The following is a 72,089-nucleotide window of genomic DNA, read 5'->3' on the forward strand; positions in this document are numbered from 1 at the left end:
CCAGGGAGGAGCGAGGAGAGGGGCGGAAGCTATACTGTTACACTGGCAATACTAAAGTGCCTGTAAGAACATCCAATAGTCAAAGGTTAATGAAATACAAATGGGATAGAGGGAAATAGTCCTATAATTCCAATAATAACTACAACCTAAAACTTCTTACCTGGGAATATTGAAGACTCATGTTAAAAGGAACCACCAGCTTTCATATGTTCTTTTGTTCCGAGCAAGGAACTTAAACATTAGCTTTCATGCATAGCACATATTGCACTTCTACTTTCTTTTCCAACACTTTGTTTTTGCATTATTTAAACCAAATTGAACATGTTTCATTATTTATTTTAGGATAAATTGAATTTATTGATGTATTATATTAAGATAAAAGATGTGTTCATTCAGTATTGTATTAATCGGTATCGGCTTTTTTGGTCCTCCAATAATAGGTATCGGTATCGGCGTTGAAAAATCATAATCGGTCGACCTCTAGTGTGTGTGTGTGTATAGGCTTATGTGACTGTGGGAAGGTGTGTGCGTGTGTGGCCCGCAGGCCCCCGTCAGCACTTCTGGTAATTGAATTGGTCTGTTGGTGTAATTGAATATTTCTCCCGGGATGGAGGCAGAGGAGGCTTTCATTACTGTATGAGTGATGTGCTCTACTTGGATTCCATAAGCAAATCAGCCCAAAGGAATACATGAATATAGATTAATGGACAACACAGACAAGGACAAGACAGGGTCAGCCTCCCTCAACAGTCTCTGTCACTCACCTACCTGCTGATACAGTGCATTCAGAAATTATTCAGACCCCTTGACTTTTTCCACCTTTTGTTACATTACAGCCGTATTCTAAGATGGACTAAATAATACACTTCCTCATCAATCTAAACACAATACCCCATAACGACAAAGAGAAAACGGGTTTTTAGAAATGTTTGCTAATATTCAGACCCTTTGCTATAAAACTCGAAATTGAGCTCAGATACATCCTGTTTCCATTGATCATCCTTGAGATGTTTCTACAACTTGGAGTCCACCTGTGGTAATTTCAATTGAATGGACATGATTTGGAAAGGCACACACCTGTCTGTATAAGGTCCCACAGTTGACAGTGTATGTCAGAGCAAAAAAAAACATTTCTGCAGTGTTAAAGGTCCCCAAGAACACAGTTGCCTCCATCATTCTTAAATGAAATAAGTTTGGCACCACCAATACTCTTCCTAGAGCTGGCAGCCTGGCCAAATGGAGCAATCAGGGGAGAAGGGCCTTGGTCAGTGAGGTGGCCAAGAACCCCATGGCCACTCTGATAGAGCTCCAGAGTACCTCTGTGAAGATGGGAGAACCTTCCAGAAGGACAACCATATCTGCAGCACTCCACCAATCAGGCCTTTATGGTAGAGTGGCCAGACAGAAGCCACACCTCTGTAAAAGGCACATGACAGCCTGTTTGGAGTTTGCCAAACGGCATCTAAAGTCTCTCAGATCATGAGAAACAAAATGATCTGGTCTGATGAAACCAAGATTGAACTTTAGGGCCTGAATGCAAGCGTCACAACTGGAGGAAACCTGGCATCATCCCTATGGTGAAGTATGGTGGTGGCAGCATCATGCTGTGGGGATGTTTTTCCGTGGCAGGAACTGGGAGACTAGTCAGGATCGAGGGAAAGATGAACAGCGCAAAGTACAGAGAGATCCTTGATGAAAATCTTCTCCATAGCGTTCAGGACCTTAGACTGGTGTGAAGGTTCACCTTCCAACAGGACAATAACCCCAAGCACACAGCCAAGACAACGCAGGAGTGGCTTCGGGACAAGTCTCTGAATGTCCTTGAGTGGCCCAGCCAGAGCTCGGACTTGAATCCGATCGAACATCTCTAGAGAGACCTGAAAATAGCTGTGCAGCGACACTCCCCATCCAACCTGACAGAACTTAACTTAGTGCGGAAATCCTGTTAGCGGGATCAAATTCAACAACATCCGGTGAAATCGGAGCGCCAAATTCAAAATACAAAATCGTAATATTAAACATTCATGAAAATACAAGTGTCCAACATCATTTAAAAGCTTAACTTCTTGTTATCCAGCCGCTTTGTCAGATTTCAAAAAGGCTTTACGGTAAAATCATACCATGCGATTATCTGAGGACAGCGCCCTACACACAAAAACATTTTCCAAACCAGCACAGGTGTCACAAAAATCAGAAATAGCAATAAAATAAATCACTTACCTTTGTAGATCTTCCTCTGTTTGCATTCCCAAGGGTCCCAGCTACACATCAAATGGTCGTTTTGTTCAATAAAGTCCTTCTTTATATCACTAAAAAGTCAGTTTAGTTGGCGCACTTGATTCAGTAATCCACCTGTTTCCCTCGTTCAAAATGCCAAACAAGTCAAACAACGTTTCTAATCACTCCTCAGGTACCCTAATATGTAAGTAAACTATAAAATTAAGACAGAGAATAGTAGTTCCTCATCCAAGCGCGCCACAATACTACAGTCAAAATGAGAGCCACCTCGAAAAACTACAAATTCTAGCTCATTTTTTTTTTAAAGCCTGAAACTCTTTCTAAAGACTGTTGACATCTAGTGGATGCCCTAGGAACTGCAACCGGGGAGGTATTCCTTTGATTTTCCGATAAACAAATATTTGGATGGGCAGACACCTAAAAAAAAGTTATGTTATACTCACAGATATTTTAACAGTTTTAGAAACTTCAGAGTGTTTTCTATCCAATACTACCAATTATATGCATATCCTATATCCAGGCTTCTGGGCCTGAGTAACAGGCAGTTTACTTTGGGAACGTCAGTCATCCGAAATACCGAATACTGCCACTGGCCCTCAAGAAGTTAAGAAGATCTGCAGAGAAGAATGAGGGAAACTCCCCAAATACAGGTGTGCCAGGCTTGCAGCGTCATACCCAAGAAGACTCAAGGCTGTAATCTCTGCCAAAGGTGCTTCAACAAAGTACTGAGTTCGGGATACGGTGCCATTTCAGATGCACACAGTGTTCAAGTGGTTTTGTTTCGGTGTTTGTCATCGGGTTTGGTTGTGTTCTGTTAGGCGTTATGTCACATCTGTCCCCATGGGAACACAGCACTGAGTGGAGTCAATCTGAATCTCTCATTCTCCTCCCACTACCATGTAGTAGTGTGTATGGTGTCTGTGTTTTCATTAAGGTGCGTGTGTGTGGGATGGTGTGTTCTTGTGTGTGAGTGTGGGAGAGATTGCATTCACTATAGCTTGTCTTGTTTTTCTACAGTAGCAAGTTGGACTCAAGCAATTATCAGTGTAGTTTAGCTGATGGGCATGTGAAAATCCTCAATGTGTGTATGTGTGAGAGCGTGAGTGAGTGAGGGAGAGAGAGATGGGGGGAAAAGCATGTGATGATATTAACACCATACAGTAAGCCAATATCATTTCATTCTTGCAGATACATACCTACAAGCCACTGTTACCTCTGTGCAACCTCATAGAAATGTTTTTGGAGGTTAGCATGTCCACTTCTACGAACCCAATTTAGCAGTTCAGTAACCACAGCCCTTACAGTGTGGTCAGAAGAGGGGGGAGCGAGCGAGAGAGGGAGAGAGAGAAAGAAGTGAAGAGATGGAGAAGAAGAAAAGATGACTCACTCCTCCACATCAAAAGAGAGGTCACTCCTCCAGAGGGAATGTGAGAGGAGAGGGAAGGCTTTTAGCGTTGCGACATGCCCCTCCCTCCATCCCTCCATCCCTCCCTCGCCTCGTTCTTCTCTCCTCCCATACTGAGCCGCAGGCAAGGAGAACCGGTACAGAACAGAAGTACAGCAATTAAAGACGGAGTGATCTAAGAAATGACCGACCCACTCTCTGACTGTGTCCCAGATGACACCTTATTCCCTACATACTGCACTACTTTTGACCAGAGCCCTATGGCATCATGAAGAACAAACATATTTATGCACACATTTGTGCTGCTCACGATTAACAAGAGAGAGTGTGTTTCTGTAGGATGAGAAACTTTTTTTATCACGCTATAACTCGGATCTTCCACATTTCAGATTTAATCGAGCCCTGAGTCAGTGTGTGTGTGTGTGTGTGTGTGTGTGTGTGTGTGTGTGTGTGTGTGTGTGTGTGTGTGTGTGTGTGTGTGTGTGTGTGTGTGTGTGTGTGTGTGTGTGTGTGTGTGTGTGTGTGTGTGTGTGTGTGTGTGTGTGTGTGTGTGTGTGTGTCAAGCCCTCTCTAAAAGACAGGTTTTATTGTGTCAGTGACCGGATGATCAAGTGGATAGCCTCAAGTCTGATATGGTGTTAATTAACTCTTATTGACCCACCAATAGCAGTGATGTGACCTTCCAATTCAGACAACATGCTCTGCAACACAGGTACACACACAGCTATACATGCACAGGCACATGCACCTAGAAACTTACATACAGCTATGCACATACGCATGATGCACGCACACAGAGGCAAAAACAGACACTCACTCATAGACACAGGCACACACACAAATACACTGGATGTTTTCCCTTCGTGAGGGTATGTAAACACTTTAACACAAACACGTGGTTGAAAACACACCTTTGCACACATTCACACTATGGGATGAAATGACAAAGTTTTGTCTTTTTGGTATTGTACAAACTAAGAGAGAGAGGGCATCTTAATGAGTCTGAGCGCTGATTTCCCCTGGCAGTGAGTGCCCTGCAAACCACTTGCGTTTTGTGTGTGTGTGTGTGTGTGTGTGTGTGTGTGTGTGTGTGTGTGTGTGTGTGTGTGTGTGTGTGTGTGTGTGTGTGTGTGTGTGTGTGTGTGTGTGTGTGTGTGTGTGTGTGTGTGTGTGTGTGTGTGTGTGTGTGTGTGTGTGTGTGTGTGTGTGTGTGTGTGTGTGTGTGTGTGTGTGTGTGTGTGTGTGTGTGTGTGTGTGTGTGTGTGTGTGTGTGTGTGTGTGTGTGGTAGTGCACTATAAAGGGAATAGTGTGCCATTTGGGAAGCAAGGCACACGACCCTTTGGCCTCTGATCTTGTCAGGGATTAATCGGCAGGACTCACCGGCCAGTTTTAGGCACCAGATTAGGCTTCACGCTAACGCCATGGCACCGCCGCACTCTGGCTGTCATGGGAACTATGGAGGTGACATTACATCATCATCACTAATCTAATCTGATTGGTCCGAAGATGTTTTTTTGGGAGAGAATAATATTTCCATTGATCCTTTTGTACATGCTTGGATTGAATACACACACGTAACATGTTTACACACACACACACACACACACACACACACAGGCCAGGATTCAATCCCAGGTTATAGGAGTTTTAGCTTTTGAAGGCAATGTTCTTGCTTTTGCGGAGATCATAATCACAGTAAATATTGCATATGTCGGCTCAATTGGAAATTGCCTTTAAAAGCCGCAATTTCTATAACCCGAGATCAGATTGAATCACAGTCACACACACAAAAATGGACAAAATATTTCAACCGCAAATGTTGCTGTCACTGCTGTGTCTCTGTATTCACACACACACACACACACACACACACACACACACACACACACACACACACACACACACACACACACACACACACACACACACACACACACACACACACACACACACACACACACACACACACACACACACACACACACACACACACACACACACACACACACACACACACAAACAATCAGGGTAAAGCCACAGAGCTTAATGGAGAGTTGGTTAAACTGGGAGCTGGTAACTGCCCACTGGACACACACTGTCCACACGTCAATTGGAAATTGCCATTAAAAGCCGCAATTCCTATAACTCGAGATCAGATTGAATCACAGCCACACACACAAAAATGGACAAAATATTTCAATCGCAAATGTTGCTGTGTCTCTGTATTCACGCACACACACGCACACACACACACAAACAATCAAGGGTCAAGCCACAGAGCATAATGGAGAGGTGGTTAAACTGGCAGCTCGTAACTGTCCACTGGACACACACTGAAATTACGTTGAACCAACGTGGAATAGATGTTGAATTGACGTCTAAGTGGGTACTGGTTGCTAAGTAATTGTCAGCGTCCCAAATGGCACCGTCCCAAATGGCACCCTATTCCCAATATTGTGCATCCCTTTTGACCAGGGCCCACAAGGCTCTGGTCAAATGTATGCACTATGTAGGGAGTAGAGTTCCATTTGGGATGCGACTGCTGTGTTATTTTGTTGTTGGCCCAGCTGTGCTGCCCTCCCCCCCATATTTTCAGTGATCAATACATAACCATGGTACATAGCTATTTGAAAGATAAGAAATGTTACATTTTTTGGATATATACAGTACTGTTCAAAAGTTTGGGGTCACTTAGAAATGTCCTTGTTTTTGAAAAGCAGACGCCTCACAAGTCCTCAACTGGCAGATTCATTATATAGTACCCGCAAAACACCAGCCTCAACGTCAACAGTGAAGTGGCGACTCCGGGATGCTGGCCTTCTAGGCAGAGTTCTTATATCCAGTGTCTGTGTTCTTTTGCCCATCTTAATATTTTATTTATATTGGCCAGTCTGAGATATGGCTTTTTCTTTACAACTCTGCCGAGAAGGCCAGCATCCTGGAGTCGCCTCTTCACTGTTGACGTTGAGACTGGTGTTTTGCAGGTACTATTTAATGAAGCTGCCAGTTGAGGACTTGTGAGGCGTCTGTTTCTCAAACTAGACACTCTAATGTACTCTTGCTCAGTTGTGCACCGGGGCCTCCCACTCCTTTTTCTATTCTGGTTAGAGCCAGTTTGCACTGTTCTGTTAAGGGAGTAGTACACAGTGTTGTACGAGATCTTCAGTTTCTTGGCAATTTCGCGCGTGGAATAGCCTTCATTTCTCAGAACAAGAATAGACTGATGAGTTTCAGAAGAAAATACTTTGTTTCTGGCCATTTTGAGCCTAATTCAAGTTTATCATTTTGAACCCACAAATGCTGATGCTCCAGATACTCAACGAGTCTAAAGAAGGACAGTTGTATTGCTTCTTTAATCAGGACAACAGTTTTCAGCTGTTCTAACATAATAGCAAAAGGGTTTTCTAATGATCAATTAGCCTTTTAAAATGATCAACTTGAATTAGCTAAGACAACGTGCCATTGGAACACAGATTGTTGCTGATAATGGGCTTATGTATGCCTATGTAGATATTCCATAAAGAATCTGTCGTTTACAGCTACGATAGTCATTTACAACATTAACCGTGTCTACACTGTATTCCTGATGAATTTTATGTTATTTTAATAGACAAAAAACATTATTTTCTTTTAAAAAACAAGGACATTTCTAGGTGACCCAAACTCTTGAAGTTCTTGTAGTATACATACAACATAATATGTTCCACACACACACACTATTTATCCCAGAGCAGATGACACTTTCCATGTATTTGCCAAAGTTGACCCAAAGTTGATTTGTCCTGTACCTTAAAAGGACTGACACATCAATCTAGACTGTAACTCTGGATCCTCTCCACATGCAAGTGTGTGTTGTGTGTGTGTAGGGGTCTCTGACACCGTACCACAAATTGCCAATCATAAATCCCACCGGTCTCTCTTTCTTTTCTCTCTCCTTCTCCCTTTTCTATTCTCAATGTCTCACTCCTTTTCTCTTCTCTTCCCTCTTTTCTCTTCTGTCCTCTTAACTCCCACACTTATTTCTCTTCAGTCACATCACACATCATTGTGTCATTGAGAAAATAGACATTTAAAACGTAGTTAAGTCTTGTAATCAGATTTTTAAAAATGATTTATTAACGTTTTCATCATTCATGTTCATTGAAATAAACAAAAAGCTAGGGGAAAGATGTATCAAGAACAACCCAGTCAGTGTAAGTCAGCATCTCGGGTTTCGTTCAGTCATTGGAAGACCTCCGATTGTGGTCAAAGTTCAACCGGTTCGTCGAGTCAGTTACAGTATCCCTTCTCCTTTCTTAAGTCAGAGGCTTAGCAAGCAGCTCGGACGTCTCTTATATCTCCACAACTCTCCGGTTGGTATCATCTGGTAGCTTATGTTATTGGTATTTTACATCTAGATCTAGAGATGATATATCAGTAGTTATGACGTGCTAAAATCTCAGAGCTTGATTTGAATGCAGTTTCAGTTTGTATCCCCCCCAATTCCCTCTCCTCATCCCCAGGTTTGCAGTTTTAGTTTGTGCTCAAGTATCAAGCTAACCCAACCACTTTCCTCATCCTCCAAGCATATTTGTTATGCTGGTGAATGAGGACCCAAAAGCGACTTAACGAAAACAGAGTCTTTATTCCAGTATATGACAAAAGTAATAATCCTGGAAAAATCAAGAAGAAAACAAAACAGGAAAAAACTTAAATCCACTCGTAGTAACGAGGACTGACTGGAGACTCGACCATTGACTGCAGGTTGCTTCGGGAAGGCACCGACCGTAGCAGACTAAGACACCTGCTCACACGCAGCATCTGAAGAAGACAAAACACGACAGGGCGAGACAAGGACACAGAACAGCGAACATCATACAAGGATCCGACAAGGACAGAAGCGGAAAACAAGGGGAGAAATAGGGGCTCTAATCAGAGGGCAAAATAGGGGACAGGTGTGAAAAGAGTAAATGAGTGAGTTAGGAGAATGAGGAACAGCTGGGAGCAGGAACGGAACGATAGAGAGAAGAGAGAGAGGGAGGGGGAGAGAGAGGGATAGAAAAAGGGAACGAACCTAATAAGACCAGCAGGGGGAAACGAACAGAAGGGAAAGCACAAGGACAAGACAATATATGACAAAACATGACAGTACCCCCCCACTCACCGAGCGCCTCCTGGCGCACTCGAGGAGGAATCCTGGCGGCAACGGAGGAAATCATCAATCAGCGAACGGTCCAGCACGTCCCGAGATGGAACCCAACAACTCTCCTCAGGACCGTAACCCTCCAAATCCACTAAGTACTGGTGACCACGTCCACGAGAACGCATGTCCATGATCCTACGTACCTTGTAAATAGGTGCGCCCTCGACAAGGACGGAGGGGGGAGGGAAGACGAACGGGGGCGCGAAGAAAGGGCTTGACACAGGAGACATGGAAGACAGGGTGGACGCGACGAAGATGTCGTGGAAGAAGCAGTCACACAGCGACAGGATTGACAACCTGGGAGACACGGAACGGACCAATGAACCGCGGAGTCAACTTACGAGAAGCTGTCGTAAGGGGAAGGTTACGAGTGGAAAGCCACACTCTCTGGCCGCGACAATACCTAGGACTCTTAATCCTACGTTTATTGGCGGCTCTCACAGTCTGCGCCCTGTAACGGCAAAGTGCAGACCTCACCCTCCTCCAGGTGCGCTCACAACGTTGGACAAACGCCTGAGCGGAGGGAACGCTGGACTCGGCGAGCTGGGACGAGAACAGAGGAGGCTGGTACCCCAGACTACTCTGAAACGGAGATAGCCCGGTAGCAGACGAAGGAAGCGAGTTGTGAGCGTATTCTGCCCAGGGGAGCTGTTCTGCCCAAGACGCAGGGTTTCTAAAAGAAAGGCTGCGTAATATGCGACCAATCGTCTGATTGGCCCTTTCTGCTTGACCGTTAGACTGGGGATGAAAACCGGAAGAGAGACTGACGGAAGCACCAATCAAACGACAGAACTCCCTCCAAAACTGTGACGTGAATTGCGGACCTCTGTCTGAAACGGCGTCTAACGGGAGGCCATGAATTCTGAACACATTCTCAATGATGATTTGTGCCGTCTCCTTAGCGGAAGGAAGCTTAGCGAGGGGAATGAAATGTGCCGCCTTAGAGAACCTATCGACAACCGTAAGAATCACAGTCTTCCCCGCAGACGAAGGCAGACCGGTAATGAAGTCTAAGGTGATGTGAGACCATGGTCGAGAAGGAATGGGAAGCGGTCTGAGACGACCGGCAGGAGGAGAGTTACCTGACTTAGTCTGCGCGCAGTCCGAACAAGCAGCCACGAAACGGCGCGTGTCACGCTCCTGAGTAGGCCACCAAAACCGCTGGCGAATAGAAGCAAGTGTACCTCGAGCGCCGGGATGGCCAGCTAACTTGGCAGAGTGAGCCCACTGAAGAACAGCCAGACGAGTAGAAACAGGAACAAAAAGAAGGTTACTAGGACAAGCGCGCGGCGACGCAGTGTGAGTGAGTGCTTGCTTAACCTGTCTCTCAATTCCCCAGACAGTCAACCCGACAACACGCCCATAAGGAAGAATCCCCTCGGGATCGGTAGAAGCCACAGAAGAACTAAAGAGACGGGATAAGGCATCAGGCTTGGTGTTCTTATTACCCGGGCGATAAGAAATCACAAACTCGAAACGAGCGAAAAACAACGCCCAATGAGCTTGACGTGCATTAAGTCGTTTGGCAGAACGGATGTACTCAAGGTTCTTATGGTCAGTCCAAACGACAGAAGGAACGGTCGCCCCCTCCAACCACTGTCGCCATTCGCCTAGGGCTAAGCGGATGGTGAGCAGTTCGCAGTTACCCACATCATAGTTGCGTTCCGATGGCGACAGGCGATGAGAAAAATAAGCGCAAGGATGGACCTTATCGTCAGACTGGAAGCGCTGGGATAGAATGGCTCCCACGCCCACCTCTGAAGCGTCAACCTCGACAATGAATTGTTTAGTGACGTCAGGAGTAACAAGGATAGGAGCGGACGTAAAACGCTTCTTGAGGAGATCAAAAGCTCCCTGGGCGGAACCGGACCACTTAAAGCACGTCTTGACAGAAGTAAGAGCTGTGAGAGGGGCAGCAACTTGACCGAAATTACAAATGAAACGCCGATAGAAATTAGCGAAACCTAGAAAGCGCTGCAACTCGACACGTGACCTTGGAACGGGCCAATCACTGACAGCCTGGACCTTAGCGGGATCCATCTGAATGCCTTCAGCGGAAATAACAGAACCGAGAAATGTGACAGAGGAGACATGAAAGGCGCACTTCTCAGCCTTCACGTAGAGACAATTCTCTAAAAGGCGTTGGAGTACACGTCGAACGTGCTGAACATGAATCTCGAGTGACGGTGAAAAAATCAGGATATCGTCAAGGTAGACAAAAACACAGATGTTCAGCATGTCTCTCAGTACATCATTAACTAATGCCTGAAAAACAGCTGGAGCATTAGCGAGACCAAACGGCAGAACCCGGTACTCAAAATGCCCTAACGGAGTGTTAAACGCCGTTTTCCACTCGTCCCCCTTTCTGATGCGCACGAGATGGTAAGCATTACGAAGGTCCAACTTAGTAAAGAACCTGGCTCCCTGCAGAATCTCGAAGGCTGACGACATAAGGGGAAGCGGATAACGATTCTTAACCGTTATGTCATTCAGCCCTCGATAATCCACGCAGGGGCGCAGAGTACCGTCCTTCTTCTTAACAAAAAAAAACCCCGCTCCGGCGGGAGAGGAAGAAGGCACTACGGTGCCGGCGTCGAGAGAAACAGACAAATAATCCTTGAGAGCCTTACGTTCGGGAGCCGACAGAGAGTATAGTCTACCCCGAGGGGGAGTGGTCCCCGGAAGGAGATCAATACTACAATCATACGAGGAGAGGAGGAAGGGAGTTGGCTCTGGACCGACTGAAGACCGTGCGCAGATCATGATATTCCTCCGGCACTCCTGTCAAATCACCAGGTTCCTCCTGAGAAGAGGGGACAGAAGAAACAGGAGGGATAGCAGACATTAAACACTTCACATGACAAGAAACGTTCCAGGATAGGATCGAATTACTAGACCAATTAATAGAAGGATTATGACATACTAGCCAGGGATGACCCAAAACAACAGGTGTAAAAGGTGAACGAAAAATCAAAAAGGCAATGGTCTCACTGTGGTTACCAGATACTGTGAGGGTTAAAGGAAGTGTCTCATATCTGATACTGGGGAGAAGAGTACCATCTAAGGCGAACATGGGTGTGGGCTTCCCTAACTGTCTGAGAGGAATGTCATGTTTCCGAGCCCATGCTTCGTCCATAAAACAACCCTCAGCCCCAGAGTCTATCAAGGCACTGCATGAAGCAGCCGAACCGGTCCAGCGTAGATGGACCGACATGGTAGTACAGGATCTTGATGGAGAGACCTGAGTAGTAGCGCTCACCAGTAGCCCTCCGCTTACTGATGAGCTCTGGCTTTTACTGGACATGAATTGACAAAATGTCCAGCAGAACCGCAATAGAGGCAAAGGCGGTTGGTGATCCTCCGTTCCCTCTCCTTAGTCGAGATGCGAATACCTCCCAGCTGCATGGGCTCAGTCTCTGAGCCGGAGGAAGGAGATGGTTGCGATGCGGAGAGGGGGAACACCGTTAACGCGAGCTCTCTTCCACGAGCTCGGTGATGAAGATCTACCCGTCGTTCTATGCGGATGGCGAGTGCAATCAAAGAGTCCACACTGGAAGGAACCTCCCGGGAGAGAATCTCATCCTTAACCTCAGCGTGGAGTCCCTCCAGAAAACAAGCGAGCAACGGCGGCTCGTTCCAGTCACTAGAGGCAGCAAGAGTGCGAAACTCTATAGAGTAATCCGTTATGGATCGATCACCTTGACATAGGGAAGCCAGGGCCCTAGAAGCCTCCCTACCAAAAACTGAACGATCAAAAACCCGTATCATCTCCTCTCTAAAGCTCAGATAATTGTTAGAACACTCAGCCCTTGCCTCCCAGATAGCTGTGCCCCACTCTCGAGCCCGACCAGTAAGGAGTGAAATGACGTAAGCAATCCGAGCTCTCTCTCTTGAGTATGTGTTGGGTTGGAGAGAGAACACAATATCACACTGGGTGAGAAAGGAGCGGCACTCAGTGGGCTGCCCCGAGTAACATGGTGGGTTATTAACCCTAGGTTCCGGAGACTCGGAAGACCAGGAAGTAGCTGGTGGCACGAGACGAAGACTCTCAAACTGTCCTGAGAGGTCGGAAACCTGAGCGGCCAGGGTCTCAACGGCATGACGAGCAGCAGACAATTCCTGCTCGTGTCTGCCGAGCATAGCTCCCTGGATCTCGACGGCAGTGTTACGAGAATCCGTAGTCGCTGGGTCCATTCTAGGTCGGATCCTTCTGTTATGCTGGTGAATGAGGACCAAAAGCGACTTAACGAAAACAGAGTCTTTATTCCAGTATATGACAAAAGTAATAATCCTGGATAAATCAAGAAGAAAACAAAACAGGAAAAAACTTAAATCCACTCGTAGTAACGAGGACTGACTGGAGACTCGACCATTGACTGCAGGTTGCTTCGGGAAGGCACCGACCGTAGCAGACTAAGACACCTGCTCACACGCAGCATCTGAAGAAGACAAAACACGACAGGGCGAGACAAGGACACAGAACAGCGAACATCATACAAGGATCCGACAAGGACAGAAGCGGAAAACAAGGGGAGAAATAGGGGCTCTAATCAGAGGGCAAAATAGGGGACAGGTGTGAAAAGAGTAAATGAGTGAGTTAGGAGAATGAGGAACAGCTGGGAGCAGGAACGGAACGATAGAGAGAAGAGAGAGAGGGAGGGGGAGAGAGAGGGATAGAAAAAGGGAACGAACCTAATAAGACCAGCAGGGGGAAACGAACAGAAGGGAAAGCACAAGGACAAGACAATATATGACAAAACATGACAATATTCAGAGATATTAAAGAAAGAAAAAACAGCTCAGCAAGATTGATATAAAAATAGAGTAGTGTTGTGAAAATTGTGAGCAAGTAAGTTTCCACTGCACATAAACAGACTGTCCTACCTACGGACCCATATGGGAGCATTTCTAAGAGTCATGGACAACTAAGTCTAAGTCCCAAATGGCACCCTATTCCTTACATAGTGAAATACTTTTGTCTAGGGCATAGGTAGTGCACTATATAAGGAATTGGGTATTAAAAGTGTTAATTAGTCTCATTAAATATCAATGGTCATCCACTACCCCATGATGCCGGAGATAAAGCAGATGTTGATGATGGTTTTGCATCTCTATGATCGCCCGTTGCCATCATTATTACAGAGATGACACCTTGTACAGTAGTAGCAGCAAGTAAATGTTTTTGTCCCAAAAGGCACGTTTCCCTTCAAAGTGCACTACTTTTGACCAGGATCCAAAGTTGTGCACGGACAATTTTTCTCGCCATGTATTTCATTAACCTTCCTAGAAGACGAAGCAATATGATGCTGTAGAATTTACCAGCCAGGTCACCTGTGACACAAGTTAATATTTGACATCCAACATCTGGTGGAAACTGGCCACTAAGGGGCCACAGAAACGTTGTTACTCTAGTGGCTTTTGCTTTTGCTTAGGCATTGTAGACAGTGATGGTGGGTAGGCATAGGCGTCTGCTTCTGGTGTCAAAGGTTGTTTTTGATATTTTTGTTTTAAGCCTATCCTAAACCTTAACCCTTACCATAACCATTCGGACTTAATGCCTAACCTTAAGATTTCGGAGTTAATGCCTAAACTTAACCCCAACCTTAAAAATGTGGAGTTATGTTATGTGGAGTTATGCCTAAGTACCTTAAACACTGGGTACAACATTTTACGTTTGGAAGAACTTAGAAATTTGACGTTTGAGCATCAAATGGATGAATGTCTAATTCTGACGTGAGACTGTGAGAGCTAGTTTAGAATTACAATGTATAGATATTGTTCTCTCCATTCCACGTGAATTATTGTGAACAAAGCACAATTGAACAGATCAGATAGTGTGTGAATTATACAAAGTGCTGAAACAAAACAAAAGAATCGACAATTACTTGAATATTTCATCAAACCACTACTCCTCCAAGTTCATTAGCCATCTGACTGGCATCCATCCAACATTGCTTTTCAAAAGTTGATGGCCATTCTATACAATACATCTATGTCCCTCATGCCGACTCTATGAAAGATTGTCACCAAAACTATTATAGGTCATATAGGGCTATATAGTGAGTTACTTTGTGTAGTAGGAGGGACAAGGAATTCTGGTACTCTACAAAAATATACTAGAAAACCGTAACCCGTTTGACCTGTCTGTGGATCCACCATACAGCAGTGTCCTGGGAATCTGTTGGGTTTGTAGGGAGGACTGAGGGTGCGTCCTTAATGGTGCCTTATTCCCTATGTACTGTAGTGCTCTATTTTAATTGACTCTAGCAGAGCTCGAGCACTATAGTGCACTATTTAAGGAATAGAGTGCCATTTCGGAATAGGGTGCCATTTCGGATATCGCAACCTGACACATACAGTACAGTACATGGATGAGTATTGCTCAATCTCATGCACTAAAACCAGAGTCATCTGGCTCTGACTGCACAGTCCAGTACACAACTTTGGTTTAGGTTTAATTTGGGAAGAAGAGTCCCGACGGGTAGTTAGGGCTTAAAGCCAAAGTTTTGTGTTGCTTGAAAGTGTTGAAAGAAAAGAAGCATCAGGAGGTCTATTTTGGGCCTGTCTTCTGTCTATAGCCAATCAGGGTCTGAATAACAAGAGTCAGTTGATTGGATTGGATACAACATGAGAGGTTCTGATACACACCCTCAAAAGCCAACAGCAAGCTCCACCTTGAGAATAATGCTTATATGAATGGACCTTGATAGACGTGGCTAATTCTGGATAGCAGGACTATACAATACAGTTTTAAATGAACATAAACCACTGTAGTATAGTCCCTACCACCATACACTTCTTGATTCCCGTTCAAAACCGGAGTGGCATAAATCGGTGTAAGTAAAACAGTAGTAACACAACCTAACCTAAGAGAGGGTCTGATCTACTACCGTATTACTGATATATGTCCAATTCTGTCTGGTGTACACTTACTGTTGTGTTGAACCTAACTGAATGACCCATGTCGTGACTATGGTATTGGTTTCTTGTGATTATTAGTTTTCATTCGTCTTTTCTTAAAACTGTATCTAACGTGCATAGTTCAAATATGAAAAGCAGAAAGAACAAGGGTTGCGTCACAAATGGCATCCTATTCCCTACACATCTATAGGGCCCTGGTCAAAAGTAGTGCACTATGTAGGGAATAAGTACAATGGGTCCTGGTCAAAAGTAGTGCACTATGTAGGGAATAAGTACAATGGGTCCTGGTCAAAAGTAGTGCACTATGTAGGGCAGGGCTGGCAAACCCTCTTCCTGGAGATCTACTGTCCTGTAGGTGTTCAGTCCAACCCTAATTTAGCAGTTCTGATTCAGCTAGTTAAGGTCCTGTTGAGCAGCTAATTAGTAGAATCAGGTGTGTTAAATTAGGGTTGGACTGAAAACCCACAGGATGGTAGATCACCAGGAAGAGGGTTGGGCAGCCCTGATGTAGGGAATAGGTACCATTTGGGACGTAACCATGATCCATCCACTCTATTTCCCACCCAGAGTTTTTCTACTTTGTGGTGACAAGTTTTGCAGTCAGTAATCTATTTCTACAACACATTTCATTCATTTAAATGATGTTACATAATCCCCTCCGTACTGTAATTAGACATTTCTCCAAATGCTGTCTGTCTGCAAAGAGCCCTTGTGGGAGAACAGGTCACTAAATGTAATCTTCCTTTGCTTCTCTCCATTATTCTATTTCTCACAATTTCCTCCTCTGGGTCTGTTTATGGATGTCCAATGGTATCTCTTCTTTAAGCAAACTCATGGCCGTGTTCATTAGGGCACTCAAAGTTTCAAAACATATGCAATGGTAAACGAACATTTGCGGTTCCTGTTTGTCTGTTTTTATTCTCTTTTGGTGCCTAATTAACATGGTCCATGTCTTGATTGATGTCTCCTCAGCCAATGTGATGACTGGAAGGAGTCTTGACTGCGCAAATTATATACCCATTTTTAGTACTGTACCGTATTTTATCTACATGATGATTGATTTACTTTACCGGCCAACTTTAATCTCTTCTCTTCTTTTTTTCCTTCCTCTTTTCTTCCCACTTTTCACTTATTTCCAATGGTTGAAGGTTTTTGGTAAGATTGTCATTCAGTGGGTCAATACTACAGTTCTATATTATCCTGTCTTTAACCTCAGTCATCCAGCCAACTCACATTGTAGTATTATCAGCTGAAATGTAGACTAATATTCAGCTTAGGCTACTGCTCTTTTGTTAGCCAATCTTTAGCTTTTGGGTAGTGGCTAATGGGTTAATTTGTTTGACTTTGAAGTGTAGCTGAGTGTAGCCCCTTAATGCACTGCTTTGTTCTATTTGTGCTAGATTTTGGTGCGAGCTATCATGTAACTGTCAATGTCTCTTAGAAATATCCTTGTTTTTGAAAGAAAAGCTATTTTTTTGTCCATTAAAATAACATCAAATTGATCTGAAATACAGTGTAGACATTGTTAATGTTGTAAATGACTATTGTAGCTGGAAATGGCTGATTTTCTATGGAATATCTACACAGGCATACAGAGGCCCATTATCAGCAACCATCACTCATGTGTTCCAATGGCACGTTGTGTTAGCTAATCCAAGTTTATGATTTGTTGATGATCTGTTTCTCAAACTAGACACTCTAATGTACTTGTCCTCTTGCTCAGTTGTGCACCGGGGCCTCCCACTCCTTTTTCTATTCTGGTTAGAGCCAGTTTGCACTGTTCTGTGAAGAGAGTAGTACACAGCGTTCTACGAAATCTTCAGTTTCTTGGCAATTTCTTGCATGGAATAACCTTCATTTCTCAGAACAAGAATAGACTTTGTTTCTGGCCATTTTGAGCCTGTAATCGAACCCACAAATGCTGATGCTCCAGATACTCAATGAGTCTAAAGAAGTCCAGTTGTATTGCTTCTTTAATCAGAACAACAGTTTTCAGCTGTGCTAACATAATAGCATAAGGGCTTTCTAATGATCAATTAGCCTTTTAAAATGATAAGCTTGGATTAGGTAACACAACGTGCCATTGGAACACAGGAGTGATGGATGCTGGTAATGGGCCTCTGTGTGCCTATGTAGATATTCCATACAAATCTGCCATTTACAGCTACAATAGTCATTTACAACATTAACAATGACTACACTGTATTTCTGATCAATTATTGTTATTTTAAACAACAATAAATATGCTTTTCTTTCAAAAACAAGGACATTTCTAAGTGACCCCAAACTTTTGAACGGTAGTGTAGGTTCCCAGTAATATAACAAAAGCTACTTTCATAATATAAAGTGTTTACTTTCTAAGTGATTCAAATTGCATAGAAATGCAAAATACACAATACACGTTTATGCATTTAATCACTGTATTTTTCCAATGTGAAGGTTATGTTTCAAATATTTTTCAAATAGCTAATTAGCTTCAGGCAGTATTTATGGAAAGCACCTTTAAAACTACAGGTGTGCATATAGAAAATGTTTAGCTAAACATCAGTAGGTATCCAGTGTTTCTATTTCCAACACACTCTCCCTCTTTGACTGACTCAGTAAACTACAATACAGAGCAGTTATAAGAATCCCCCAAAATACCCTCTTGATCTGTTGGAAATATTTCACACACTTTACTATGACATCTATATATATTTTTTTACAGCTAAGATATTATTTCCTAATAGACAATGAATATTGCATTATATAAAGCTCCTACCTCAAACTATCTCATGACCAAAATATTTCAAGTTTTCCTAAAGAGAGAGGGGTCTTTTTATGATCGTTCCTGATATTCCATGCTATGAGGAAGCAGCACTGCTGTCTCCATTCCTGGCTGTTTCTAGTCTGACTAGAGTGATTTCATCTTTCCTTATGGCTGTAGCGTGATGCTAACAAGTCATGGTTTTTATATGGCACTTGCATTACTCTGCATCTATTCACATGGAAAACAACCCGCTAGAACTGAGTAACAAGAACAATATTGTCAAAGGTCTAAGGTCATATTTCTGATTCTCTATGATATGACCTCTGGTCTAGGCCGACGGTTGCCTCCAGTCTCTCTAGATCTGGCACCCTGTCCATATCCTGCTTCCCCTCCTCATCCTCTTCCTCGTCCCGGCTGATAAAAGCCAGCTCATTCTCATAGCAGAAAGAGTTGTCGGTGTGCGTAGGATCCTTGTCCTCGTCCTCTATCTCCGCCATGTCCTTGGCACTGCACTGGGGGGTGGACGGCACCTCAAAGGTTTTGTGGAAGTGAGCGTAATCCACTTTGTACTGGCTCTTCTCCTCAAAGACGACAGGCTCAAAGCGGTGACCCCACAGGATCTCTGAGGACAGGTAGGAGCTGCGAGCTTGCGCTGTCATGGCTGTGGCTTCCACCATCCCTTCAAGTATCACCACTATCTCAAAGTCAGACAACTCTAGGTCCTGCTTGCTGATGCCAAACAGGGGGCTTTCCTCATCAATCTCGTGAACAATGGTGAGCGGGGAGACCAGGAAGATGCGGTCGATGCCCATGTCATACCCTACGTTGATGTCGATCTGGTCCAGGGGGATGTACTCACCCTCCTCTGTGATGCGAGGTTTGATGAGCTGGGCCCGGACATGGGCCTCCACCATGTGGCTCTTCCTCAGGTTGCCCACCCTCCACATAAGGCACAGCTTCCCGTCACGCATGGCGATCACTGCATTGTTGCTGAAAAGCAGCGTCTCTGCACGCTTCTTAGGCCGCGCCATCTTGGCCAAGATGGCGCCGATCATGAAGGAGTCGATGATACAGCCGAAGATGGACTGGAAGACCACCATGAAGACGGCCGAGGGGCACTCCTCCGTCACGCAGCGGGAGCCATAACCAATGGTGGTCTGGGTCTCCACAGAGAACAGGAAGGCGGCCACGAAGCTGTTGACCTGCAGGACGCAGGGGCTGAAGTTATCGTCTCCACCACCCGGGTTGTCCATATCCCCATGAAGCAAAGCGATGACCCAGAAGGCCAGGCCGAATGCCAGCCAGGACACCACAAACACCAGTGTGAACATCAGGAACATCCAGCGCCAGCGGATGTCCACACATGTGGTGAAGATGTCTGACATGTAGCGCTGCGACTTCTCGTCCATGTGCGAGAAGCGCACATTGCACTGGCCGTTCTTGTTCACGAAGCGACTGCGGCACTTGCGGCGCATCGTGTGGATCTTGCCGTTGCCGAAGCCGTTGCCCATTGTGACAGCAGGCATGGCACCGAGACGCAGGCCTTCTTCCTCCGAGGACACGATGCAGTAGCTGTGCGCCCTGACCACACTCATAACCGAGCCAGACTCAGCTAGTGGGGCACCAGAGAGTCGCTGCTCCAACTCAACAGACAGAGTGGTAGTCAAGATGCGGGAAATAGCACTGGGGATCACAGGAAATGGCTACAGGCAGCTCCCCCCTTCTGCCAAAACAGATCTCTGTCCAAGTGGGCCAAATGGGTTCTAGACACACCCTTCCTGACCTGAGGAGACGAGAGAAGCCAGAGGTTAGTCTACTACACACAAGATCCTGATATTATCTACTGTTTGTATGATAAAAAATGAAACAATTGAAATATCTAAAACATTGATGTGTGTTCTATATGCAACACTTCAATAAAAATTAAGCTATTACATGCAGGCCATGTTAAACAACACCACTCCCATTCTGCCTCAAAGACTCATCTACTCAGCGGCATTTTAAGTGTTTTATCACTACAATGGTGTGGTGCGTAGTACTCTATCACTTTGGGCTTGGTGCACCTTAGTAGCAGCAGATGTTGCTAATTAAACCAAGTTTACACTCTTTCTTGTGAAAATGATAAGCAGCCATTCAGCTGGGGTCCTGGTCTTGAGGATACAAATAGTGGTTTTTAAACTCCCCAGTAGACTAGTTCTGTGTCCCAAATTAAACCCTATTCCCTTTATAGTAACCTCCCACCACCACCGTCACCCGTCATCAGCACCCCCTGGTCTGGCTCTGGCTGTTCTGTAGTCTAGTGGCTGAGCAGTGTGATATGTCTCTCTAATAATAGCTGCCAGTCACATTGAGCCCCCTTTTCCACAGCTCAGACTCTGAGAGCTCACTGCGTTCTGATTGCGTTTATTTTCAACACCATTTCATTTCAATGCTACTCCAGCACAGTTCATGTCAACGCAGCTAAGCAGATCATTTCAGTGAAACAATGTTTTGAGGGTGTTTCTTAGGTGTTCATCAGGTGCTGAATACGGAAACAGAACTGATACCATATTGCAGTGAAATGTGTAGCGACACAAAAGTAAGTTATGACATATGGACCACATCGTTATTGACTGACCTCCTTACTAACAGGCACCTCTCTCTCTCTCGCTCTTTCTCGTAGTCTCTCTCTCTGACTCTCTCTCTCTCGCTCTCTCTCTCTTTCTCTTTCTCTTTCTCTCTCCCTCTCTCAAGTCTCTCTCTCTCTATTATCGACCAACCAGTAAACAGGAGTCACTGAAAAGGAACCTGATTTGCTGAGGTATTGTGGGATGGCTCAATGTAAGAGTGGTTAAAGGACTCACCATGGAAACAGGTCACCGCACCAAGACTGAGGGCTGCTGAGATTGGGTGCCTGGTGTTCTGTAGCTATACCTAAGATGTGGTAACTTTGGGGGCTGGTTTGATCGCAGGTGTGAGGTGGTTCGTAATTTCCTAATTGGTGTTGTCTCAGTACACACTATCTTCACTATTTCCTCCTCTCCTAGAATATGGCTATAAATCGATTATTTTTAACAGGAGTAACTGGCCTTGCCCATCTTGGTGTCTTGCCACCCTAAATTAAGTATTTCTGGTTCCCTCCAGGTGACAGAACAGTCAGGAAGAGTTGCCCCCTTCCTGTGAGCATGGTTGTGTCCAAATGGCATCACAGTCCCTATATAGTGCAGTACTTTTGACCAAAGCCCTCTATAGAAAATAGGATGCCATTTGGAACGCAGCCCATGGACAGAGAAACCAACCAACAGCGAGACAGACTGAGGAAGATAAGCTAGAGAGGGCGAGTGATGGTGAGAGTGAAGTACTGTAATGGAACATAGAGAAACCAGAGAGAGAGAGTGAAGAGGTGAGCAGAAAGGATTAAAAGGGGATAGAGGTCAGGGAAGACAGGGAGGCACTGTGGAAGGACACAAGGAAGAAGAAAGGGAAGAGAAGGAGGCAGAAAACAGGGGGGAACCTTAGGACTGTAGAAGGGAGGGAGAGGGAGAAATGTATACTGGTCTAAATAGAGCTTGTCTGTTTCGTCAAACGTCTGCCAACAAATGACTCCGCCATCTCCCCGATAACCAAAGAAGAACCCTCTGCTGCTGTCACCGTGGTTATTGCTCTCCTCTTGTTCTGTACCTACCTGCCGATAGACATTTCAGTATAATTTGATTAATTTTACTGCAGTGGGAGAAATGAGGGTCACACAGAGTGTTTCTTGGTAGTCTTAAACAAATCTACTTTGACACAAAAGTATACACCTCACACACATGCTTATGCGCAATTTTAAAAAAGAAGACACCATGTCAGATATAGAGTTGAAATGTATTCAATTTTGAGTTTGCATCCTAATATTACATTTTATATGCATCACAGAAGACTGAAATATAACAAAACTGTTTAACATAGAAACACTGGATTTTGTGCAACACTAAAAAAAGTAAAAGTGTATTAATTAGGAAAAATATGAATAACATTAGACGCATGAGGCCACTAGGTCATTTGACTGCAAGGAAGGGCTACAGCCAACAAGTACAATGTACTATGATGCCAGTATGCATGAATAGAAAGGAGTTTTATGGGCTCCTAACCAATTGTGATATTTTCTGTGTTTTTTCACATTGGTTGTACATAATTTTGTACATAATGTTTTTGTCACCGTCTCTTATGCCCGAAAAGAGATTCTGGATACCCGAAAAGATTCACTTGAGATACCCGACCAGGGACTCCCGGGTGGCGCAGTGGTTAAGGGCACTGTACTGCAGTGCCAGCTGTGCCACCAGAGACCCTGGGTTCGCGCCCAGGCTCTGTCATAACCGACCGTGGGGCGACACCTATTGGCCTAGCGTCGTCCGGGTTAGGGAGGGCTTGGCCGGTAGGGATATCTTTGTCTCACCGCGCACCAGCCATTCTTGTGGCGGGCCGGGCGCAGTGCGCGCTAACCAAGGTTGCCAGGTGCACAGTGTTTCCTCCGACACATTGGTGCGGCTGGCTTCCGGGTTGGATGCGCACTGTGTTAAGAAGCAGTGCGGCTTGGTTGGGTTGTGTATCGGAGGACGTACCCGAGCCCGTACGGGAGTTGTAGTGATGAGACAAGATAGTAGCTACTATTAACAAAAACAATTGGATACCACGAAATTGGGGAGAAAAGGGGGTAAAATAAAAAATAAAATAAAAAAATAAAAAAGAGATACCCGACCAGGCCCAAATCTCATCATTCGCATGAAGAGAAGATTCCGATACAGGGGAAGCAGGTGTGAGAATTGTCGGTGAGTGGATAACCCACCTCTACCATCTGTCCAATTGGGCAACGTGAATCCTTTGGAGAATAAACTGGATGAGCACCCCGTTCAAGACTATCCTACCAACGGGATATTAAAACTGTAAAATCATGTTTCACCAAGTCGTGGCTGAACGACGACATAGATAATATACAGCTGGCTGGTTTTTCCGTGCATCGGCAAGATAGAACAGCTGCCTCCGGTAATAGCGGTCAATATCTATTTGTCAATAACAGCTGGTGCGCGAAATCAAATATTAAGGAATTCTCTAGGTGTTGCTCTCCTAAGGTAGAGTGTCTCATGATAAGCTGTAGACCACACTATTTACCAAAGTCATTTTAATTTATATTTTTCGTAGCTGTCTATTTACCCCCACAAACCGGTGCTGGCACTAAGACAGCACTCAATGCAGGGAAACTTAAATCCATTTTACCTCATTTCTACCAGCATGTGACATGTGCAACAAGAGGGGAAAACAATCTAGACCACCTTTACTCCACACACAAGCTCTCCCTCACCCTCCATTTGGCATATCTGACAATAATTCTATCCTCCTGATTCCTGCAGGAAGTACCAGTACCAGTGACTCGCTTAAAACAGTAATGGTCAGATGACGCAGATGCTAAGCTACAGGAGTTTTTTGCTATCACAGACTGGAATATGTTCCGGGACTCATCCGATGGCATTCAGTAGTATATCACATCAGTCACCGGCTTCATCAATAAGTGCATCGATGACGTTGTCCTCACAGTGAGCGTGCGTACATACCCCAAACAGAAGCCATGGATTACAGGCAACATCTGCACTGAACTAATGGGTAGAGCTGCCGCTTTCAAGGAGTGGGACTCTAACCCGGATGTTTATAAGAAATCCCACTATAACCTCTGATGAACCATCATGCTGCAGGGGGGATTGGTGCACTTCACAAAATAGATGGCAGCAAGAGGAAGGAAAAGTATGTGGATATATTGAAGCAACACCTCAAGACATCAGTCAGGAAGTTAAAGCTTGGTCACAAATGGGTCTTCCAAATGGACAATGACCCCAAGCATACTGGGGCCAAGCTTTCTGCCATTCAGGACCTCTATACCAGGCGGTGTCAGAGCAAAGCCCTAAAAATAAAAAAAAGACTCTGGCCACCCTAGTCATAGACTGTTCTCTCTGCTACCGCATGGCAAGCGGTACCGGAGTGCCAAATCTAGGATCCTAGAAGCTTCTTAACAGCTTCTACCCCCAAGCCATAAGACTCATGAACAGCTAATCAAATGGCTACCCAGACTATTTGCATTGACCCCCCCATGTTTTTTAAGCTGCTGCTACTCACTGTTTATTATATTATCTATGCATAGTCAATTTACCTCTACCTACATGTACATATTACCTCAATTACCTTGACTAACCTGCACCCCCATACATTGACTCAGTACCGTTACTTCCTGTATATACAGTATATGTCACTCTCTTATGTTCACTCACCAGATGGTATTATTCTTGTGTTCCGGCGTGTAGCCACATGGAATTGTCTCGTTCCTGGTTTTGTTGTTTTATTAAACGTTTCACCTGCACCTCTTTCCCGACTCACAGCTCCATTATTACAAAATGTTGATTTCTGTTATGATCCCTTTTAATGTCTTAGAATCATAAGAAACCAATTATGTTTTTGTTGTCATAGGAGACTTGGTAAACAAGTTATGTATTATAGCTTGAAATCATGCTTAAAGAATGTAATGTTGCTCTCTACAGATATAAAATAGAACTCAAGGGTGGGCCTCTGACGAAAATAAGTATTTTTCAAAGGCCCACCCTTAAATGTAATGCATTACGCACATTTTACAGAGTGAGCATTTAAGTCCATTACACTGTTCCTGTGCAACACGTAATGTTACCCAACATTTACTTGCCTCATCTTCGACAGTGAAACCATGAGTTAATTGCCATCTGAACCTGATCAGCCGTATGAGATGGCAGAGTCACACGTAGCTATATGCAGAGGCTGCACTATTGCCAGATGACTCGCAGATCATATGAGTGTTTTAATGCCAAGAATAGACACACAGCGGTGTTAGATGTTGCACAGTAGAGGGACAGGACAGGAGCTGGTCTATGGCTGGCCACTGGAATATACTGTATATTAGTCTATGGCTGGACATTGGAATATATATTAGTCTCTGTCTGGCCATTGAAACATGGCAGGCTAGACTAGTTTAGAACAGGCATTGTACTTAATGCTACTCTACTCTTTAAGGGTTTTCTGATGAAGTGGGGCTGAATATTGTCTATAATGTACAGTACACTGAGCATGTATTAATTACACACTTTTAATTTCAAGTCATTATTAAAAGCCTGCTGGGTCCAATCGCAATTAAATTATCACAGAGTTAGTGGAAGAGGAATAAAATAAATGAGAGCTGAACAGAGGAGCACACACAAACTTTCAGAGCACCCTATGGACCCTGGTCAAAATAAGTGCTATTTGGGACACAGGCTAAGTGAGTCAGGGAGCACTGTAGAGAGAGACATGTAAAGTGAGATGATTCAGCACATAGCCAATTGTAATCAGACCTGTATATTTGACCCCTCCCACCTTTGACTTATGTGACCCACTTATGTGACTGGCTAACAAACACACTCTGAAGTCCGAACTCTCAAAACAACACATACTGTACGTCAAAAAAAGAAACAAATACAGGCAGAGAGACAGAAAGACAGATAGACACCGAATGAGTGTCTCCTTGGTATTTATGACTGTTATATTTCAAGAGGGTGTTAAAGTCCAATGAATGAAGTCCATGCCAAGATGATCTTGTTGCTGTACTTTGGCTTGACTGACATGTAGTCACAGCAAAGTTATAGAGTCAAGTGAATCTCATGATTTAGAGAATTTAATATTATTTTCACACAATATTTATGAAAAGTTTTTTGAATGTACTGAGTTGAAATGAGAGGACATCATAATTCCCAGCTTTGATCTGTACTGAAATCAAACTCACAGAGCTGTCAGCATGCAGACGGGACACCACGTGTGTGTGTGTGTGTGTGTGTGTGTGTGTGTGTGTGTGTGTGTGTGTGTGTGTGTGTGTGTGTGTGTGTGTGTGTGTGTGTGTGTGTGTGTGTGTGTGTGTGTGTGTGTGTGTGTGTGTGTGTGTGTGTGTGTGTGTGTGTGTGTGTGTGTGTGTGTGTGTGTGTTCCTCAACGTTCGCAATAGAGTATGAACACAACCGGTCAAAAGTTTTAGAACACCTACTCATTCAAGGTTTTTCTTATTTTTACTATTTTCTACCTTGTGGAATAATAGTGAAGACATCAAAACTATGAAATAACGGATATGGAGTCATATCTTCAAATAGCCACCCTTTGTCTTGATGACAGCTTTGCACACTCTTGGCATTCTCTCTGCCAGCTTCACCTGGAATGCTTTTCAAAAAGTCTTGAAGAAGTTCCCACATATGCTGAGCACTGAACACTGCTTTTCCTTCACTCTGCGGTCCGAGGTCGGGGGATTGTAAGAGGCCAGGTCATCTGATGCAGCACTCCATCACTCTAATTCTTGGTAAAATAGCCCTTACACAGCCTGGATGTGTTTTGGGTTGCTGTCCTACTGAAAAACAAATGATAGTCCCACTAAGTGCAAACCAGATGGGATGGTGTATTGGCTGCAGAATGTTGTGGTAGCCATGCTAGTTAAGTGTGCCTTGAATTCTAAATAAATTGCAGACATTGTTAGCACCATCACACCACCACCTCCATGCTTCACCGTGGGAACCACACATGCAGAGATCATCCGTTCACCTACTCTGAGTCTCACAAAGACACAGCGGTTGACAGAGGTGTGGACTCAAATATGATGATTTTAGACTTGACTTGACAATATCAAGAAAGACTTGCAACTCGACTTTGACTTTAACACCAATGACTCCTGACTTAACTTGGATTTGAGCCTTTTGACTCGAACTACCTTGGTACCCTCCCCAAGCCCAAATATAAAAAATGATGCTATTCAAAATAGTGTGCAGCGCATCAACTCTTTAACGGATTACAGTTTGAATCGGACAGCAACCAGTTAAATTGTGCAAGCAGAGAAAAATGTTGCGCGTGGCAGTGCAGTGGAACGCCGGCGAAAGAAAAATAATTACTTTTGCTTCCCTCCAGGCTGAGGGCACAGACTTTCTAGTAGGCGTAGATTGACGATATTTTATTTTATTTTTTTATTTTACCTTTATTTAACCAGGCAAGTCAGTTAAGAACATATTCTTATTTTCAATGACGGCCTAGGAACAGTGGGTTAACTGCCTGTTCAGGGGCAGAACGACAGATTTGTACCTTGTCAGCTCGGGGGTTTGAACTCGCAACCTTCCGGTTACTAGTCCAACGCTCTAACCACTAGGCTACGCTGCCGCCCCATATGGCAAATAGGAGTGGCAATATCTTCCGCTATTATCCCGAATAATTTTCCATCCAAGTTGTCAGACCCCTGTGGCTTGTCATTGTTGACATATTTTGTATGATACCCTAGTGAAGCATAGGATCAATCAGGACACCGCGAATAAACATGGGCCCATGTGTTGACGTGTGCTCATTCCGTGTCTGTTTAGTTGTGTGAAGTCTTTTCGCATCCCCTGGGACTCGTGTAGGAGACCCCAAGGGAACCTTGCACGTCCCTTTCTCCTCTCCCCCTTCTTCCACACAGCACACTCAGCCCATGGCCTAAATATCCACCTCTGCCTCCAAGCCTCACTTCCCTCTATTCTCCCTGCACCACAGAATGCTCTGGATCTGGAATCCAGCTGCAGTGGAGGTGTTATGACAATAGGGAGGAAGATAACATGGAGGGAATAGAAATATAATAACTCAAATGTAGTGCTGAACTATTAACAGAAATTTAGATTTTTCTTCATTTTTTAAACAAGTAATTGAGCAACATTGGTTTAATTATTGGAATTCCATTTAGGTTTGGTTTTTTTTCTGCAAGCTCAATGCACACATAGCACAGTTTCTCTAGAGAAAAATCAGCCCGAACTGTGCGATGTAGTAGTGAGTTGTAAGTTTAACACACCAATATTCTACTTAGTTTAGAAAATTACATTTGGTAATTAATTACAATAGCCATAAAGGTCAGGTTTTGGGATTTGAATTAGGGTATGGGTAAGGATTAGGGGGAAAAGGATTTTGAATGGGACTGAATTGTGTATCCCCACAAGGTTAGTTATTGTCACGACTTCTGCCGAAGTCGATGCCTCTCCTTGTTCGGGTGGGGCTCGGCGGTCGACGTCACCGTTCTTCTAGCCATCATTGATCCATTTTGAATTTTCCATTGGTTTTGTCTTGTCTTCCTACACACCTGGTTTCAATCCCATTCATTACCTGTTGTGTATTTAACTCTCTGTTTCCCATCATGTCTTTGTCAGAGATTGTTTTTATGTTCCGTTTCGTGTTGTTTGTATTTGGTGCGCGACGGGTCCTCGTACCCAATTTTGTTTCATTTGTATTTATGGGTTTTGGAGTTATGTTTTGTTTTATTAAATTACTCCATTTTACCAAGTTGAATTCTCCTGCGCCTGACTTCCCTGCCACCTATACAGACGATTGTTAACCAAGATTGTGTGTCTGTGTGCGCAAGTGTATTTGTGAGCATGTGTACGTGTGTGTTTGAGCTGGGTGGATTGAGTCCAGGTTAGGTTATTCCAGACTCCAGTGATGTACGGTATATAATAATCTGACTAGAGGAGCTTTACTGTGCTATTCTCATTACGGGGCTGTCTCTGGCTGGTCAGGACTTCACTCCTCTCTCTCAGTCCTTTGTGTCCTCTGCGCTTCCTGAATCCAACTCTCAAAGGTCTTTCCTTTGTCCAACCCTCAAATCCTCTCTCCGCTTCCGCTCTAGCCATATAACTATTACTAGTTTCAGCCAATCTGTTAGTCAATCGAGATCTCCACTTTAGTGCACAATAACATCAACAGCAGGAATGTAGGCATCAAAAATGTGTGTAAACTCGAGGCAGGTAAGACCATATGACAAGTATGAGCCTTGAGGAGACACAGACAGGCTGTAAAGACCAATGAGACAGAGATTAGATAAAGGGATGAGATCAAGGAGAGACTCAAACAAATTACAGCCAGAGAACCACAGACTGAACATGGACATTCACTCTGTACAACAGTCCTTCCATCTGTCCCTGTCCAGGTCTCCCTCATAACAGAATGTCAATAATAAGGCTATTAAAGTAAATTAATACATAATTACAAGTCCCATTCATCTCAGGTTTATCTGTGCCCAATCAGATGAGACAGCAGTCATCTTACTGTTCTCATACTCTGAATCTGCGTCCCAAATGGCACCCTATTCCCAATAGTGCATTACTTTAGACCAGGGCCCATACTGCACTTTATAGGGAAAAGGGTACCATATGGAATGCAACTTGAATATAAAACTTCCTGGCGAACAGTGCTGGAGGGGGACATCATGACACTTGCTGATCGGGGAAGGCAAAGAACTGCAGGTCCCTGGCAGATCAGACTACCGACATGCAAATCCCAAACCTGCTCCCATGAGACAAAGCGGCACTCTCAAAGAATCACCACGGCAACAGTGGAACAGTCAGGGCTGCTTGTTTGCTTGGCCGTTTGCCTGAACAGCAGAATGTTATACATAATATTGCACAGCCAGTTTAGGACCTCTTATCTGGTCTGTGAGATGGTCTGGAGAGAAATCTGGTCTCATATAACTCCGTTTTTTGTGCTTTATAAGACAGGATGGAAACAGACGGAAGATGAATGAGGAGGAGACGCAGTAGGTAAAGTAGGCACATGGATCGAACCCCAGTCTCTGTTAAGCGCCAGGTGTGTTGTTAACCACCACTAGGCCATAGTCTCGGTACTAACTGGTGTATTCAGATGTGGAGTTAAGAGGATCTTGCCTGGTGTGGCTCAGTCTATCTGTGCTCCGTTCTGAGACTGGTCCAGCCAGCAGCAGAATGAGGTCAGTGTCCCACCTGGATGGAGACAGGGGCGATGGGGGAATGGATGGGATATGGGGGAGAGATGTGAGGAAGGGGAGACGGAGGGACGGACGAGGAAACAGAGGGAGGAGAGACAAGGGGAGGAGGAGGAGACGGGAGAGGGAGGGAGAGACAGGGGAGGGAGGGAGGGAAGGAGGGAAGGAGGGAAGGAGGGAAGGAGGGAAGGAGATGGAGGGAGGGAAAGGAGACAGGCGAGGGTAGTAGATGGGTACACAAGACCCATTTGCCAAGGCAGCAGCTACACTTCCTGGGGTCCAAGCATATTAAAGCACTTACATTACATATAAATCCAAAGATAAAACAGTACATCATATAAAATTATTACACTACTACATATAGATAATATACAAAATGTTTGATACCACTATACAACAATATCACAAATCAATGAGTATGCATGCGTCTGTACTAGAGGTCGACCGATTATGATTTTTCAACGCCGGTACCGATACCGATTATTGGAGGACCAAAAAAAAATCCGATACCGATTAATTGGCCGATTTTTAAAAAACATATATATGTATTTTTATTTGTAATAATGACAATTACAACAATACTGAATGAACACTTACTTTAACTTAATATAATACATCAATAAAATCAATTTAGCCTCAAGTAAATAATGAAACATGTTCAATTTGGTTTACATAATGCAAAAACAAAGTGTTGGAAAAGAAAGTAAAAGTGCAATATTTGCTATGTTAGAAAGCTAAGGTTTCAGTTCCTTGCTCAGAACATGAGAACATATGAAAGCCGGTGGTTCCTTTTGACATGAGTCTTCAATATTCCCAGGTAAGAAGTTTGAGGTTGTACTTATTATAGGAATTATAGGACTATTTCCCTCTATACCATTTGTATTTCATTAACCTTTGCCTATTGGATGTTCTTATAGGCACTTTAGTATTGCCAGTGTAACAGTATTAGCTTCCATCCCTCTCCTCGCTCCTCCCTGGGCTCGAACCAGCAACACAACGACAACAGCCACCATCGAAGCAGCGTTACCCATGCAGAGCAAGGGGAACAACTACTAGAAGGCTCAGAGCGAGTGACATTTGAAATGCTATTAGCGTGCACTAACTAGATAGCCATTTCACTTCGGTTACACCAGTCTCATCTCAGGAGTTGATAGGCTTGAAGTCATAAACAGCGCAATGCTTGACGCACAACGAAGAGCTGCTGGAAAAACGCACGAAAGTGCTATTTGAATGAATATACCGATTTCCGATTATTATGAAAACTTGAAATCGGCCCTAATTAATCGGCCATTCCGATTAATTGGTTGACCTCTAGTCTGTACCTTTGTGTGGGTCTCTTCACAGTCCCCGTTGTTCCATAAGGTGTATTTTACCCGTTTTTTCCTCTGATTCTACTGCTTGCATCAATTACCTATGGAATAGAGTTCCATGTAGTCATGGCTCTATGTAGTACTGTGCGCCTGTTCAGTCTGTTCGGGACTTAGGGACTGTGAAGAAACCTCTGGTGGCATGTCTTGTGGAGTACGCATGGGTGTCCGAGCTGTGTGCAAGTACTTTAAAACAGACAGCTTGGCACATTCAGCTTGTCAACACCTCTTACAAAAACAAGTAGTGGTGAAGTCAATCTCTTCCACTTTGAGCCATGAGAGATTGATATGCATGTCATTAATGTTAGCTCTCTGTGTACTTGTAAGGGCCAGCCGTGCTGCCCTGTTCTGAGACAACTGCAATTTTCCTAAGTCCCTCTTCGTGGCACCTGACCATACTACTGAACAGTAATCTAGGTGTGACAAAACTAGGGTCTGTAGGACTTGCCTTGTTGGTAGTATTGTTAAGAAGGCAGAGCAGCACTTCATTATGGACAGACTTAGCTACTGTTGTATCAAGCTACTGTTGTATCAATATGTTTTCACCGTGACAGTTTATAATACAGGGTTACTCCAAGCAGTTTAGTCACCTCAATTTGCTGAATTCCCACATTATTCATTACGAGATGTAGCTGAGGTTTTGGGTTTAGTTAAATGATTTGTCCCAAATACAATGCTTTTAGTTTTGGAAATATTTCAGCCTTATTCCTTGCTACCCATTACGAAACGAACTGCAAATTCCTTGTTAAGTGTTGCAGTCATTTCAGTAGCTGTAGTAGCGGACGTGTATAGTGTTGTCATCCGCATACATACACACACTGGCGGCATATTGTTAGTAAAGATTTTTAAAAGTAAGGGGCCTAAACAGCTACTCTGGGAATTCCCTATTCTACCTGAATAATGTTTGAGAGGCTTCCATTAAAGAACACCCTCTGCGTTCTGTTAGACAAGTAACTCTTTATCCACATTATAGCAGGGGGTGTAAAGCCATAACACATACAGTGCCTTGCGAAAGTATTCGGCCCTCTTGAACTTTGCGACCTTTTGCCACATTTCAGGCTTCAAACATAAAGATATAAAACTGTATTTTTTTGTGAAGAATCAACAACAAGTGGGACACAATCATGAAGTGGAATGACATTTATTGGATATTTCAAAAATTGGGCGTGCAAAATTATTCAGCCCTTTTACTTTCAGTGCAGCAAACTCTCTCCAGAAGTTCAGTGAGGATCTCTGAATGATCCAATGTTGACCTAAATGACTAATGATGATAAATACAATCCACCTGTGTGTTATCAAGTCTCCGTATAAATGCAGCTGCACTGTGATAGTCTCAGAGGTCCGTTAAAAGCGCAGAGAGCATCATGAAGAACAAGGAACACACCAGGCAGGTCCGAGATACTGTTGTGAAGAAGTTTAAAGCCGGACTTGGATACAAAAAGATTTCCCAAGCTTTAAACATCCCAAGGAGCACTGTGCAAGCGATAATATTGAAATGGAAGGAGTATCAGACCACTCTACCAAGACCTGGCCGTCCCTCTAAACTTTCAGCTCATACAAGGAGAAGACTGATCAGAGATGCAGCCAAGAGGCCCATGATCACTCTGGATGAACTGCAGAGATCTACAGCTGAGGTGGGAGACTCTGTCCATAGGACAACAATCAGTCGTATATTGCACAAATCTGGCCTTTATGGAAGAGTGGCAAGAAGAAAGCCATTTCTTAAAGATATCCATAAAAAGTGTTGTTTAAAGTTTGCCACAAGCCACCTGGGAGACACACCAAACATGTGGAAGAAGGTGCTCTGGTCAGATGAAACCAAAATTGAACTTTTTGGCAACAATGCAAAACGTTATGTTTGGCGTAAAAGCAACACAGCCCATCACCCTGAACACACCATCCCCACTGTCAAACATGGTGGTGGCAGCATCATGGTTTGGGCCTGATTTTCTTCAGCAGGGACAGGGAAGATGGTTAAAATTGATGGGAAGATGGATGGAGCCAAATACAGGACCATTCTGGAAGAAAACCTGATGGAGTCTGCAAAAGACCTGTGACTGGGACGGAGATATGTCTTCCAACAAGAAAATGATCCAAAACATAAAGCAAAATCTACAATGGAATGGGTCAAAAATAAACATATCCAGGTGTTAGAATGGCCAAGTCAAAGTCCAGACCTGAATCCAATCGAGAATCTGTGGAAAGAACTGAAAACTGCTGTTCACAAATGCTCTCCATCCAACCTCACTGAGCTCGAGCTGTTTTGCAAGGAGGAATGGGAAAAAATGTCAGTCTCTCGATGTGCAAAACTGATAGAGACATACCCCAAGCGACTTACAGCTGTAATCGCAGCAAAAGGTGGCGCTACAAAGTATTAACTTAAGGGGGCTGAATAATTTTGCACGCCCAATTTTTCAGTTTTTGATTTGTTAAAAAAAAAAATCCAATAAATTTCGTTCCACTTCATGATTGTGTCCCACTTGTTGTTGATTCTTCACAAAAAAATACAGTTTTATATCTTTATGTTTGAAGCCTGAAATGTGGCAAAAGGTCTCAAAGTTCAAGGGGGCCGAATACTTTCGCAAGGCACTGTATATGGATGAGCGATGGCCGAGCAGCATAGGCAAGATGCAATAGATGGCATAAATTAGAGTATATACACATATGAGATGAGTAATGTAAGATATGTAAACATTGAAGTGGCATTATTTAAAGTGACTCGTGATCCATTTATTAAAGTGGCCAATGATTTGAGTCCGTATGTAGGCAGCAGCCTCTCTGTGTTATCGATGGTGTTGCGATATTGTATTCCATCTTTGATGCACCTGTACTGACCTCCCCTTCTGGATGGTAGTGGGGTGAGCAGGCAGTGGCTCGGTTGGTTGTTATCCTTGGTGATCTTTTGGCCTTCCTGTGATATCAAGTGCTGTAGGTGTCATGGAGGGCAGGTAGTTTGCCCCCAGTGATGCATTGTGCAGACCCCACCACCCTCTGGAGAGCCTTGAGGTTGATGGCGGTGTAGTTGCCGTACCTTGTAGTGATAAAGCCCAACGGGATGCTCTAAATTGTGCATCTGTAAAAGTTTGTGAGGGTTTTAGGTGGCAAGCCAAATTTCTTCAGCCCCCTGAGGTTGAAGAGGTGCTTTTGCTCCTTCTTCCTCACACTGTCTGTGTGGGTGGACCATTTCAGTTTGTCCATGATGTGTATGCCGAGGAACTTTAAAAAACATTTTTTTTAACTTTCCACCTTCTCCACTACTGTCCCCTTGATGTGGTTAGGGGGGGTGCTACCTATGCTGTTTCCTGAAGTCCACCTTCATCTCCTTTGTTTTGTTTATGTTGAGTGAGACGTTGTTTTCCTGACACCACACTCTGAGTGCCCTCAACTCTTCCCTGTAGGCTGTCTTGTCGTTGTTGGTATTCAAGCCCACTACTGTGTCATCTGCAAACTTGATGATTGAGTTTGAGGCGTACTTGGCCACACAGTCACGGGTGAACAGGGAGTATAGGAGGGGGCTTAGCATGCACCCTTGTGGGGCTCCAGTGTTGAGGATCAGCGAAGTGGAGATGTTGTTTCTTACCTTCACCACCTGGGGGCGGCCCGTCAAAGTCCAGGACCCAATTGCACAGACTGGGGTTGAGACCCAGTGCCCCAAGCTTAATGATGAGCTTGGAGGGTACTATGGTGTTGAATGCTGAGCTGTAGTCAATGAGCAGCATTCTTACGTAGGTATTCCTCTTGTCCAGATGGGATAGAGCAGTGTGCAGGCAATTGCATCATCTGTGGACCTGTTGAGGCAGTATGCACACTGAAGTGATGATATTGACTAGTCTCTCAAAACACTTCATGATAACAGAAGTGAGTGCTATGGGGCAATAGTCATTTAGTTCAGTTATCTTTGCCTTCTTTGCTACAGGAACAATGGTGGCCATCTTGAAGCATGCGGGGACAGCAGGCTGGGATAGGGAGTAATTGAATATGTCCGTAAACACACCAGCCAGCTGGTGCATGCTATGAGGACGCGGCTCGGGATGCTGCCTGGGCCAGCAGCCTTCTGAGGGTTAACGCATTTAAATGTTTTACTCAGACCGGCCACATGGGCCGCGTCGTTTGCACTGTATTATCCTCAAAGCGGGCAAAGGTGTTTTGTTTGCCTGGAAGCAAGACATCGGTGTCCATGATGTAACTGGTTTTCTTTTTGTAGTCCGTAATTGCCTGGAGACCCTTCCACATACTTCTTGAGTCTGAGCCGTTGAATTGCGACTACACTTTGTCCCTATGCCAACATTTTGCATGTTTGATTGCCTTGTGGAGGGAATAACTACACTGTTAATATTCGGCCATATTCCCCGACATCTTTCCATGGTTGAATGCGGTGGTTTGCACTTTCAGTTTTGCTTGAATGCCGCCATCTATCCACGGTTTCTGGTTAGGGTAGATTTTAATAGTCACATTGTGTTCAACATCTTCAATGCACTTCCTTATAAACCCACTCACCAAGTAAGCATATAAATTGATGTTATTCCCTGAGGCTTCCAAGGACATTTCCCAGTCCGCGTGATCAAAACAATCTTGAAGCATGTATTCTGATTGGTCAGACCAGAGTTGAATGGTTCTTGTCACGGGTACATCCTGTTTGAGTTTCTGCTTACAAAAAATGGAGTTATGCTGCGGGTTTACTATGGTGCCCTGCGTCACCACTTCATTGCTCCAGACCAGAGCAAGGGGGAGTTAGAGCACTGATTATGCTTTTGGGTCCTACTGTGTCTCTAAGTGACAATGAATGGGTGACATAAACCTAAATAGAAACTGATAATTGTGCACGACTTCAGTAGTACTTACTAAAACTGGTTTTTATTATTTTATTTTGTTAGGATTATTTTGCTCTTACTGTAGTACTGTAGGCCACTCCCGACCTGTCATGTTATACAACGCATAAGCTGTGTAGCTACAGATGCTGGTTCAAAACCTGTGCTGGCCTCGAGTAGGAGATCCATGAGATGACTGTAGGTTTTTGGTTTCTCTCCCTCTAAAAACAGAAATAAATCATTATAACTAACTGGCTTTATTTACAAATTAGTAACAACGTCTCACCCCATGTTCAAGAATGGCCTTTTTCTTCGCTCATTTTAAATTATTTCAAAATAAAATTATCTCAAATATGGTTATTTTTTTAAACAAAGCTATTATTAATATTATTATGAATGAATGAGTATATAAAAGCCCATTGGATATTCTCACAGATATATTATTAACCCTGTTATTAGAAGGACAATATATATTGGTCATGGCTCCCGAGTGCCGCACAATGGGATTGCCTTGCAGTTCTCCAGCTGTATCCCCTGAAAGCGCGCAAGGTTCAAGGCACGAGGGCAGGGGGCACGGGATGGGCCGCAGTGCTGTGCACAGAAGACTGACCAGGCCCATGGGGAAGGGAGGAGGAGGAAGGGGGGGGGTACAATGCACCTCAAAGTGTTGCCGCCACACTGGCAACACTTTAAGGGGCATTGCGCTAATAATGGCGCTGACTAGGGAAACCTTCCCGCTGTTATGTTCTTAGTGCCAGTCTGCACGTTCAAACAATGCAATTATAATATAATAATAATATATGCCATTTAGCAGACGCTTTTATCCAAAGCGACTTACAGTCATGTGTGCATACATTCTACGTATGGGTGGTCCCGGGGATCGAACCCACTACCTTTATGCTTTAATTAATACAATTGTAAAAATACTCTTTCAAAATGCCGATGTTTATTTAGTTATGGATCCATAACAAATTACTATGGGAATAAAGATCACTGAATTACAGGTCTTGATAAATCAATGAGATTTTTACTTTCACTGAATCTCCGTTTTGTTATTGGTTAGACTAGAATTTGGGTGTAGAAATGTTAGGCTCTTAGTGTAACCTTTATTTAACTAGGAAAGTCAATTAAGAACAAATTCTTACTTACAAGGACAGCCTACTCCTTCCTCCCCACCAGGGAATTGAACCCCGGTCTCCCACGTGCCACTTCTTTAGCTAAATAAACCAGTACTGTACTCCCGACCGTCATGTTGAGTCATATTTTCCATTCCATCCTATTGGAAATCCAAAGGGTTTTTCATTTTTCTTAGAATACAAACACCATATTATTAATCCTAAACTCTAAAAATAATTGGAAAGGTAGATACAAATTATTTGTGACATTGTGGTTATAATAAGGAATGTAAACAAGATGTAAACAAGATGCTATGGTTTTTATTTACAGCAGTGATGGACAGCTGGTGGCATTTTGATTTTGTTTTCCAAATACTTGTAGCCCGATTAGCAAGACAATAGACTATTTAAAGCTCGGCTACTGTAGGTGTGAACATCCCCCCTACCTGCAATTTATTTGATGCTTAAGTACTCTGAAGTGTTACATTTCTACTCAAAACATCAGCACAGTATTTCTTCATCAACATCTTCATGCTTTCGTTAATAAAATAACTACAAACAGTTACCATTCAAAAACAATCTGTTTATCTAAAGAAAAGTATATGCGACCAAAGAGAACAGACCAAAGAGAACAGACGAAAGAGAACAGACGAAAGAGAACAGACCAAAGAGAACAGACCAAAGAGAACAGACCAAAGAGAACAGACCAAAGAGAACAGACCAAAGAGAACAGACCAAAGAGAACAGACCAAAGAGAACAGACCAAAGAGAACAGACCAAAGAGAACAGACCAAAGAGAAAAGACCAAAGAGAACAGACCAAAGAGAACAGACCAAAGAGAACAGACCAAAGAGAACAGACCAAAGAGAACAGACCAAAGAGAACAGACCAAAGAGAACAGACCAAAGAGAATAGACCAAAGAGAACAGACCAAAGAGAACAGACCAAAGAGAATAGACGAAATGAACATTGTTTTCAACAAGCCATCCTCTTTCCATGGGTCTACCCGTTCCAGGGTTAGGACCCTAACCACGAGAAAATGAGACGGTGCTGAGAGGATCACTTTAAAAATATATATATATATATAGCCTATCAATGTGTAGGCATACTGTGTAATAAAATCGATAAATAACTAAAGGTTTAATTAAAAAATTAAAAACAATTGGGTACTAAAAACAGGAATGTGTTTTTTGCAGAGCATACAAACATGCCGATAACTATCCGTGGAGATCAGTGGACAAAGGGCCGCACCGGGAAAAAAATGCATGGTTGCTAGATTCTTAATGTGTACGCAGAATGTGTGTTGGAGTCACTTTTAATTCTTAATTGACTTACCATTTCTATCATAGGCCACTGTAATCGATGGCTACTTAGGGCAGTACCATTCTGCTCATCTGATGAAGGTGCACATGGATCAGATTCAAACTTTGAAGACCGAGATCGAGTCATTGAAGGCAGACCAGCAGAAGAGAAACATTATTGGAGGGCAGAGATACGGGCGACAGCTGATGCATTGGTCCAGTGCCAGGCGGCATTGGCAGAGCGTCAGGCGGAGAATGGCGCGTTGAAGAGGGTGAGGAACGTAATGGAGTCACAATCCATGCCAGACACACCTGTGAGCTCTGAAACTTTACCTCCGACAGGCAGAGTCAACATACCTGGTGGGTTCGTCAGGTCGTCGGTTCACCCTGACATTTCCATTCCTCTTCTGACAACAGAACTTGACCAACTGCTCACCAGGCATAGCGTTATGCTGTTCTGCTATTCCAAGGATGTGTAACCGAAGCGAGATACCACGAGTGGGCACAGAATACCAACTGGGATGGATCCCAAGGCAAATGTTGCTTACCAATGAACCTTCAGCTGTTCATCATTATTATTGTGTCTTAGAAGTTTCTGTCCATGACTGATGCAACCCTAAAAAGCATTAAAGACAGAGTTAGAGAACTTGAAGTCACAAAGAAAGTCTGGACATGGCATGCTCTCCCTTATGTAAGGAATTAGGCACTTCCCCATGTTTATTACAGTATGTAGTGCAGGCTATGTTTACCTGTCAGACTGCACAGTAGCCTAATAAAACAAATGCAGGTGGCTTATATTCAAAATGCTTTATTATCCAAATGTAAAAGCATATACTGTACAGTATTTCTTCATCAGCATCTTTATGCTTTTGTTAATAAAATAATGATATAAACACTCTTTCAAAACACACACTGTCACGTTGTACAGTGCCATTGTGGCTATTAGCAGGGCTATATTATGGCCTTCATGGGAAGGCGCACAACTTGCCTAGCATTTCAGAAATATATGTTTTGGTCTTTACAAATATTATTTTGGCCTTTATTCAGATTACAATCACTCTTTTGTTTTAGCCAGATGTGTAATGCCAGTAGCCTGCAGAATCTTTCGTAGCCAGCAATGGTACAGGGCCTGAAATAATTTGCCTATTTTGTAGTCTTTTAAAGCTAGATTCAGTTTTCTAAAATCCAGTTTCAGCAGTTCCGAGCTAGCCTTCCTAATGTAATCTGACCCCACATGAACTATGACAGCATCAGCCCCCGCAGCTGTCGTAGAATGGTAGGAAGCAGCCTCGTAATGTAATCATCCTCTAGGAAATCATCCTCTGAGAAAGCACAAGGTTTTTACGCCGGGATCCGATATGTTTCTCACCATAGAGCTGCCAATGATGACAGTAAAGTGCAGTCACAAAATCCAATCACTATGATGAAACGGGCTCTCATGAGGACCGCCATAGGAAAGGAAGATCCAGAGTTACCTCTGCTGCAGACCATAAATTCATTGGAGTTACCAGCCTCAGAAATAGCAACCCAAATAAATGCTTTAGAGTTTAAGTAATAGACAGATCTCAACATCAACTGTTCAGAGGAAACTGCGTGAATCAGGCCTTCATGGTCGAATTGCTGCAAAGAAACCACTACTAAAGGACATAAGAAGAGACTTGCTTGGTCCAAGAAACACAAGCGGTGGACATTAGACTGGTTGAAATCTGTCCATTGGTCTGGAGTCCAAATTTTAGAGTTTTGGTTCCAACTTCCGTGTCTTAGTGAGACGCAGAGTAGGTGAACGGATGATCTTCGCATGTGTGGTTCCCATCGTGAAGCATTTCATTTTTATTAATTTTATCTTTATTTAACTAGCCAAGTCAGTTCAGAACAAATTCCGTTTGGCCGTTACTGTTTTGCCATTTGGAATCGCTTCCGATCCTGAGCATTTCCAAAGACGCATGTCCCAGCTGTTGGATGGGCTGAGTGGCCTCATAGTCCACGCGGACAATGTGCTCGTGTGCGGAAGGGACAGAGCAGAACATGATGTAAGGCTCACAGCAGTTCTGACCCGACTCCAGGAGACTGGTCTGACACTCAATGAAAAATGCACTTTTTCACAGTCAGAGGTCTTGTTCTTGGGACACAAAATCAGTGCAGCTGGAATAGAGTGGGACCCGGAGAAGATCAGCACCATCACAAATATGCCCAGACCCCAGAATGTGGCTGAAGTCAGGACCTTCTTAGGCATGGCCACATATGTGGGTAAGTTCCTCCCACAGTTCTCAGATACAACCAAACCTCTGAGAGACTTACTAGCCAAAGAGAATGACTGGTCATGGGGTCACATGCAACAGGTCGCGTTTGACAAAGTCAAAGGAGACCTGGCCTCACAGAGAGTGCTGGCCCAGTACCGTCCCCACGCTAAGACAAAAGTATCATTCGATGCATCATCCTTTGGGCTAGGGGCGGTCCTCGCACAGATTCAGGATAACATGGAGTGGCGTCTAATAGCATACATCTCCCGAAGCTTATCCGACACAGAGCAAAGGTATGCTCAAGTGGAGAAAGAGGCGTTGGCTATCACATAGGCATGTGAAAGGCTCAGCCAATACCTTGTTGGCCTGCAGTTTACAGCAGAGACTGACCACAAACCACTGTTGACTCTGTTAGGGACAAAAGCACTGGACGACTTGCCTCCCAGAGTTCTGCGCTTCCGCCTCAGATTACTGAGGTTCACCTACAAGATGGTGTATGTGCCAGGGAAGGCACTGATCACAGCGGATGCACTCTCAAGGGCCCCAATTAAACGTCCATAATCAGAGGAGGAGCAATGTCTAGAGGGTGAGGTACAGGTGTCCATTAATGCAATAAGGGACAGCCTACCTGCATCTCAGACCAAACAGCAGCAGATTGCAGAGGAGCAACAACGAGACCACATCTGCCGGCAGAGCAAACTAGAATGCTATTTGGCCCTACACAGAGAGTACACAGTGGCAGAATACCTGACCACTGTGACTGACCCAAAATTAAGGAAAGCTTTGACTATGTACAGACTCAGTGAGCATAGCCTTGCTATTGAGAAAGGCCGCCGTAGGCAGACATGGCTCTCAAGAGAAGACAGGCTATGTGCTCACTGCCCACAAAATGAGGTGGAAACTGAGCTGCACTTCCTAACCTCCTGCCCAATGTATGACCATATTAGAGAGACATATTTCCCCCAGATCACACAGATCCACAAAGAATTCGAAAACATATCCAATTTTGAAAAACTCCCATATCTACTGGGTGAAATTCCACAGTGTGCCATCACAGCAGCAAGATTTGTGACCTGTTGCCACGAGAAAAGGGCAACCAGTGAAGAACAAACACCATTGTAAATACAACCCATATTTATGCTTATTTATTTTATCTTGTGTCCTTTAACTATTTGTACATTGTATATATATATATATATATATATATATATATATATATATATATATATATATATAATATGACATATGTAATGTCTTTACTGTTTTGAAACTGTTGTATGTGTAATGTTTACTGTTAATTTTTGTTGTTTTTCACTTTATATATTCACTTTGTATGTTGTCTACCTCACTTGCTTTGGCAATGTTAACACATGTTTCCCATGCCAATAACCCCCTTGAATTGAATTGAATAGTGCAGCAGTGCAAAAGGGGATGGCCCAGGCAGGAGGAACTACCTTAGCTGCTGAAGCCCTATTGGGTGCACCAAAGTGACTTCCACTGTAATGGAGACCTTCTCATGAAAGGACAACGGATAGTTATCCCAGAAACTCTACAACCAGAAATGCAAGACAGAGTGATGGCAACGGAGCTGCCTAAACGGCCATGGCAAAAGGCAGGGGCAGATATGTTCTATTGGCAAAATGACACTTATCTGCTAGTGGTAGATTACTACTCAAGATACATTGAAATAGCAAAGACACCCATAACCACATCAGCTGGTGTTATCAATGGATTAAAGTATTTTTTTTCCAGGCAAGGGATCGCTGAGGTCCTGGTTACAGATAACGCTCCCCCTGCTTTTGCCGCAGAATATGACTTCACACCAGTAGTGTGAAGCCAGTAGCCCCTACCATGCACAGAGTAATGGTGAGGCAGAGAGAGCTGTGAAAACAGTCAAGGGACTGCTGAAAAAGAACAAGGATCCATACAGGGCTCTGTTATCTTACAGAGTTACACCACTGCATCATGGGCCGTCGCCTGCCGAGCTCCAGATGGGCAGAAGGCTGCGTTCCCCATGGCCTGTCTTGCCGGCTCAGCTTCAACCCCGATGGCCTAACAGGAAGGCCTTCGCTGAGAGGAACAAACGGCTGAAACAAACGCACACTGGAGACTTTAATCAGAGACACCGTGCTACGAAGAGGCCAGAGCTGACCGAAGGTCAACGTGTGTCGATTACGAACTCAAAGACACTTTTATTTATTTATTTATTTCACCTTTATTTAACCATGTAGGCAAGTTGAGAACAAGTTCTCATTTACAATTGCGACCTGGCCAAGATAAAGCAAAGCAGTTCGACACATACAACGACACAGAGTTATACATGGAGTAAAACAAACATACAGTCAATAATACAGTATAAACAAGTCTATATACAATGTGAGCAAATGAGGTGAGATAAGGGAGGTAAAGGCAAAAAAAAGGCCATGGTGGCAAAGTAAATACAATATAGCAAGTAAAACACTGGAATGGTAGATTTGCTGTAGAAGAATGTGCAAAGTACAAATAAAAATAATGGGGTGCAAAGGAGCAAAATAAATAAATAAATACAGTAGGGAAAGTACAGGTGCAGTAATCTGTGAGCTGCTGTCACGTTCTGACCTTTATTTCCTGTGTTTTGTATTTAGTTAGTATGGTCAGGGCGTGAGTTGGGAGGGCAGTCTACGTTTGTTTTTCTAGGTTTTGGGAATTTCTATGTTTCAGCCTAGTATGGTTCTCAATCAGAGGCAGGTGTCATTAGTTGTCTCTGATTGAGAATCATACTTAGGTAGCCTGGGTTTCACTGTGTGTTTGTGGGTGATTGTTCCTGTCTCTGTGATTGCACCAGATAGGACTGTTTTGAGTTTTCACATTTCTTGTTTTTGTAGTCAGTTGTTCATGTGTGCCTTAACGTATTAAAAAGAACCATGGACACTTACCACGCCGCATATTGGTCCTCCGATCCTTCTCGCCTCTCCTCTTCGGAAGAAGAGGAGGAAATTCATTACAGAATCACCCACCCACCAAGGACCGAGCGGTGTGGTAAAAAACAGCAGCGATGACAGCGGCCAGCATCACAGGAGGAATGGACATGGGAGGATGTATTGGACGGCAAGGGTTGCTACACCTGGGAGGAGATCCTGGCGGGAAAGGATCGCCTTCCATGGGAACAGGTGGAGGCAGCTAGGAGAGCAGAGGCAGCCGGAGAGAGGAGCCGGCAATATGAGGAGCCAGCACGGCAGTGCGACAGGTACGAGAGGCAGCCCCAATTTTTTGGGGGGCACACGAGGTGTAGTACTAAGCCAGGTAGCAGACCTGAGCTCACTCCTCGTGCTTATGCTAAGCAGCGCATTACTGGTCAGGCACCGTGTTATGCGATTAAGAGCACGGTGTCACCAGTGCGTGCCCATAGCCCGGTGCGCTATAGGGCAGCCCCCCGAAAGTGCCATGCGAGTGTGGGCATTGAGCCAGGGCGTATGGTGCCTGCTCAGCGGGTCTGGTCGCCGGTACGCAGTTTTGGTCCAGGTTATCCTGCGCCGGCTCTGCGTGCTGTGTCTCCAGGGCGCTGGGAGGGTGCAGTGCGTCCTCTGCCTGTGCTCCGCTTGTGCCGGGCAAATGTGGGAGTGGAGCCTAAGGGAGAGGTGCGTGTAGTAAGCACTAGATCTCCCGTGCTTACCCACAGCCCGGTTCAACCTGTGCCTGCACTCTGGAGGGTCCGGGCTAGAGTAGTTGTCCAGCCTGGGGAAGTGGTGCCAAGGTTGCGCACCAGAGCTCCAGTGCTCCCCCACAGCCCGGGCTTTCAGGCTCCTCCTAACACCAAGCCTCCTGAAGGTCTCCCCAGCTTGGTGGTTCCTGTGGCAGCCCCACGCACCAGGCTGTCTCTCTGTCTCCTCCCTGCCGGAGCCTCCCGCCTGTCCGGCGCCGCTGCCGGAGCGTCCCGCCTGTCCGGCGCTGATGCCGGAGCCTCCCGCCTGTCCGGCGCCGCTGCCGGAGCCTCCCGCCTGTCCGGCGCCGCTGCCGGAGCGTCCCGCCTGTCCGGCACCGCTGCCGGATCCTCCCGCCTGTCCGGCGCCGCTGCCGGAGCGTCCCGCCTGTCCGGCACCGCTGCCGGAGCCTCCCGCCTGTCCGGCGCCGCTGCCGGAGCCTCCCGCCTGTCCGGCGCCGCTGCCGGAGCCTCCCGCCTGTCCGGCGTCGCTGCCGGAGCCTCCCGCCTGTCCGGCGCCGCTGCCGGAGCCCCTCAGCCCAGAGGCGCCAGAGCCCCTCAGGGCTGTTTTGAGTTTTCACATTTCTTGTTTTTGTAGTCAGTTGTTCATGTGTACCTTAACGTATTAAAAAGAACCATGGACACTTACCACGCCGCATATTGGTCCTCCGATCCTTCTCGCCTCTCCTCTTCGGAAGAAGAGGAGGAAATTCATTACAGCTGCTCTGACAGCTGGTGCTTTTAAAGCTAGTGAGGGAGATAAGTGTTTTCAGTTTCAGAGATTTTTGTAGTTCGTTCCAGTCATTTTCAGCAGAGAACTGGAAGGAGAGGCGGCCAAAGAAAGAATTGGTTTTGGGGGTGACCAGAGAGAATAACCTGCTGGAGCGCGTGCTACAGGTGGGGTGGTGGTACACAAGCAATAGTGCTGAGGAAAGCGGATGCCCCATGCTCCTATGTGGTGGACACAGGCTCGGAAGAGGTATGAAGGAACAAAACACACCTTAGAGCTCTTCCAGATCTACCAGCCACAAAGACTGAGGCCACAGAAAATGCACAAAAAGAGGGTGAAGGAGAGAGAATGCTCACAGAGTCACAATTGCGCCTAAAAAGGGATGTGAAGCCACCAGAGTGGCTGAAAGACTATGTTACGTGAAGAGAAAACATACTGTTGGGGACCGTACCCAGCAAAAAGTGACTGTATCTAAGTTAATGTTCATACTGTGTGATTTAATGCTTTCATACTGTTTCAGGATGGGAAGTAGCATGTTAGAGAATAATACTGGTTTCCAAATTGCATTTCAGTTATGCTTCAGTGGTTATGCATGTTGAGTTCTTGTTCATGGGAAAGGGGAAGATGTAGTAGGATGTCCCTTGGGGGGATCCGTACCTATGTGCGATATGCGAGGGTTAGGTTAATAAACAGGCTGGAGCTAGAACCTTGTTGTCGCTCGTCCTTATTTTAGATCATATTACAGAAAAAATATTTTGATGTGGGATTATCTGTCCACAGATAATCGCATGGTAGTCCTTTTTGAAATATTACAACGCAGTTGGATTAACAAGAAGTTAGGCTTTTAAATTATACAAGTGTCTTATATGTTCATGAATATTTAATATTACGACGCTGTAATTGGAATTTTGCACTCTCCAATTTCACCGGATGTTGTCGACAGGTGTCCCGCTAGCGGTTCGCAAACCCTAAGAGGTTTTAATACACCCAGTCACTACAAAGATACAGGCATCCTTCCTAACTCACAGGAATATCCCGATGGGGACTTTAAAACAGTTGCAGAGTTTAAGAGAGGCACTGAGAGGCAAATACTTATGATTCGAGACAACTGAGGATGGATCAATAATATTGTAGTTACTCCACAATACTAACCTATATGACAGACTAAAAAGAAGGAAGCCTGTATGGAAAAAAAATATTCCAAAACATGCATCTTGTTTGCTACTAATCTGAAAAATTTGGCAAATAAATTACATTTATGTCCTGAATTCAAGGCATTATATTTGGGGCAAATCCAACACAACATATCACTATGTACCGCTTTTCTTATTTTCAAGCATGGTATGGTATGCTTGTCATCAGCAAGGACTAGGGAGTTAAATGGAATAGAGCTAAGCACAGGTAAAATCCTCAAGGTAAATCTGGTTCAGTCTGCTTTCCAATTTACACTGAGAGGCAAATTCACCTTTCAGCAGGACAATAACCAAAACAAGGCCAAATATACACTGGAGTATCGTACCAAGACGACATTGAATGTTCCTGAGTGGCTTACATACAGTTTTTACTTAATTTGGCTTCAAATCGATGGCAAGACTTAAAAATAGCTGCCGAGCAATGATCAATAACCAATTTGACAGAAATGATAAAGAATCGTGTGCAAATATTGTACTATCCAGGTGTGTAGATCTCTTAAAGACTTACCCAGAAAGACTCACAGCTGTCATCGCTGCCAAAGGTGATTCTAACATGTACTGAATCAGGGGTGTGAATACTTATGGAAATTAGATATTTTAGAAATTAGATAGTTTTCAATAAATGTGAAAAAAAATTCTAAACTCATGTTTTCATTTTGTTATTATGGAGTTAGATATTGTGTGTAGAAGGGTGAGACAAAAATATATTCAGTTGATTTTGAATTGAAACTGTAACAGGGGCAGAACGACAGATTTTTTACCTTGTCTCGGAGATTCAATCTAGCAACCATTCGATTACTGGCCCAATGCTCTAACCACTGCATTGGAGTGGTCTAGTTACAGTTTTGACGTAAATCATCTTGAAAATCTATGGAAAGACTTGAAAATGTCTGTCTAGCAATGATCAACAACCAACTTGACAGTGCTTGAATAATTTTTAAAAGAATAATGGGTCCCACTTTAAATTGCGTGCAGCTTATAGAGGCTTCATAAAGTCTTCATGAATACTACATACGTGTTACAAATCTATAACTGTATGCCATGCTTTAAAGGGTTCATAAATGTTGCATAACTGTGTGATTTAACCCACTTTGTCAAATATGACATAAACATGTGCTTTATAAAAGGTGGCAATTGCACCGCTTAATAAAGGCCTTATAAATTATGTTAAATTGAGGCTTCACAAATCATTCTTAACCCTGTTATGCATCTTGGTAGTGCATTGCAACGCCATGACATTGGGTTCGATTCACGGACCACACATACATGAAAATGTATTTACGCATGACTAAGTCGCTTTGGATAAAAGTGTCTGCAAAATTGTATATGTTATATTTCACAAAAACATTTCTAGCATGGCACAACCCCTTTCCCTCTTGGGTAAATAGTCAATATTGGACCTGACCTCAACGTCCTCTAAAATGCTGTGCTGCAGGATGACTCACACTAAAGTGCAGTCATGCACAGCAAAAAAACTTTGGGAGGACCTTTTAAAATCTGTTTAGGTTTGCCTTCTTCTGTTTTTTTCCCAAATTCCATTTTCTTGGTTTTGTTTATCCAGGTTTCGGACTTCCCCCATTTTTTCTGGTTTACCCCATTTCTTTCACACTCATTTAATAGAAAAACAACTAAATTTGATTATTTGTTTACAACAATGCTTAAACCACATCAGGGGATGACTTTTGAGGTCTAAGAAACTTAGATTTGAGTGTAGTTGCCCTTTAATATAGTGAGCATGCCCTGCACTGTTTGGTTAGCAGGTTTTCTGTAGTGCAGCAAGTGCGCGTGATGTGATGCAGCCGCCAGTGGAATGGGTGGAGTAAAATGTCAGCAACACTCAGATTATTAGTATTATTCAGAGCTCCATGAAATGACACCATGTGTACATTCTACAGACCCTACTGAGTATTCACATACTTTTACTGCTGCACCCAGAATAGTTCCTGCTTTAAGCAAATATATGTTGGGGATTAATCAGAATAGGTGGGTAACATAGATAAGATGTTTTATTTTCATTATATGCTTGTGAGTTACTTCTCAAATAGAATGTATCTTGTTGTACTATAGTGGTGGCCATTTGCAGTTATCCTTTCTCTGTCATGGGGTCAGTTAGTTGGGCCGTAGAGAGGGGAGAGGTCAAACATGTCTTCATATGTAAACATATCTTTTAAACCATGTGAAAGGATGATTGGGGTGGAACCAATTATCTCTTGGCTCCACAATGTCTGTGTGCCAGTCACTGTGTCTCCGTGACCTTGTCCAGAATGGGAGTGTCTAAAATGACAATTGATATATATCCTAATGGTACTATGTTGTACCAAGAACGAGAAGTAGAACCTCGTTTTAGAAGAGCAAACTGAACGATAATTTATAGCTAATGCTGTCTGGCTATGGAATTACTCCTCTCTCAAGTAGTCTTCCTTTGTAATATTCCTAAAATCTGTTATTCGTCATGTGAGTTGAGATGGGTGTGTCTTGGCTATAAATTATACTCAGAACTGTTTTGTAAGCACTCTCAGAGAATTCATTTATAGACACTGAATTGATCTGAGAGTCACAGGGTTGTGATGGAGCTCATATAATTAAAGATGAACTTTATGATAACTCTGACTTGTATGTGGTTTGTTCTCATGATTAGGTAAATACAGGAAATGTCCACTACATATACAAGGGCACAACTGTTTTTTATCATGAATCACTGAAATTCCTGACCCGGAAGTACTTTTTTAGTGTTGCTAACATGACACGGATCATGTAATGAGTTTGCAAATCAAATGTCCTGTATTGTGCTGCCACTGGACAGTGAAAAACAGACCTTTATTGTAATTTAAATTAGTTTGTAGTAGTTAAGCGTTGAAGTAGATTACATACTGTAGCTAACTCAATCGTTATTTCTAATCATTTTGGTGACTTCAAAGTAATTGCTAGCGAGCTCAGCTAAATACACATCCCCCGAGATACAGCCATGTCTCAGTCACATAAGATTTGTAAATGAAAGAGGAATATACTAATTGAATGGAGTTACCCATCTTCTCATGTACTGTAGAGTTTCTGGCACAGCACAGATAAGCCTTTATCCAGATTGTGTGACAAAGGCATTTCCGAACAGACCTACTAACTTTCTTTGTTGTTACTTTTAAGCTTGGAACCAACATGCAGTTCCTTCAGCAGGTAGAGAGGCAAGAACCATTGGTCCTGCAGCTCATGGACAACCTACACTATTCACAGAGCTGTGTAATGTTCAATGTGCACACCTGCTCGAACACGTCACTCCAAAATTATTGGCATTAATATGGAGTTGTTCCATAATATGGGTTGATGGACCTGCAAAGCTTGTGTTTGTGTGTGTGTGTGTCAGAACCAAGTTGATTTGGAGTAGTCCAACCTGAGACTACCACACCAGATATTCCTCTTCTGTTCCCATGGTGGAGACCAGAGATTGATTACAACCTGTTACAATGGTGCCAATATTTTGTGGCTGATCTTTCAGCAGGGGAGTGGGTGAATGTGTCAATGACACGACTGGGCTCAGCATTGCACGGTATGGCAAATGTTTGTTGTGTGCATGTTTGTGCACTGGGGAACATGTATCTTGGCTCCAGAAGAAAGAAACTTTCAATTTCTTTAGGTTGGGGGTTCAAGGTAAGTGTTTATTGGTGTAACGTTGTCCGCAGGCTATTGAATACACAGCACAAACTCAGCAAAAAAAAGACACGTGCCTTTTTCTGGACCGCCTTTCAAAGATATTTGGATTTTTACGAATTAACAGCACAGATCTTCATTGTAAAAGGTTTGAACACTGTTTCCCATGCTTGTTCAATGAACCATAAACAATTAATGAACATGCACATGTGGAACGGTGGTTAAGATACTAACAGCTTACAGACGGTCGGCAATTAAGGTCACAGTTATGAAAAAATTAGAACACTAAAGAGACCTTACTACTGACTCTGAAAAACACAAAGACAAATGCCCAGAGTCCCTGCTCATCTGCGTGAACGTGCCTTAGGCATGCTGCAAGGAGGCACGAGGACTGCAGATGTGTCCAGGGCAATACATTGCAATGTCTGTACTGTGAGATGCCTAAGACAGCGCTAAAGGGAGACAGGACGGACAGCTGAACGTCCTCGCATTGGCAGACCATGTGTAACACCTGCACTGGAGCGGTACATCCGAACATCACACCTGCGCGACAGGTACGGGATGGCAACAACTGTCCGAGTTACACCAGGAACGCACAGTCCCTCCATCAGTGCTCAGACTGTCCGCAATGGGCTGAGAGGCTGGACTGAGGGCTTGTAGGCCTGTTGTAAGGCAGGTCCTCGAAAATAAAAGAAAGCCGCACACTCTTGGAGCTCAGATGCAAAAATGTAATACCAACATTTCGACAGCCAAGCTGTCTTCATCAGGGTATAATCACAAACACTGCGGGATGACTCGTTTATATAGTGTCAAAAGACACAGGTGTCTGTAATCATGGCCAGGAGTGGCCTAATATCATTGGTTAATAATCAAATATTAAAATGTCATACAAAGAACAGCATACAAATATGTAAGGCAGGTCCTCACCAGACATCACCGGCAACAACGTCGCCTATGGGCACAAACCCACCATCACTGGACCAGACAGAACTGGCAAAAAGTGCTCTTCACAGACGAGTCGCGGTTTTGTCTCACCAGGGGTGATGGTCGGAGTCGCGTTTCTCGTCGAAGGAATGAGCGTTACACTGAGGCCTGTACTCTGGAGCGGGATCGATTTGGAGATGGAGGCTCTGTCATGGTCTGTGGCGGTGTGTCACAGCATCATCGGACTGAGCTTGTTGTCAATGTAGGCAATCTCAACGCTGAACGCATCCTCCCTCATTTGGTATCCTTCGTGCTGGCTCATCCTGAAATGACCCTCCAGCATGACAATGCCACCAGCCATACTGCTCGTTCTGTACGTGATTTCCTGCAAGAAAGGAATGTCAGTGTTCTGCCATGGCCAGCGAAGAGCCCGGATCTCAATCCCATTGAGCACGTCTGGGACCTGTTGGATCGGTGGGTTAGGGCTAAGGTCATTCCCCCCAGAAATGTCCTGGAACTTGCAGGTGCCTTGGTGGAAGAGTGGGGTAACATCTCACAGCAAGAACTGGCAAATCTGGTGCAGTCCATGAGGAGGAGATGGACTGCAGTACTTAATGCAGCTGTTGGCCACACCAGATAATGACTTACTTTTGATATTGACCCCCTCTTTGTTCAGGGACACATTTTTCCATTTGTCAGTCACATGTCTGTGGAACTTGTTCAGTTTATGTCTGTTGTTGAGTTCATACAAATATTTACAAATGTAAAAATTTGCTGAAAATAAACGCAGTTGACAGTGAGGACGTTTCTTTTTTTGCTGTGTTTATAAGCCTGGGAATATCAACCATTCAAAGTTGGCCACAGTGGGAGTGACCATAGACTTCTATGGTAGTGACCTTACGGACTAAAGTATTTGTCATCGTCACTACTTAACAGTCCAAAAGTCCTAATTATTGCTAAACCCTGCCCATTTCTACAGTTTATCTTCCTAAACTTATTTTAAATCTAACCCTAACTAATGAAGGCCAAGTTTGATGTGTTGGTCCACCAGACTTCTCTTTCCCAGAAGTGTCTGGGAAAGAGATTAGGTGTAATGTGACTAACATGACACCCTTTTTATAAGCTGAACGCCATTACAAGCGGGACTGAATAGGGTCCAAATATTGTACAATCCAGGTGCGCCCATAGTTCATAGCTTGGAAGTATCATTGTCTAATTGATTGGGTTTTCCACCGCCTTGCACAGAAACCTGATTGGTTCGTTAGGAAGGTGTTCACGCCAAGGTGCTCGGAGGCTTGTGACTGGCTGGCTGGTGTTGGAAACTGGCAGGTTTGGGGCAGAAACTGAAACGGGAGGTAGGGAGAAAGGCGGAAGGGGGTTTACATGTGTGTGCTGCTATTGCTGTAGATTAAGAGGGAAAGAGAGCACAGCACTGGTCTTGATAGGGTGTCAGATGGTGGTGATGACAGACAGTAACAGACACACGCTAATTTAACTGTCCAAAAAAACACCTACAAGTTCTATTGAATATGGTGAAATGTGAAGTGGCCCACTCATTAAATGTTAATTGTATGAAACAGAAACAGACATTTTAACTTCTGTGAAGGTCTCAAATATTTTGTAGCTGTATGTAATGAATTCCACTTACGTTTGCGAGTATCTGAAAAACCTGTCAAGTAAATACTTGTCTATTTGAACTAGTAATCATTATGTAAAATGTGTTATTGCAAATGCAACTGTAAATGAAAGACATCCAGAAAAGGCTCATAGCCCTGAATCAAATACACTCCAAATAAACCAACTTGTTGATCTCAATCTATACAGTGATTCAGTAATCATACATTTTCACCAGATGATCAACTAAAACTAAAAAGTACAATAAATGACTAAATGGAAGCATGGCTATTTCTGATATTGATTTGAACTGAATCCCCATTCAGACCAGCTGACTCCTAGGAATAGACACAATTATGAGTATGCGTGCACTATATGATTGGACCTCAAAACGTGTGCATTACTGGACGCAATTGTGCATATAGTGCTGGTACAAGATATTTTCAGGTACTTAATTTAAACTTCTGACGTTTGCCATTTGCTTATTTCAGTGATCGAATGAAATAGTGGTGAGTGAGTAATAATAATAATAATAGAAATACTGTAAATAAATATAAAATAAAATATCAGTAATAGCAAATGAGTAGGCTATCGTTCTGCTTTTAATAGTGGGGGAAAAATCCATGATACATCAACTTTATTTTGATTATTCATCTTTCAAGGAGCTAAACAAAACAAGCATATGCTGTTATTTACTCAAAATATTTGGATCAAACAGCTCCATAATGTTCCTGGGAGAAATTATTTTAAATGTTATAAATGTTCAATATATTTTACTTGGCTAGATACAAAAAAATGGATATTTCTCCCAGGAAGAATCTAATTTCTCCAGCTACTGATAATGATTGCCTTTGAAACATTAATTCCTAGTATAATTGTCTAGGCTAGACTGTTTAGTGAGAGGAGAATGACTCTTTATTAATAGCCTAGATATATGTACCTGTATGTGACTATGAATTCAAGCTTTGTCCTCCTCAATGGTCTGTGTGTTCCCATTAGACCCATGCAGGTTCAGAACAGTTTAACAACAGCTTAAGCATGTTGCCCCAGTTTCAATCCGTTATGTCCAAGATAAACAGCAGGTTGCTCAATACAGTTGCTAGGATGCCAGCATCGAACCATACCAGAGATACTGTTCTGTTAGACTCCTCTCTGACTCTTTACGGCTGTCAGAACAATATGCATGTTTATCATAACCTGATTATAAACGTGTAGGTCTGTACAACAACTTATTTTAACAGAGAATGTAGACTACATCCAAAATGTCAATTGTCAGATTTTCATGGTAACTAATCTGCACTAGACAGCTGTTGAAGAAATAGGTGGTGAATTAATTCCATTACAGGTGTCAATCAATGCCAGTCTGATCATCCAGCTGCTTACCTTGTGATGATCCCTATTTGTTCCAGTTAAAGTTCCCTTTCTCCAACTGCTCTGGTACAGAGCTTTTCCAGTTCCCCCTCTGCTTGCTAAGGTTCTTTAGCCAAAATGTAGCATGTTCTCTGCTTGGTTTTGGCTAATTCTCTTCAGATCCTTTATGGGTAGAACCACTCCATCCGAGTGAGGCAGAACCGAAAAAACCCGCTGAGGTTCTTCATCTCGATCATTCCTGGTCGTCACTGGTCTCTTTCGCCGTTCAGAAAATGTGTCTACACAACGAAGTGACAGGACAGGGACCGTATCGCTGCACAACAAAACACCTGTTCCACCAAGACGCACTCGATAGGTGCCCTGGGTTCTTTCTGTGTGCTCTTGTTTTCAGAAATAGGTATATGGGAAAATTGGGAAGGGAAGTAGCTCTTTGGAAAGGACCAGAACCCCCAATGGTAACCTCTCTAGGTAACAATTTTATACAAAGAAAAAAGCATGATATTCCGGTCGGAACTATCTTTGAGGGTCTCTCCCTCTCTGGGGGGTCCACTCATTTAAATCAATGTTTCCCCCAACCTTGTCGAATCCATACAGTCACCCCCCCCTCTTCTTTCTCTCTACCTATCTGATCCAGTTCTGCTGCAGTTCTCTCTTGCGCACTCACCCTCTCAACCTCCCTCTCTCTGTTTCTTTTTCTCCCTTTCTGTCTGTGTCAATGTTGGCATTTGCAGACTATGCGCTCGTCCGCTCCCGAAGAACTGCATTGACACTGAGAGGCAGCCTGATGCTCAGTGTACACAAACAACTGAACACACATTAAGTAACAGACATTTGCAATGACCTTAACACCATACATAGACATTAATTATAATATTGCAGAGTCCAAAACACACAAGTTTATACACAAAAAATACACAGTCCATTACCTGCACTACCTGTTGCTGTAGTCAAACATGTGTTGGTTGAGTTCTTGTTGCCAGTTTAAACTTACATAGATTGCGGATGTTTGTTTGTGTATGTGTGTGTGCATGTGCATATGCATTTTTGTTATGCCACCACCTTGAAAACTGTCTTGGGGTTAAGGTGGTGTGGTCTTGTTCTATTAATATCTTACAGTAATGCGCTGTATGAGAGTGAGTGTGTGTGTGCTCGCATGGGTGTGTTTGTGTGTCAGTGCGAGGAGAGCTGTATCTGGTAGTAATCCCCGAGAGGCAACTGAGTGGTAGTCTGGATTATATACCATGAGGAGCAGATTGTTCCACTGACAGAATAGGGCCCTACAACACACACATACACACACAAAGAGAGACTAATAAATCATACCTGATCTCACATCATAATTCATCATAATCTCTCGAGCATCACGGTGTGTGCGCAAGTGAGCGCATGTGTTTGTGTCTGTGTGCGAGATAAGGAGCATAGAGAGAGGGAGCGAGAGGGTATCTACGTAAGTATAGGACATGAAGTTGTGACACTATTGTATGTGCAAACTTGCCTTGGAAAATATAATATGCCGTATCGGCTATTTCAAATGTTATTTTGCTCACTACATGTTATTTTGCTTTTTGCATGGGGAAAACCAAGCCCAGTCGTGTGCGTCCAATCCCCTGCACCCTTCTCCTTGTCTGCTTCCTAGCTAGCCCATGTCCACCCATAGCTATACCCTTTCAACCCCTCTACCCCCTGTCCCGCTGTCCACCCCCATACCCCTGCCAACCACCCTCCCCCTTACCCTCGTCTGCCTCCCTATCCCCTGTCCGCCCCCCTGTCCGGGCGATCTCTGTGGATGATCTGACCTTTCTGGCTCAGTGGGGAGTGTTTGGGAGGTGAGGCCATATCCCAAATAAAAATGTACCCACAATTGTTACACAACCCCCCCCCTCCCCTTATGTAAGAGTGAAAGGGAATGCTGGAGAGCACAACACCAGCTACAATACTGTAAGGTTTGACATCCAGTATTGTTCCTGAAAAAGTTACATTTTCAAAATGCCTCAATGTGTTAATGAGAGCATGTGGCGGTAAGCAGCATTGAAATTACAATTCTTGTGTCAAATAACATTATGATAAAGTCAAGTGAATTGTAATATTGAAATCACAAGAATTGGCACAGGCTTTTACATTAACGACTGGAGATTGTTGTGCAGCGTAAAATGAGGGGTGCGGACAATCCAAGTAGTCCTTGTAGCCATTTGATTAACTGTTCAAGAGTCTTATGGATTTCTGTGCAGTAGCAGAGAGAACAGTCTTGACTAGGGAGGCTGGAGTCCTTGGCAATTTTTTGCACCTTCCTCTGATACCGCCTGGTATAGAAGTCATGGATAACAGGAAGCTTTGCCACAGTAATGCACTGGGCTGTATGCACTACCCTCTGTAGTGCCTTGCGGTCAGGGGCCGTGCAGTTGCCATACCAGGCGGTGATGCAACCATGCTCTCGATGGTGCAGCTGTAGAACTTTGAGGATCTGAGGGCCCATGCCAAATTTTTTGGTCTCCTGAGGGGGAATAGGCATTGCACAGTTGTGTCGTCAGCAAACTTAATGATGGTGTTGGAGTCGTGTTTGGCCACATAGTCATGGGTGAACAGGGAGTACAGGAGGGGACTAAGTACACACCCCTGAGGGGATCCAGTGTTGAGAATCAGCGTGGCGGACGTGTTGTTGCCTACCCTTATCACCAGCATCCAGTTGTAGAGGTAGGTGTTTAGGCCCAGGGTACTTAGCTTAATGATGAGCTTCATGGGCACTATGGTGTTGAGCGCTGAGCTGTAGTCAATGAACAGCTTTCACACATAGGTGTTCCTTTTGTCCAGTGGGAAAGAGCCGTGTGGAGTGCGATTGAGATTATGTCATCTGTGGAGCTGTTTGGGCATTATGCGAATTGGAGTGGGTCTAGGTTATCCGGGAGGATGCTGTTGATGTGAGTCATGACCAGCCTTTCAAAGCACTTCATGGCTACCGACATCAGTGCTACAGGGCTGTAATCATTTAGGCAGGTTACCTTCACTTCCTAGGGGACAGGGACCATGGTGGTCTGTTTGAAACATAGGTGTTACAGACTTGGTCAGGGAGAGGTTGAAAATGTCAGTGAAGACACCTGCCAGTTGGTTCGCGCATGCTTTGAGTACACGTCCTGGTAATCCGTCTGGCCCCGCGGCCTGTTGAAAGGTCTTGCTCACATCGGCTACTGAGAGTGTTATCACAGTCATCCAAAACAGCTGGAGCTCTCGTGCATGCTTCAGTGTTGCTGGCCTCGAAGCGAGCATAAAAGGCATTTAGCTCGTCTGGTAAACTCGCATCACTTGGCAGCTTGTGTCTGAGTTTCCCTTTGTAGTGCGTAATAGTTTTCAAGCCCTGCCACATCTGATGAGTGTCAGAGCCGGTGTAGTAGGATTCAATCTTAATCCTGTATTGACGCTTTGCTTGTTTGATGGTTTGTCTGAGGGCATACATTTCTAATAAGTTAGTGTCCCGTTCCTTGAAAGCGGCAGCTCTAGCCTTTAGCTCGATGTGGATGTTGCCTGTAGCCATTGCTTCTGGTTGGGAAATGCACGTACGATCACTGTGGGGATGATGTCATCGATGCACATATTGATGAAGCCGATGACTGAGGTGGTATACTCTTAAAATGCCATTGGATGAAACCCGGAACATATTCCAGTCTGTGCTAGCAAAACAGTCCTGTAGCGTAGCATCTGACCACTTCCGTATTGAGTCACTGGTACTTCCTGCTTTTATTAATGAAGCTGGTGACTGATGTGGTGAACTCCTCAATGTTTTGAAAGAATCCCTGAACATATTCCAGTCTTTGCTAGTGAAACAGTCCCATAGCATCCGCTTCATCGGACCACTTCCATATTGAGCGTTTCACTGGTACTTCCGTTGAGTTTTTGCTTGTAAGCAGGAAAAAATAAGGACAGAGTTATGGTCATATTTGCCAAAAGGAAGTCGAGGGAGAGCCTTGTATGCGTTTGTGTGTGGAGTCAAGAGTTTTGTCGCCTCTAGTTGCACAGGTTACATAATGGTTAAAAATATATATATATTTAAAGTCTATGAACACAAGTGCATTCTTGCTTGCTTATGGTCCTATTCAGCTCATTGAGTCTGGTATTACTGATAGCGTCGTTTTGTGGTAGTAAATAGACAAGCTACAAAAAATATAGATGAAAACTCTTTGTAAATAGTTTGGTCTGCAGATTATCATGAGTTAGGCGAGCAAAAACTAGAAACTTCCTTAACATTAGAGATCGCACACCAGTTGCTGTTAACAAAGAGAAACACCCCTCCCACTTCTCTTACCTGAGGCTGCTTTCCAATCTAGACAATGCATGGAAAAACCTGCAAGATACTGTATATATTATCAATGTCCTTGTTCCATTGATAGAATAGTCTCAATCAAACAGAGTTAATAGAGTTTGTTCTCCAGTAACTGCAAAAATCAAATCAAATCAAATGTATTTATATAGCCCTTCGTACATCAGCTGATATCTCAAAGTGCTGCACATTGCCAACAGAACACAGAGCAATGGTTATCTATTTGTTTGCCAACGTAATCTTGTTAGGAGGCCGCCATGCATGTCTCTTTTTCTCTGTCTCTTCCTCTTTTGAGTCCCAGGGATTAAGGGCTTGGTCCGGAGTAAGCCAAATGTTCAGAGCTTCCGACTCATTGAAGTAGAACTCTTAATTCACATTGAGGTTAGTGATCGCTGTTCTGATGTCCAGAAGCCGTTTTCCGGCATAGGAAATGGCAGACACATTTTGTATGAAAAAAGTTAAGATCTTAAAACTAAATTGCAGAATTGGTCAGTAGCCTGTAAAATGGGCTCTCCAGCGCCATTCTTGGCATCAGAGCAATAGGGCGTTTACAAACACATAGTTTGCAGTCATTTAAACTCATTTTTCAACCACGCAACAAATTTCTTGTTAATATTAGCAAACTATAGTTTTGGCAATTCGGTTAGAACATCTACTTTGTGCACAAGTAATTTGTCCAACAATTGTTAACAGACAGATTATTTCACTGTATCACAATTCTAGTTGGTCAGAACTTTACATGTAGTAAGTTGACTGTGCCTTTTAACAGTTTGGAAAATTCCAGAAAATTGTCATAGCTTTAGAATCTTCTGATAGGCTAATTGACATCATTTGAGTCAATTGGAGGTGTACCTGTAGATGTATTTCAAGGCCTACCTTCAAACTCAGTGCCTCTTTTCTTGACATCATGGGACAATCAAAGGAAATCAGCCAAGACCTCAGAAAATAAATTGTAGACCTCCACAAGTCTGGTTCATCCTTGGGAGCAATTTCCAAACACCTGAAGGTACCACGTTCATCTGTACAAACAATAGTATGCAAGTATAAACACCATGGGACCATGTAGCCGTCATACCGCTCAAGAAGGAGACGTGTTTTGTCTCCTAGAGATTAACGTACTTTGATGCAAAAAGTGCAAATCAATCCCAGAACAACAGCAAAGGACCTTGTAAAGATGGAAGAAACAGGTACAACAGTATCTATATCCACTGTACAACAATACATGAAAGGCCGCTCAGCAATGAAGAAGCCACGGCTCCAAAACCGCCATAAAAAAGCCAGACTACGGTTTGCAACTGCACATGGGGACAAAGACTGTACTTTTTGGAGAAATGTCCTCTGGTCTGATGAAACAAAAATAGAACTGTTTGGCCATAATGACCATCATCATGTTTGGAGGAGAAAGGGGGACGCTTGCAAGCCGAAGAACACCATCCCAACCATGAAGCAAGGGGGTGAAAGCATCATATTGTGGGGGTACTTTGCTGCAGGATGGACTGGTGCACTTCACAAAATTGATGGCATCATGAGGGGGGGGGAAATTATGTGGATATATTGAAGCAACATCTCAAGACATCGGTCTGGAAGTTCAAGCTTGGCTGCAAATGGGTCTTCCAAATGGACAATGACCCCAAGAATACATCCAAAGTTGTGGCAAAATGGCTTAAGGACAACAAAGTCAAGGTACTGGAGTGGCCATCACAAAGCCCTGACCTCAATGCAATATAACATTTGTGGGCAGAACTGAAAAAGCGTGTGAACAAGGAGGCTTACAAACCTGACTCCGTTACACCAGCTCTGTCAGGAAGAATGGGCCAAAATTCACGCAACTTATTGTGGGAAGCTTGTGGAAGGCTACATGTTTGACCCAAGTTAAACAATTTAAAGGCAATGCTACCAAATACTAATTGAGTGTATGTAATATATGCCATTTAGCAGACGCTTTTATCCAAAGCGACTTACAGTCATGTGTGCATACATTCTACGTATGGGTGGTCCCGGGGATTGAACCCACTTCCCTGGCGTTACAAGCACCATGCTCTACCAACTGAGCTACAGGACCACCGGGGACCACCGGGAATGTGATGAAAGAAATAAAAGATTCTCTACTATTATTCTGACATTTCACATTCTTAAAATAAAGTGGTGATCCTAACTGACCTAAGACAGGGAATGTTTACTTCGATTAAATGTCAGGAATTGTGAAAAACTGACTTTAAATGTATTTGGCTAAGATGTATGTAAATTTTCGACTTCAACTGTATAAGCTTCATCACATCTCTTCCACTCGTCGGATGTATTCCTACTCTCTCAGTTGTCCTCAGCCAACTCTGTGCGAGTAATATCTAAACAATGGATACCATGTGCTGTCAAGGAAATGGCTACCATCGCATCGGAGCCATCAGGAAATAGTACACACTGTTTGGTCTCCCATGAGTTATTAAGTTACTGATGTTGAAACAGGGGCACAGGTGTGTAGAAAGGGCAGCGCAGCCTTCTCCTTCAATTCCTGTTCGTCTGCTCTAATGTAACTAAAATCCTTCACCGCACTTGCCACTGCCAGTATCACTTGTTTACTAAGCTCACATATCGGTCACACAACCTTCTTCCTCTGACCTTTTGTGATTGTTCTTTTGTAGCCTAGACAACCACATCCGTTGGGAGCTGCTTCCTGTCTGGCCCAACTAACAGCAGAAAGCTGGAAATTGAATGAAATCAAAACGTCCAGTTGGTTGATCTGTGGAAGTATATGAGATACCTCTTCCTCCATCCCCTCTCTAAGGCCCCAAGTCAGAGCGATAACAGGGGGCTGGTGTGGGAGGCCTTGATATTACCTAATGGGCTACTGAGGGAGGGACACTCACACATGTGTGTGTGTGTACGATGTTTGTGGGTACGGTGTGTGTGTGTTGGGTCATTAAATACATGTTAGAGTAGCTCAGACAAGATACATAAAAATATTTGGTAAGGTTTGCTATGTCCTGACACAAAATAAAAGTAAATAGGCAAAATGGCATGAAAACTCTATATTCTCCACAATAGCTTTAACGGTAAAATGACTGCTCTGTGGGCCTGTGGTGAACTAACATGCGGTGAAACTGGAGTTGTTAAGTAATAATTTAACAAAGTCTCCATATGGACACCTGGTAGCCCAGTGCAGACATATGCTTCCTAGCCAGGGGCAGCCTAACCATGGGATGGGCCCAACCAACCTACAGTCAGCCATGGGTGACCATATTCCAGATTCAACCAAGAGCTGCAGTACCATCACACGCTCGCTTTTTCTCGCCCTCTCCCTTTTCCATTCATTCTCTGTAACCACTATTCTATTATTTCTCAGTCACCAATATTTCTTGGTTCCTCTACACTGCTGTTGATCCTTTCATCCTTCTCTCTGATCATGTGCAGGTGCCAGACAGGAGCAGCCAGTTATTCCTAATTGTGTCTCACAAGGAGACCTGAGGTAAAGTCTAACTTTACCTCAGGTCTCCTTGTGAGACACAATTAGGAATAACTGGCTGCTCCTGTCTGGCACCTGCACATGGGAGCTGGAAATATAAAACATTAAGGCTACAGTGCATACTGCGATGTTGTCAGAACAGTGGTAGGATACACCAGGAGAATCACATATATATGGGCCCATCTGTGTCGTGATACACAGTGGAAGTCCTATACAGCAGTGTCTTCCGTACATCTGGATGTCCACACACACACAAAAACGCCACACGCTAAGGCCCTGGGAGAAATACCTGTCACCAAAATCATCCATCGCACTGCTTGTGTGTGTGTGTGTGTAGGGACAGTCACTTTGGTCTTTAAAAACTTGGCAGAAGCACTAAGGAAAGGTGGATACCTAGTCAGTTGTACAAATGAATGCCTTCAACTGAAAAGTGTCTTCCGCATTTAACCCAACCCTTCTGAAACAGAGAGGTGTGGGGGGCTGCCTTAATCGACATGAGTGCTGGATTTAGGTATAGGTGACATGGGCAGCCGCCCAGGGTGGCATCTTGCCGGGGGCGGCATGGGGCGCCTGCACAAAAAAAATACAAAAAAATAATCTGAATGGTGACATTTGCGCGATTGGTTTTCTATCGCTCATTTGCACATCACATCAATGATATCCTGTCACCGTGTGGAACTGTGGGTCAATTAACCTTGTCGGAGTGGGTGCCCTGATTCTAGTTTGTGAGCTAGGCAGGCTACTGTACGAGATGGGGAGGGGATAGGTTGACCTCAGGTCTCCCCACTGGAGGCCCGAGGTAGGGGGAGCGGGCGAATCTATCAAATAGCACATGTAACTTAGTACGTACTAATGCAATTAGTCAAATAAAATAAAATAAAAATGTATTAAAAAATAACAAATCGGTAACACTACCAAATAAATCACAATTCATAATACTGTGAATATATCATTTTATATATCATTAGACATATTGTTAGACATATTGTTGCATTTTTTTCTGGTTTGTGTGAAATCATTCAAAATAATATAAAACCAGTCTGCACACCACCAAGGTGAATTAGTTTAGTCTTGGCTCTTGGTTGCGTTGGGTAATGTATTGATGTTCAAGTGCCAAATTAACACATTTGTTTCTGTTACTTCTTTTTTATATTTATGAGTCTACAGTTAGTGCAGAATGGTGCTTTTTGGGGGGGGGGGCAGATGGGTCCACCCATGGAGCCATACAAGCTACAACCTCCACTGATTGACATCCACAGATTCAGCGCCCGGGGAATAGTAGGGTAACGACACTCTAACCACTATGCTACCTACCACCCCCACTACAGTGAACTCAAACCGTTGCACTGCTCTCATTGACAAATGCTAGATTTGCTGTGATTTGCACCACTAGGCACCATTTAGTACCAGGTATTTACAATTGAGAAAGTTCTCACTTTTAAATTCTAAACAGTTTCTTTGTTTCCCCAAACATTTCTGACCACCATGCAAAGATGGCTTCCCTTTACTGACACACCCACTTTTCACTTTCTCAAAGCATTCTTTCAAATATGTAACAGAAAGTAACTGTCTTACCATTCTTTCCTACTAAATAATATGTCCTAAATACATTAGAAACAGTAAGCCCAGCTGAAAAGAGTTGGGGAGTGTGACTCTCTCTCTCTGTCTTCTGGGCTTGGTCTTGCCTGGCCCATTTTAGCCTGCATGGTGCATTGGGGAGGACGGGAGCCCTTTAAATAACTTCCTGGGATGTGTGGCCATGTCCCAAATGACACCCTACTCTCTATATAGTACACTACTTTTGACCAGGGCCCATGTAGGGAATATGGTACCATTTGGGACGCAGCCCATGTGTACAGTACCAGCCCGGCTGTCCTGATGGCACACTTTCTACCCCGGTCCACCTTGCCATTCCATAACCCACTTTACAGAGCTGATGTCTCATTGAGGTCAGATATGTTAGGATACTAACATATTCACAATAACACACACACACACATTGTACATACATATGCATGACCATTAACTCACACGTGAGTGACATAAGTGTATCATATCACTCACTAACTCACTCAAGTACTCATTCACAAACACACACACACACACACAGACACACACAGACACACACACATACTCTTGTTTAACAAACCTTGTGGGGACACACAATAGATTCCCATTCAAAATCCTATTTTCCATAACCCCTAATCCTAACCCTAATCTAATCTAACCTTAACCCTAAACCCCCTAGAAATATCATTTTTCCTTGTGGGGACTAACAAAATGTCCCCAGTTGGTCAAATATTTAGTTTGTTACTATTCATAAGTGTAGTTAAACACTTCAACGCACACACACACACACACACACACACACACACACACACACACACACACACACACACACACACACACACACACACACACACACACACACACACACACACACACACACACACACACACACACACACACACACACACACACACACACTGATGGTCCTATTACGTAACATTCTACTGGGCTAGCCTCCTTGTGACATGGTAGCCCATGCACATGTCTGATCTCTCTAACTAGGACCCAGGACTATCGAGGACCACAGCTGGCCCGGGGGTGTCCACTCAGCCGTCCACCCGCTACAAAAGGACCCAGACTTAGTAGTACAGAGAATCCCCCACAGGCTCCCATTAGGGTGTGTGTGCATGCTTGTGCTTTTGTAAACATGATCATTAGATTATCTGGGAATAGCAGGTCCACTCATCTCCTACAGTGCTGATTTGGTTGATGTAGAACTGCTGGTGTTGATGTATCTGACCTGAACTCACCTCACCCTCCTCAACAATTGAATCCTGGCTATGCTGAAGAAGGAATCGAAATACATTAAATCTATTTAACTATTAACTATTTTAAATTAATATAATTTCACAAAGGTCCAATAGAAAATAATTTTAAAAAAGAAAAAGAAAAGAACAAGAAAGAAAAGAAAGCAATGACTGACAATCGCCACACAAAATACTGTACATTAGTGTCTGTGTGCGTGTACCAAGTGTTTTTGTTTGTGTCGGCTTGTGTGTTTACATATCCAGGTATGAGAAAAAAGGAGAAACCCGCACACTGCTCGAGCTGACGAAGGCCTTGAGGCCATTAAGTAAAGCTTAATAAATAGCAGTGATACTAGCAAGATCAGTGTGCAGGTTTCTCCTTTTCTCTCATCTTATTCAACTGTTACCATGCACATGCAACAAAGACAGATCAGATGTGCAAGTGCCTTTTTGAATTTTACACATCCAGGTATGCATGCGTGACATACACTAACATACGCTTCCTTGTGAGTCAAGCTCAGGTCTCACAAAATCATTTCTGTCTTAGTGTTCCCTCTGTCTCTCCCTTCTCTCCTGAGACCGAATGGTCATTTCTCTTCAGTGATGGATCATTCCTGACAGGTAGATGGACGTTGAGGGGACATACAGTTCAGACTGTGTTGTTTTTAACCCTTTGATAAGTACAATCACATGTTTGTGATCATTGTTGAGTGGTCCCTGCAGCTTACCATCGCAAATATGCGATTGGAACAGTAGCAACAGAACACATGACGCAACAAACACATATAAACACCAATGTTGTCTGAAAATGATCTAAACAATGTTTTGTACTGATGGAAAATAAAGGTCTTCACATCTTTATTCCTCAATTTCACCTTATTTTAAAAGCATTACACGGAACACATCCACAGCCAAACTCATTCCATAAACCAGTCTAAATAACAGGTTGCGCCGACAAAAAAAACATAACATAAGTTAGCAACCTAACAGCTAGACTTGTTTACTACGTACCACATCTCTGGTGAGCACAATGGATAAATGTAATATTGCTTAGAATAGAGATGCGTGTCAGCTAAATTCTTTATGATGGCAACCATGTTTGTTTATGTTTGACAGGCGAAAACTCCCTAATCCCAGAATAACATTCACTATAAGATGCAAATAAACAAAGTCAAAGATGGCTTCGCCCATTGCCTAAAAAATATTATTTTAGTCTGGCCACTTTTCAGCACATGACTTGACAAGTCGTTTACAGTTTTTGACAAATCACTAAGCAAATAAAATGTTATCACCTCACAAGTCATCATCCCAAATACAAGCCTACTGCCTAGCTTAACCATAGTGTGAAAGCTAAACACGGTTGACAGATTTGGATGAAACCATTTTAGGGATGTTTGGGGGGGGTTCAAGACCATGGGGGTAAACATGGGGGAAAGTATCGTGGGGGTATATGATGCAGCAAATATGATTATGATGGGGGATTTATCAATAAATGGGGGGCAAACACAGGATAAGTTTATAAGCTGAATAAAAATAAAACGCCTGGAAAGGGGGGTCTGAGCTGGCAAACCCGAGGTACAATCTGATGCCAAGTTCAAAACAACTGGGAACTCGGAAATCTCAGACTTCCAACTTCAGTGCGTTCAAGACAACTGTTTGTTTTGAACGGTCATCCAACTTGGAATTCCAACTCGGAAACTCAGATCTCTTTCTAGAGCTCTGAATTTCCGACCTGAAGATCACTGACATCATGATTTAACCTCGTATTTTTCAGAGTTCCCAGTTGTCTTGAAAGAGCCATACGTCAGTCACCTCATTTTGCTACAACATTGGTCTGACAGATGCTTACGTGACAACCAGAATGCATTGTATGATGTCAACAAACATGGCGCCACACATAGCTGGCAAATGGCTTAGCATTAGCTCAACATAATCAGTACAACCTTCAAAAAAGTATTTTACACATATAAGTGTCCATTACAATCTATGCAAGAATCTAAATGCATGATTTGTCACCATTACTTGAAAACATGTGAAAAAAACAGTAAATACATTATGCTCCATACATACTATGGTGAACAAATTGCAAGACTATGGTATAATACCTTTATTGCATCAAATGGTTGTTTTAAGCAAAATAATATAGTATTCTATATATTGTGTGTGTGTTCTACTGAGGATGGGCCTCTGGGAGATAACACTGACAGGAGATTTACAATGTCTTTTGGGTGATAAAACCTAAAGAGTATTCCAGAGCATGAGTTAATGTGTCTGTTCTATACCATAGCAGGGAGAGATGGTTCCAGTTTGTAGTCGGAGGACCAGACACTGGTCTATACACAATGAAAACTGTTGACACAGCAGATACTGTCTGCTATGTATTATAGGTGTCTTTCATACAAGTCTTAACCTTGTGACCTGAAACCCCACCTCTTTAAGGAATACCTAGGATAGGATAAAGTAATCCTTCTCACCCCCCCCCCCCCTTAAAAGATTTAGATGCACTATTGTAAAGTGGCTGTTCCACTGGATGTCATAAGGTGAATGCACCAATTTGTAAGTCGCTCTGGATGAGAGCGTCTGCTAAATGACTTAAATGTTAAATGTTCTATATATCTGTTGTTTGTCATGTAGGTTGAAAGGGGTGTATCTTGGCTATAAAATTCCTTTGAACTCTTGTCTCGGGGGGCTCTCAACAAATCAGCTGAGCATGAATCGTAGACCAGCCATGACCAGCCATCATTATCATAGAGCACTCAATCGATTCACTTTATATGTGTGCGTTGTATTGACCTGCTCCATTATTAATAAGTCATTAAATATTTAGTTTAAGTAGAACTCTGACTTGTGTGATACATTTGTCTCTCCTCATTTGATAGTAAAGAAATTAACCACCACAATTACATACAAGGGGTCCATGGGATATAGGTTGCCTCGACAAAAATTCCACAGATATGTCCCGTGTGGTGTGGCTCGCCAAGTAGCTCTGGTCCCTCTCCAAGCGACTCTAGATCTTGACAAAGAGCAGTGAACACCTCACTCTTGACGAACCACACTGTTTTTCCATTTTGCAGGCCATCAGGTCAACAATAACTACTGTCCAAATGTCTCTCTCATCCTCTGCAAGCACTCTCGGGTATGCATCTAGAAGCAAAAACAAAGAAAACAATAGAGCACAGTAAACAAATTTATCAAAGTCATGCATATTCAGATAATTCAATAGATAATAAAGTGGAATTTCAACCTTTGACATGTATCACTCTTAACTTGATTGTAGTTCTCCCAAACAATTTAGGATATATTGTGAAATGACAGATTATTGGGCTATTGTGAAAATAATAGTTAAATTCCATCCACCTGGTTGAAGAGGGCTCCACAGGCCATTAGTCGATGCACTGGATGTATCACCCACAAACACTATGCAAAAACTGTTTGCATATGTGATACTGTCAGTGCACAGAGCTACAGGCATGTGGACTAGAATATGATTTAATTTTTTGCCAAAACGTGCCTTTAGAAAGTATTCATACTCCTTTACTTTTTCCAAATGTTGTGTTACAGGCTGAATTTAAAATGGATTCCATTGAGATTATGTGTCACAATACCCCATAATGTCAAAGTGGAATTATGTTTTTTGAAATTTCTACAAATTAATTAGAAATGAAAAGCTGAAATGTCTTGAGTCAATAATCAATTAAATGTATTCATAAAGCCATTTTTACATCAGCAGATGTCATAGTGCTATACAGAAATGTAGCTTAAAACCCCAAGTTACGGTTGAAGTCGGAAGTTTAAATACACTTGTTTTTCAACCACTCCACAAATTTCTTGTTAACAAAAGGCTAAGCTTGATAGCTAATATATTTATTTACTTTCTTCTTCTTATTATTATTATTATTATTATTTCATTTCATTTGCGATTTTCATTAATAGTTAACGTTGTGTTATGCTAATGAGCTGCGGGGATAATTACACACCTGGATACAGGTTTTTTTTGTAGCTAAACATGATGAACAAAATGGAGCGATTTGTCCTAAACAAATAATATTTTTGGAAAAACTGAACATTTGCTATCTAACTGAGAGTCTCCTCATTGAAAACATCTGAAGTTCTTCAAAGGTAAATTATTTTATTTGAATGCTTTTCTTGGTTTTGTGAAAATGTTGCATGCTGAATGCTACGCTAAATGCTACGCTAGCTATCAATAATCTTACACAAATGCTTGTTTTGCTTTGGTTGAAAAGCATATTTTGAAAATCTGAGATGACAGTGTTATTAACAAAAGGCTAAGCTTGAGAGCTAGCATATTTATTTCATTTCATTTGCGATTTTCATGAATAGTTAACGTTGCGTTATGGTAATGAGCTTGAGGCTGTATTCACGATCCCGGATTCCGGGATGGCTAGAATCAAGAGGTTAATGAGCTCCGAGAGCCGATCTGTTATCCAACGATTATTATTATTATTATCATATAAAAGCCTCTTAGATATTCTTAGATTTGCTCTAATGAAAAATGACCCTTAGATATTAATTTAGAATCCTCCAATCCTGGAAATGTTGTTTGCAGCACTCCCATCCCGCTACGCTTGTGAAAAACAAAATGCCTACAGCTGTCCACCTCTACTGTAAGTAAAAACACAGAATATCTAAGGGTCTTTTATTTAATTATAATGCAGGGATAACAATAATAATAACCGTAGGACAACAGATCGGCTCTTGGAACTCCGTAAGAGTTCCAAGCTTCTATCTTCAATATAATCCTTCATTCAGGTTAAACCCATTGGATTTAGGCCTCTAGTAGGTTATAATAAACTGAAATTGCGTGTCAATTCATAAAGCATGTGCCATGGAATCGGTACATTGAAAATCTCTTCCCAATTATTTTGCAATCTATTTGGCACAGCTGTCAATTTTTTGGTCCTTAAATGAAAATGGTATATATTTTTATTTATCACAATTTTCTTTAACCAATTTTGGTCTTTAATGCAGGGCCGACAGACAAGTTCCTTACTTTTACATTTTTAAAACTGAAATTACAACCAACTTTCTATGGCTTGTTTAAAAAATAACTATTTGGAGATTATTTCATTATTGCCACAGTTTTCCCCCTTGTGATAGTGTGGTGCAATGACAGAATCCCACCATCTACCACTTACGGTCGCGGCATAGCTTTAAAAATAATAATAATAATAATTCTCCCCAATTTCGTGGTATCCAATTAGTAGTTACAGTCTTGTCCAATCGCTGCAACTCTAGTATGGACTCAGGAGAGGTGAAGGTTGGGAGCCGTGTGTCCTTTGAAACAACCCAGCCAAGCCACACTGCTTCTTGAAAAAATGCCCGCTTAACCCTGAGCAAGCCACACCAATGTATCAGATGAAACACCGTACATCTGGTGACCGTGCCAGCGTGGACTGCACCCGGCCCGCCACAGCTGTCGCTAGCGCTAGCGCAATGGGACAAGAACATCCCTGCCAGCCAAACCCGAACAACACTGGGAAAATTGTGCACTGCCCCATGGGTCTCCTAGTCGCGGCGGGTTGCGACAGAGCCTGGACTCAAACCAGGATCTTGAGTGGCACAGCTAGCACTGCAATGCGTTAGACAACTGCGCCACTTGGGTGGTCCTTAAGCTTGTAACTTTTAAAGGAAGAACCACTGTAGTAGAGCAAAATGGTAGGCTATCTAGCACCTACCGCTGAGCTAGCTAACATTAGTGGCTAGCTATACGTTACCGAGATGCCATCTTGTTCTCATGAAGTTACATACAAAGTTGGCTAGCTTAGCTTGGCTACACTCAATGAATTTGAAAACTATTATTATCTAAATGTCCAAAGAACTCTGACAAAACCATGCTTATAAATGTAGCAAACATGAAAACAGGATAAATAAGGAGACATGGATAGTTGGCTTCTTTTCACGAGGCTTCTCTTCTAACACATGAAGTAGAGAGCCACGCGCCTGCAGCCATTGAGAGTTTACTTGCTGTGCAGAGTCCGGAAATGTCCAGAAACTTGTTAATGCGTAGTTGGGAATTTACTGTCCCAGAAATTCCCATATCACGCAGGTGTTTTGGGATGTGTGGGAGTCCACACATTGCATGGGAAATACCCACCCATGACTCTGCAATTTTACAGGAATATAGCAGAACCGATTTCACCCAGAAACTCAGCTTTTCATGAGGTGTTTACCTCAAGGCCATGTTCTCGACCAGGACAGGAAAGAGAGGGAAACTTAAAACTGAGTGTGTCAGACAAGACAGAGCAAAGCTACTGTCTGTTCAAAATATCATATATCGTTAAAACAATCAGCCTGAGTGTGTGTATAGGTCTGTGTGTATTCGCAAGTGTGTGTGAGTTTCTGTGTGTGTTTGTGCTTGTCTCTTATACAGATCCCCCCCAGTGGCATTTGGCATTCTAATCTCCTTCTCTCAGCAGCAGCCCATCAGACAGAGTGGTTGTGAGGAGTGTGTTGGAGAAGGCAGGATCGAGTGTGTGATGCATGGCAGGCAGGGTCTCTCTCTAAAACTCACTGAAGGGTCGCTCTCCACTCCACCTCTTTGTTTTCCCTGCATGACAGATCACCTGATTCACTGGTTGGGAGAGAGATAGACCTCAAGATCAGTTTCATTCATGAATGGCCTCCACATCCAGCCCTTTCATTGACTCTGGAGACAAAGGTGCTGTCTGTAATATTTTTCCCTCTGTGGCCATGGAACGAAATGCAGAAACAACCGAGACTCAAACAAATACACAGGTTCGCATGCACATGCAAGTGATATGAATGCCAAGAGTACGGGGAGTGCAAATTTGTGTCTGCAAGGAACAGCTACATGCCCCAAAGATGTAGTTTTTATTTATTTTACAGAGCCCGAATTGCCAAGGTTATATTAATCAGTAGCAATTTGTACAAACAAGAGGTTGGTTAGCAGTGACTGCCTAGCTGATTTGGTTCTGGGTGCCAAGATATTGTACGTTTTCTTACCGAAAAAATTGGCTCTGGCAAACAGTTGTGGAAAACCTTTGGCCAATTTGCCACAAATTTGCAGCAAGCTCATATTTTTACATGCAAATGAGTTTTGAGGTAAACTGTTGCGATAAATTTGTGAACTTCTGGCAAACAATTCTGGGAAACTTGTGGCGAACATTCTTTAATAACTGATCAAAATAAATCCAATACCACTTGAAATCATCAGCATGGTAATGAAGAAAAAAGCAAAGGCTGGATATTT

At 43.4% G+C, this 72,089-nt stretch overlaps 1 protein-coding gene across 3 annotated transcripts; it reads right to left on the reverse strand.

Moving 5' to 3' along the window:
• Positions 1 to 18,037: 18,037 nt before the first annotated feature.
• On the reverse strand, positions 18,038 to 55,310 carry LOC124037133 (ATP-sensitive inward rectifier potassium channel 12-like). 3 transcript variants are annotated; one of them, XM_046351793.1, is made up of 2 exons: positions 55,200 to 55,310; positions 18,038 to 20,279 (listed from the first exon to the last, which is right to left on the reverse strand). In XM_046351793.1, the coding sequence occupies exon 2, from the start codon at positions 20,089 to 20,091 to the stop codon at positions 18,790 to 18,792; it is 1,302 nt and encodes a 433-aa protein (XP_046207749.1). In that variant the 5' UTR covers positions 20,092 to 20,279; positions 55,200 to 55,310; the 3' UTR covers positions 18,038 to 18,789. The 3 variants fall into 3 exon arrangements, with proteins under 3 accessions (XP_046207749.1, XP_046207748.1, XP_046207750.1); XM_046351792.1 differs by lacking the exon at positions 55,200 to 55,310 and adding an exon at positions 54,286 to 54,945; XM_046351794.1 differs by lacking the exon at positions 55,200 to 55,310 and adding an exon at positions 21,114 to 21,178.
• Between the last annotated feature and the right edge of the window lie 16,779 nt (positions 55,311 to 72,089).

This window comes from Oncorhynchus gorbuscha, linkage group LG06 (genome assembly GCF_021184085.1).
Source record: "Oncorhynchus gorbuscha isolate QuinsamMale2020 ecotype Even-year linkage group LG06, OgorEven_v1.0, whole genome shotgun sequence".
Taxonomy (NCBI): Eukaryota; Metazoa; Chordata; class Actinopteri; order Salmoniformes; family Salmonidae; genus Oncorhynchus; species Oncorhynchus gorbuscha.

Coding starts and splice junctions, on each gene's coding strand:
- LOC124037133 (XM_046351793.1), bottom strand. CDS start 20,091: ATGAGTGTGGTCAGGGCGCACAGCTACTGCATCGTGTCCTCGGAGGAA.